The 72,089-nt window shown below is 42.5% G+C and overlaps 1 protein-coding gene and 1 pseudogene across 1 annotated transcript; one reads left to right on the top strand and one right to left on the bottom strand.

Moving 5' to 3' along the window:
* Positions 1–30,745: 30,745 nt before the first annotated feature.
* LOC123149095 (disease resistance protein RGA5-like) lies at positions 30,746–40,573 on the top strand (annotated as a pseudogene).
* On the bottom strand, positions 39,902–42,767 carry LOC123149094 (AUGMIN subunit 2). The gene is made up of 6 exons (XM_044568629.1): positions 42,521–42,767; positions 41,858–41,965; positions 41,192–41,296; positions 40,944–41,012; positions 40,575–40,688; positions 39,902–40,324 (listed from the first exon to the last, which is right to left on the bottom strand). Exons 1-6 carry the CDS (start codon positions 42,614–42,616, stop codon positions 40,034–40,036), a joined length of 783 nt encoding a protein of 260 aa, XP_044424564.1. The 5' UTR covers positions 42,617–42,767; the 3' UTR covers positions 39,902–40,033.
* Positions 42,768–72,089: the final 29,322 nt, after the last annotated feature.

Genomic DNA, 72,089 nt, shown 5'->3' with positions numbered 1-72,089 from the left:
CTGTGAGTACTCATCCAAAGTACTCGCAAGCAAGGAGCTACACTACATATGCATGGGTATATGTGTAAAGGGCCATATCATTGGACTGAACTGCAGAATGCCAGAATAAGAGGGGGATAACTAATCCTATCGAAGACTACGCTTCTGGCAGCCTCCGTCTTGCAGCATGTAGAAGAGAGTAGACTGAAGTCCTCCAAGTATCATCACATAGCATAATCCTAACCGATGATCCTCCCCTTGTCGCCCAGTGAGAGAGCGATCACCAGTTGTATCTAGCACTTGGAAGGGTGTGTTTTATTAAGTATCCGGTTCTAGTTGTCATAAGGTCAAGGTACAACTCCAAGTCGCCCTATTACCGAAGATCATAGCTATTCGAATAGATTAACTTCCCTGCAGGGGTGCACCACATATCCCAACACGCTCGATCCCATTTGGCCGGACACACTTTCCTGGGTTATGCCCGGCCTCGGAAGATCAACACGTCGCAGCCCTACCTAGGCACAACAGAGAGGTCAGCACGCCGGTCTAAATCCTATGGCGCAGGGGTCTGGGCCCATCGCCCATTGCACACCTGCACGTTGCGTACGCGGCCGGAAGCAGAACTAGCCCCCTTAATACAAGAGCAGGCTTACGGTCCAATCCGGCGCGCGCCACTCAGTCGCTGACGTCACGAAGGCTTCGGCTGATACCACGACGTCGAGTGCCCATAACTGTCCACACGTAGATGGTTAGTGCGTATAGGCCAGTAGCCAGACTCAGATCAAATACCAAGATCTCGTTAAACGTGTTAAGTATCCGCGAACACCGACCAGGGCCAGGCCCACCTCTCTCCTAGGTGGTCACAACCTGCCCTGTCGCTTCGCCACAAAGATCCACACAAAGGGCCATTGGGACAAAGGTCCTTTCAGCCCCCAATCCGTGAATCACTCGCGGGTGCTCCACAAGCCGACCCGTCTTTAGTCACCACATGTATCATGTATAAAGTATATAGTATATACCCGTGATCACCTCCCGAGTGATCACGGCCCGATAATATAGCATGGCAGACGGACAAGAATGTATGGCCACTGATGATAAACTAGCATCCTATACTAAGCATTAGGATTGCAGGTAAAGGTAACAACAGTAGTAGCAAGGACAGGCTATGCACCAGAATAGGATTAATGGAAAGCAGTAACATGCTACACTACTCTAATGCAAGCAGTAGAGAGAAGAGTAGGCGATATCTGGTGATCAAAGGGGGGCTTGCCTGGTTGCTCTGGCAAGAGAGAGGGGTCGTCAACACCGTAGTCGTACTGGGTAGCAGCGGCATCGGTCTCGATGTCTAGTGAGAGAAGAGGGGGAAGAAACAATAAATATAATGCAAACAAATGCATGACGATGCATGACATGACAAAGCGTGATGCTAGGTGTGCCCTAACGCGGTACGAGGTGGTACCGGTGAAGGGGAGGAACATCCGGGAAATTATCCCCGGTGTTTCGCGTTTTCGGGCAGAGGAGTCGGAGGGGAAAAGTTGCGTGTTCGCTATGCTAGGGATGCGTGGCAGACGAACGGATTGCGTATCCGGATTCGTCTCGTCATTTTGAGCAACTTTCATGTTGAAAATAATTTAATCCGAGTTACGGTTTATTTTATATTAATTTTTAAAGATTTATCTATTTTCTAGAATTAATTTAATTTTTTAAATCCGAATTATCCAAAACAGTGACTTGTGATGTCAGCATGACGTCATAGTTGTGTCAGCGGTCAACTAGTCAGTTGACCTAGTCAAACTGACATGTGGGTCCTACTGTCATTGTCTATGACTAACTAAACAGGTTTAATTAGTTTAGTTAACTGATTAGGTTAGTTAAACACAATTAATTAAGTTAATTAATTCTTTAATTAATTAATTAATTAATTAATTAATTAATTATTTTTTATTATTAATTATTATTTTTAATTCTCTTTTTTTAACATTTTTGTTCTGGGCATGGGCCCCGTTCGTCATAGGCCCTAGGGGCCTTTGTGGGCGTGCGGGTATCGGGTGCAGCCCGAACGGGGCGGCTGGCGGGCGTGGGCCTTCTCTTGGTGGAAGTGTAGATCGGGGCCTTCTCAACCACTCCCGAGCAAATCAACAAATTTGATTGGCTAGAGAGATAGATCGGGCAGAAATGAAGCTTGGAGTATTTAATGGAGCTTGAGCAATAAATGGAGCTTGGGGGAGGAAGAGGTAGGTGAGAAGGAAGAAGGGGACTCCCTTTTATAGTGGGGGCAACAATCCCGTTGCCCCCCACCAACCAGCCTCGCACAGGGCGGTACTACCGCTGAGAGGGGGCGGTACTACCGCCAGGCGACGGTACTGCCGCGCCAACCAGCGGTGCTGCCGCGCTGAGGAGACTTAGTAGGGAACGGACCCAAATGCGGTACTACCGCGGTGGTAGGGCGGTACTATCACTCCTGGAACGGTACTACCGCCACTACAACCGTGACTAGTGCCGCAAAACCCGACACGAGAAAAAGACCTCTCGAATCGAGGCGGTAGGATCCAGACTACCCAGCGGTACTACGGCAGTGGGGTCAAGGGCGGTAGTACCGCTGTGGAGCGGTACTGCCGCTTGTGACCATTCGGCCGTAGTACCGCAGGCACTGCAGTACTACCGCTGGGGCGCGCGCGAGAGAGAGAAGGGATCTCTCAAAAGTGCTGAGGACACGGCGGATGTGCCAGCCCCCCAGCGGTACTACTGCTGTGGAGCCACAGCGGTACTACCGCTGCGAAGCGGTACTGCCGCTTGTGGCTTCTCAGCGGTACTACTGCTGGGTGTGCGGTACTGCCGCTTAGACCCAGAGAGAACAAGGAAGAGAGGAGAGATCTCTTCAATGGACAGGAAAAGCTCGGAGGGTGAGAAGCTGATGTGTACGTGATGATTCCACCCATGCAAAACCCCAGCGGACCCCCTCTTGATAGTACGGTGCCCTCTACACAACCCACTGAGAAAGAAACGAAAGAGCTACACCGTCTTGAAATACACTCCGAGGGGAAGAAAGCGTCTCGTGCCAGGGGAGAATCTGTGAATAATTCAACGCATAAGATTAGTCCGCAAACATGTTGTCATCAATCACCAAAACTACCATGAGAGAGATATGTCGTAACATTGATGATGATGATGGCGACGAATTCCCCTCTCCGGAGCCCCGAATGGACTCCAGATCAGCCTTCCTGAGAGAGATTAGGGCTTGCCAGCGGCTCTGTATCATAAAACGTGATGAATCCTTCTCTCTGATTTTTTTCTCCCTGAACATGAATATATAGAGTTGGAGTTGAGGTCAGTGGAGCCTCAGGAGGCCCACGAGATAGGGGGGCGCACCCTAGGGCGTGGGCGCGTCCCCCACCCTCGTCGATAGGGTGTGGGCCCCTTGGTGTTGATTCTTTCACTAGTATTTTTTTATAAATCCAAAAATATTCTCCGTGAAGTTTCAGGTCATTCCGAGAACTTCTATTTCTGCACAAAAATAACACCATGGCAATTTTGCTGAAAACAGTGTCAGTCCGGGTTAGTTCCATTCAAATCATGCAAGTTAGAGTCCAAAACAAGGTCAAAAGTGTTTGGGAAAAGTAGATACGATGGATACGTATCACTCATTACAAATTATCATGCTATCAAACTACTCTGCTACTTACAATTTCAGCACTTGCACACATTACCTTACTGGAAACTACTTATCATTTCCTTCTGCTCCTCGTTGGGTTCGACACTCTTACTTATCGAAAAGAGCTACAATTGATCCCCTATACTTGTGGGTAATCAAGGATACTTTCTGGCGCCGTTGCCGGGGAGTAGGGGTGGAATTCGAGCCGAGTCGAGCCAGCTTGACTCGACTCGCTAAGCCTCGTTTCATTAACGAGCTAGCTCGATTCGACTCATTACAATAACAAGCTCAAATCCAAGATTGGCTTGACTCATATAACTCGCGAGCTGGCTCGTTTAGCTTGTTAAGCTCGTTAAAGATATGAACATAAAACCAAACAAATAAGATAAGAAGATTAATTAGAAATTTAACATGTACATATATGGTCATGTACATGTTAGTCTCCTAGGATGAGCGGCTGGGCCTTGTGTTGGGACGCAAGGTGCTTAGTGGTTGTTTTTTACTACCTCTAAAAAATATTGATTTTTGTACCGAGCCTAATTAGTTACACGAGTACTTGTGAGCTTGGCTTGTTTAACTCGGTCTGTAAATGATCTTAAATTAAAGCTCGGCTCGACTCGTTATTGTTCGAGTTCGAGTCGATTCGAGCCGAGTCACGAGCTACTCATTTAGCTCGCGAGCTTCAAGCTTTTTTTCCAGCCCTACCAAGGAGTGAAGCGCCTTTGGTAAGTGGAATTTGGTAAGGAAACATTTATATAGTGTGCTAAAAATTATTGTGACTTGTTACTATGGAAAACAATCCTTTGAGGGGTTTGTTCAGGGTATCTTCACCTCGTCTGAAACCACAACTAGATACCCCTCAACCTACTGCACCTACTGAAAATATTGAATATGAAATTGCTTCGGGTATGATAGAACAACTGCTAGCTAATACTTATGCAGGAGATGGAACCGAACATCCTGATATGCACTTGATATATGTAGAACAAATTTGTGGATTGTTTAAGCTTGCAAGTTTACCTGGAGATAAAGTTACGAAGAAGGTTTTCCCTTTATCTTTGAAGGGAAAAGCATTGGCATGGTATAGGCTATGCGATGATATTGGATCATGGAATTTGAATCGTTTGAAATTGGAGTTCCACCAAAAAATTATCCTATGCATCTAGTTCATCGTGATTGGAATTATATATATAATTTTTGGCCTCATGAAGGAGAAAGTATCGCTCTAGCTTGGGGGAGGCTTAATTCAATGTTATATTCATGCCCCAATCATGAGCTCTCAAGAGAAATTATTATCCAGAATTTTTATGCTCGGCTTTCTCGTAATGATCAAACCATGCTTGATACTTCTTGTGCTGGTTCTTTTATAAAGAAGACTATTGAATTCCAGTGGGATCTTTTGGAAAGAATTAAATGCAACTTTGAAGATTGGGAACTCGACAAAGGTAAAGAGACAGGTATTAAACTTGAGTATGATTGTGTTAAATCTTTTATGGATACCGATGCTTTACAAAAGTTTAGCACTAAATATGGACTTGACTCTAAGATAGTAGCCTCCTTTTGAGAATCATTTGCTACTCATGTTGAACTCCCTAAAGAGAAGTGGTTTAAATATCACTCACCTATTAAAGAAGAAATTAAAGAACCTGTACCAGTTAAAGAAGAAACTATACTTTATAATGTTGATCCAGTTGTTCCTTCTACTTATATTGAGAAACTACCTTTCCCTGTTAGGATAAAGGAACATGCTAAAGTTTCAACTGTGGTTGACAAAAGCTATATTAGACCACCTAAACCTGATGAACAAATTAAAGTTGAACCTAGTATTGCTATGGTTAAAGATCTCTTAGAAGAAAATATGGATGGGCATGTTATTTACTTCTCTGAAGAATCTGCTAGAATTGCCAAACCTGATAAGAAAGATAAACATAGACCCATAGTTGGCATGCCTGTCATCTCAGTTAAAATAGGAGATCACTGTTATGATGGTTTATGTGACACGGGTGTTAGTGTGAGTGCTATTCCTTACACCTTATATCAAGAAGTTATGAAAGACATAGCACCTGCAGAGTTAGAAGACATAGATGCTACTATTAAACTGGCTAACAGAGACACCATATCACCATTTGGGATTGATAGAGATGTTGAAGTCTTGTGTGGGAAAATAAAATACCCTACTGATTTTCTTGCTCTTGGTTCCCCATAAGATGACTTTTGCCCTATTATATTTGATAGACCTTTACTGAATATAGTTAATGTGAAGATAGACTATAAGAAACAAACTGTGTGTGATAGCTTTGGTGATGAGTCTCATGAGTTTAATTTTTTCAATTTTAGTAGAAATATTCATGAAAAAGAATTAAGGATGAATTAATTGGTCTTGCTTCTATTGTTGTACCACCTACTGATACTTTAGAACAATATTTGCTAGACCATGAGAACGATTTTCATATGCATGAAAGAAATGAAATAGACAAAAAAATTCTATGAACAACATCCTCTACTTAAACACAATTTGCCTATTGAAACTATGGGAGGTCCTCCTCCACCTAAAGGTGATCCTGTGTTTGAATTAAAACAATTGCCAGACACTTTGAAATATGCTTATCTTGATGAAAAGAAGATATATCTTGTTATTATTAGAGCTAACCGTTCGGAACATGAAGAAGAGAGATTATTGAAAGTTCTAAGGAAGCACCGAGCTGCTATTGGATATACTCTTGATGATTTAAAGGGCATTAGTCCCACTCTGTGTCAGCACAAAATTAATATGGAACCTGATGCTAAACCCGTTGTTAATCACCAACGTCGGTTAAATCCCAAGATGAAAGAAGTGATAAGAACTGAAATATTAAAGCTTCTGGAAGCAGGTATAATCTATCCTATAATAGATAGTAGATGGGTAAGTCATGTTTATTGTGTTCCTAAGAAAGGAGGTATAACTGTTGTTCCTAATGATAGGAATGAACTTATTCCACAAAGAATTGTCACAGGCTATAGAATGGTAATTGATTTTAGAAAATTAAACAAAGCAACTAGAAAAGATCATTACCCTTTGCCTTTTATTGGTCAAATGCTTGAAAGATTATCTAAGCACACACACTTTTGCTTCCTTGATGGATATTCTGGCTTTTCACAAATACCTGTTTCTCAACCTGATCAAGAAAAGACCACTTTTACTTATCCCTTTGGAACCTATGCTTATAGACGTATGCCTTTTGGTTTATGTAATGCACCTGCTACATTTCAAAGATGTATGACTGCTATATTCTCTGACTTTTGTGAAAAGGTTGTTGAGGTTTTCATGGATGAATTTTCTGTTTATGGTAAGTCTTTGGATGATTGTTTAAGCAATCTTAATCGAGTTTTGCAGAGATGTTAACAAACAAATCTTGTCTTGAATTGGGAGAAGTGCCACTTTATGTTTAATGAAGGCATTGTCTTGGGTCATAAAATTTCTGAAAGAGGTATTGAAGTGGACAAAGCTATGGTTGATGCAATTGAGAAAATGCCATGTCCTAAAGATATAAAAGGTATTCATAGTTTCTTAGGTCATGCTCATTTCTATAGGAGATTTATCAAAGACTTTTCAAAAATTTCTAGGCCTCTTACTAGTCTCTTGCAGAAGGACATTCCTTTTGGTTTTGATGATGATTGTTTAGAAGCCTTTAAAACACTTAAGAAGGCCTTAATTTCTGCACCTATTGTTCAACCACCTGATTGGAACTTGCCTTTTGAAATTATGTGTGATGCTAGTGATTATGCTGTTGGTGTTGTTCTAGGACAAAGAGTTGATAAGAAACTCAATGTTATTCATTATGCTAGTAAAACTCTAGACAGTGCTCAAAGAAATTATGCTACTACTAAAAAGGAATTCTTAGCAGCTGTGTTTGCTTGTGATAAATTTAGACCTTATATTGTTGATTCCAAAGTAACTGTTCACATAGACCATGCTGCTATTAAATACCTTATGGAAAAGAAAGATGCTAAACCTAGACTTATTTGATGGGTTCTCTTGTTACAAGAATTTGATTTACATGTCATTGATAGAAAAGGAGCTCAAAACCCAGTTGCTGATAATTTGTCTAGGCTTGAAAATGTGCTTGATGACCTACTACCTATTGATGATAGTTTAGAACCCAGTTGCTGATAATTTTGTCTAGGCTTGAAAATGTGCTTGATGACCCACTACCTATTGATGATAGTTTTCTTGATGCACATTTAGCTGCAATAAATGTTTCTCATAGTACTCCTTGGTATGCTGATTATGTTAATTACATTGTTGCTAAATATTTACCACCTAACTTTACATACCAACAAAAGAAAAAAATCTTCTATGATTTAAGACACTACTTTTGGGATGACTCGCATCTTTATAAAAAAGGAGTAGATGGTATTATTAGACGTTGTGTACCTGAGCATGAACAGGGACAAATACTACGGAAATGTCACTCCGATGCTTATGGAGGGCATCATGCTGGAGATAGAACTGCTCACAAGGTATTGCAATCTGGATTTTATTGGCCTACTCTCTTCAAGGATGCCCGTAAGTTCATCTTATCTTGTGACAAATGTCAAAGAATAGGTAATATCAGTAAGCGTCAAGAAATGCCTACGAATTATTCACTTGCTGTTGAACCATTTGATGTTTGGGGATTTGATTATATCGGACCTTTTCCTTCCTCTAATGGGTATACACATATTTTGGTTGCTGTTAATTATGTTACTAAATGGGTAGAAGCTATTCCAACTAGTAGTGTTGATCACAATACCTCTATTAAAATTCTTAAGGAAGTTATTTTCCCAAGGTTTGGAGTCCCTAGATATTTAATGACTGATGGTGGTTCACACTTTATTCATGGTGCTTTCCGTAAAATGCTTGCCAAGTATGATGTTAACCATAGAATTGCATCACCTTATCATCCTCAGTCTAGTGGTCAAGTTGAACATAGCAATAGAGAAATAAAATTAATTTTACAAAAGACTGTCAATAGGTCCAGGAAGAATTGGTCTAAGAAATTAGATGATGCACTTTGGGCTTTTAGAACAGCTTTTAAAAATCTTATGGGTATGTCTCCTTATAAAATGGTTTATGGAAAAGCATGTCATTTGCCTCTTGAGTTAGAACATAAAGCATATTGGGCAATCAAAGAACTCAATTATGATTTCAAACTTACTGATGAAAAGAGGTTATTTGATATTAGCTCATTAGATGAATGGAGAACCCAAGCTTATGAAAATGCAAAATTATTTAAAGAAAAAGTAAAAATATGCCATGACAAAAGAATTCAAAAGCGTGAGTTTAAAGTCGGAGCATGTGTTCTTTTGTACAACTCTCATTTCAGATTCTTTGTAGGAAAACTCCTCTCAAAATGGGAAGGCCCATGCGTCATCGAGGAGGTTTACCGGTCTAGAGCCATCAAAATAAATAATTCCAAAGGTACTAACCCGAAGGTTGTCAATGGGCAACGAATAAAGCATTATATCTCATGTACACCTATTAATATTGAAAGTAATATTATCCAAACCATGACACCGGAAGAACACATAAAAGAGTCCTTCCAGAACACTCCAGAATCGTGAAAATAAGGAGGTACGTGATACGGTAAGTAAACGAACTCCGAAAAATCCGCAAAAATATTTTTTTATCAGTTTCGGAATATTTTAGAATTTTGGGAATAAAGAAACTTCCAGGAAGCGTCCCCTGGTGGACACAAGACACCAGGGTGCGGCGCGCCCAGGTGGGTTGTGCCCACCTGTGACACCTCCCGTACTCCGTTTTTCTACCGTATACTTGTCCTCCAAGATAAAAGATCTATATATACTTCCCAAACCCGTTGATCACCGTATCGCGGAGAAATCCTCTGTTCTCTTTTCTTGCTGTTTCTTGCACAGTTTTGAAAATATGCCTTCCCAAGACTCTGAGGGTGAGAGCTACGTTGCTGATCTCATCGCGAACCCCAAGTCCTATGGGGATGAGGGGCATTATAGCTGGACCTCCGAAGAAGAAGAAGATGAATCGGTTCCTCCCCGGTTCAAAAATGAGATGGAGGCGTTATGCAAGAGGATAATAAAAATCGAGATAGATAATTGCGAGTTGATGATGGAAAATTTTATTCTCCACCAGAAGCTGGAGGAAGCGAAGGGCAAACCTTCTACCTTCTCACCACCACCATCATCTTCTTCACCACCAAAGGATAATTGAGTATCGGGTATGGGCACTCTCCTTGGATTCCGCCAAGCTTGGGGGAGGTGCCCCGATATCGTATCATCCCACTATATTTTTAATTTCACTTATTTTAGTTTGATCCTTTTGCTTTAGATGAATAAAAGTTTAGTTCGATCTTTTCTTCTTTGAGAGTTTGCTTAGTGATCTATCCTTCTAATCGTGTGCGAGTTATATATACAATAAAGTTTAGTACGAGTTTTGCTTTCTTTACTTTCATGTTGCAAATAAAGAAAAGAAATAAAGAAAGGAAAAGAGAAAGGAAATAAATAAAGAAAAGATTATATACTAATCCTATGGTAGGTGATGGCACCATATAAGGAAAAGTATAAGTAGAAAATTTTATTAGAGATTGACAAACATAGCATTAGTCAATGATGCAACTCATGAAAGAATTAATAAGGGAAGAGAAGATTCACATATAAATATACTATCCTATAAATCTTTTGCGATTGTGAGCCCTCATCAAAATATTATATGCCAAAATTGTTGACATTGGACAGGGAAGACAACCTAATGATTTATGTTTGTTCATATTCACATAGAAGTCATATTGTCATAGATCCTTTAACATGTGGTGCTTACCCCCTATCTTTGCTAGCCAAAAATTCTGCACTAAGTAGAGATAATACTTGTGCATCCAAAAACCCTTAAACCCAAATCTTATTTTTCAAGTGTCCACCATACCTACCAAGGGATTGAGCATGATCCCTCAAGTAAGTTGTCATCGGTGCAAAAATGCAATAAAAATTGCTTCTAAAAGTGTGAGATCATTTAGTGTAAAAGAAAATTGAGCATTGCACGAACTTGTGATGGTGAAGAATAAAAGCGACAGACTGCATAATAAAGGTCGCTATCACAAGGGGCAATATAACATGACATTCTTTTGCACTAAGGGATTGAGCATACAAACAAATAAGCGCATGACAACCTCTAATTCCCTCTGTGAAGGGTCTATCTTTTACTTTTATGCAAAGAGTCAAAAGTTTTTCTCTCCATTCCTTTTATTTTTCTCTTTTGGCAAGCATCATGTGGTGAGAAAAGATCTAGGCACATATGTCCAGTTGAATATGAGTGGCATGAGTTATTATTGTTGACATCACCCGTGAGGTGAGTATGTTTGGAGGCAAAATCATAAGCCTATGTCTTTCTATGTGTCCGGTTGAAACGTTTTGCTCATGGGTATGAGGTGAGTGTTAACAATCATAGAAGACTATATGATGGTTGAGTATGTGGACTTGCCTAAAGGCTCCGACACGTGACTCTTCCTGAAAAGATGATGAATTGTAGTTGCAAAGTTGACTGAGAGCATGGTTTGTTGTTTTCTAATAGAGTTTTTCCTTTATACTTCGATTGTGTGATGAACTATTACTTATTCATGAGAAGTATATGATAAAAGTCATATGTTTAATTTTATTGCTGTTATAATAATCAACATGATGCTTCTATGTCTATATTTTGTTTTCATCGACACCTCTCTCTCAAAGCATGTGGACATGTGTTTTGATCTTGGTTTTCGCTTGAGGACAAGCAAGGTCTAAGCTTGGGGGAGTTGATACGTCCATTTTGCATCATGTTTTCTTACTATTATTTATAATGTTTTTATCCATAATAATTCTTTTTGGAGTAATTATAATGCCTTTCTCTCATAATTTGTAAGGTACACACCAAGAGGGAGAATTCCGGTAGCTGGAAATCTGGACCTGAAAAAGCTACGTCAGGCTACCTATTCTGCACAACTCCAAACAAGCTGAAACTTCACGGGGAATTTTTATGGAATATATAAGAATTATTGGAGCAAATAACTACCAGAGGGGGGCCACCAGCTGGGCACAACCCACCTGGGCGCGCCAGGGCCCCTTAGCGCACCCTGGGGGTTGTGGCCTCCTCGGCCCACCTCTGGTGCCCATCTTTTGGTATATAAGTCATTTTGACCTAGAAAAAAAATAAGAGGAGGACTTTCGGGACGAAGCTCCGCCGCCTAGAGGCGGAACTTGGGTAGGAGCACTTTTGCCCTCCGGCGGAGCGATTCCACCGGGGAACTTCCCTCCCGGAGGGGGAAATCATCGTCATCATCATCACCAACAACTCTCCCATCTTGGGGAGGGAAATCTCCATCAACATCTTCAACAGCACCATCTCCTGTCAAACCCTAGTTCATCTCTTGTGTTCAATCCTTTTACCGGAACTATAGATTGGTACTTGTGGGTGACTAGTAGTGTTGATTACATCTTGTAGTTGATTACTATATGGTTTATTTGGTGGAATATTATATGTTCAAATCCAATATGCTATTTAATACCCCTTTGATCTTGAGCATGATTATTATTTGTGAGTAGTTACCTTTGTTCTTGAGGTCACGAGAGAAATCATGTTGCAAGTAATCATGTGAATTTGATATGTGTTCTATATTTTGATAGTATGTATGTTGTGATTCCCTTAGTGGTGTCATGTGAACGTCGACTACATGACACTTCACCATATTTGGGACTAAGGGAATGCATTGTGGAGTAGCAACTATATGATGGGTTGCGAGAGTGACAGAAGCTTAAACCCCAGTTTATGCGCTATTCCGTAAGGGACCGAATGGATCCAAAAGTTTAATTCTATGGTTAGAATTCATTCTTAATAATTTTCTCGTAGTTGCGGATGCTTGCGGGAGGGTTAATCATAAGTAGGAGGTTTGTTCAAGTAAGAACAACACCTAAGCACCGGTCCACCCACATATCAAATTATCAAAGTAGCGAACACGAATTAAACCAACATGATGAAAGTGACTAGATGAAATTCCCGTGTACCCTCAAGAACGCTTTGCTTATCAGAAGAGACCATTTTGGCCTGTCCTTTGCCTCAAAAGGATTGGGCTCCCTTGCTGCACTTTTGTTACTACTATCGTTACTTGCTCATTACAAATTATCTTGCTATCAAACTACTCTACTACTTACAATTTCAACACTTGCAGACATTACCTTACTGAAAACTACTTGTCATTTCCTTCTGCTCCTCGTTGGGTTTGACACTCTTACTTATCGAAAAGATCTACAATTGATCCCCTATACTTGTGGGTCATCATGTCATCGAGCTGAATGTGTACTGAACACGGAGGTGTCGTGCGTTCGGTACTTGGATCGGTTGGATCGTGAAGACGTTCGACTACATTAACCGCATTAACCTAACACTTCCGCTTTCGGTCTACGAGGGTACATGGACACACTCTCCCCATTTCGTTGCTATGCATATCCTAGATAGATCTTGCGTGATTGTAGGATTTTTTTTGAAATTGCATGCTACGTTCCCCAACACTGGCATCCAAGCCAGGTCTATGCGTAGATTATATGCACGAGTAGAACACAAAGAGTTGTGGACATTAATAGTCATACTGCTTACCACCAACGTCTTACTTTGACTCGGCGGTATTGTTGGATGAAGCGGCCCGGACCGACATTACATGACCGCGTTCATGAGGCTGGTTCTACCGACGTGCTTCGCACATAGGTGGCTAGCGGGTGTCTGTTTCTCCAACTTTAGTTGAATCGAGTTTGACTACGGCCGGTCCTTGTTGAAGGTTAAAACAACACACTTGACGAAAAATCGTTGTGGTTTTGATGCGTAGGTAAGAACGGTTCTTGCTAGAAGCCCGTAGCAGCCACGTAAAACTTGCAACAACAAAGTAGAGGATGTCTAACTTGTTTTTGCAGGGCATGTTATGATGTGATATGGTCAAGACATGATGAGATATAAATTGTTGTATGAGATGATCATGTTTTGTAAAAGTTATCGGCAACTGGCAGGAGCCTAGCATATGGTTGTCGCTTTATTGTATGAAATGCAATCGCCATGTAATTGCTTTACTTTATCACTAAGCGGTAGCGATAGTCATAGAAGCAATAGTTGGCGAGACGACAATGACGCTGCAATGAAGATCAAGGTGTCAAGTCGGTGACGATGGAGATCATGATGGTGCTTTGGAGATGGAGATCAAAGGCACAAAATGATGATGACCATATCATGTCACATATATTCATTGCATGTGATGTTTATCCTTTATGCATCTTATTTTGCTTAGTACATCAGTAGCATTATAAGATGATCCCTCACTAAATTTCAAGGTATAAGTGTTCTCCCTGAGTATGCACAATTGCTACAGTTCGTCGTGCCGAGACACCACGTGATGATCAGGTGTGATAAGCTCTACGTTCACATACAACGGGTGCAAGCCAGTTTTGCACGTGCAGAATACTCGGGTTAAACTTGACGAGCCTAGAATATGCAGATATGGCCTCGGAACACTAAGACCGAAAGGTCGAACGTGAATCATATAGTAGATATGATCAACATAGTGATGTTCACCATTGAAAACTACTCCATCTCACATGATGATCGGACATGGTTTAGTTGATCTGGACCACGTGATCATTTAGCTGACTAGAGGGATGTCTATCTAAGTGGGAGTTCTTAAGTAATATGATTAATTGAACTTTAATTTATCATGAACTTAGTACCTGATAGCTTTTTGCATATCTATGTTGTTGTAGATCAATGGCCCGTGCTACCGTTCCCTTAAATTTTAATGCATTCCTAGAGAAAGCTAAGTTGAAAGATGATGGTAGCAACTACATGGACTGGGTCCGTAACTTGAGGATTATCCTCATTGCTGCATAGAAGAATTACTTCCTGGAAGCACCTCTAGGTGCAAGACCCGCTGCAGGAGCAACTCCGGATGTCATGAACGTCTGGCAGAGCAAAGTTGATGACTACTCGATAGTTCAGTGTGACATGCTTTACAACTTAGAATCGGGACTTCAAAGACGTTTTGAACATAATAGAGCATATGAGATGTTCCAGGAGTTGAAGTTAATATTTCAAGCAAATGCCAGTTGAGAGATATGAAGTCTCCAACAAGTTCTATAGCTGCAAGATGGAGGAGAATAGTTCTGTCAATGAACACATACTCAAAATGTCTGGGTACCATAACCACTTGACTCAACTGGGAGTTACTCTTCTTGATGATAGTGTCATTGACAGAGTTCTTCAGTCACTGCCACCAAGCTATAAAGGCTTTGTGATGAAATATAATATGCAAGGGATGGAAAAGAGAATCCATGAGCTCTTCGCAATGCTAAAGGCTGCGGAGGTAGAAATCAAGAAGGAGCATCGAGTGTTGATGGTGAACAAGACCACTAGTTTCAAGAAAAAGGGAAAAGGGAAGAAGGGGAACTTCAAGAAGAACATCATGCCAGTTGCTGCTCAAGGGAAGAAGGCCAAGTCTGGACCTAAGCCTGAAACTGAGTGCTTCTATTCCAAAGGGACTGGTCACTAGAAGCGGAACTGCCCAAAGTATTTGGCAGATAAGAAGGATGGCAAAGTGAAAGGTATATTTGATATACATGTTATTGATGTGTACCTTACTAATGCTCGTAGTAGCGCCTGGGTATTTGATACTGGTTCTGTTGCTCATATTTGCAACTCGAAACAGGGGCTACGGATTAAACGAAGATTGGCTAAGGACGAGGTGACGATGCGCGTGGGAAATGGTTCCAAAGTCGATGTGATCGTCGTCGGATACATCTACCGTCGGGATTAGTTTTATACCTCAATAATTGTTATTTGGTGCCAGCGTTGAGCATGAACATTATATCTGGATCTTGTTGATGCGAGACGGTTATTCATTTAAATCAGAGAATAATGGTTGTTCTATTTATATGAGTAATATCTTTTATGGTCATGCACCCATGATGAGTGGTCTATTCTTGTTGAATCTCGATTATAGTGATACACATATTCATAATATTGAAGCCAAAAGATGCAAAGTTAATAATGATAGTGCAACTTATTTGTGGCACTGCCGTTTAGGTCATATTGATGTAAAGCGCATGAAGAAACTCCATGCTGATGGACTTTTGGAATCACTTGATTATGAATCACTTTATTATGAATCACTTGATGCTTGCGAACCATGCCCCATGGGCAAGATGGCTAAGACTCCGTTCTCCGAAACAATGGAGCGAGCCACTGACTTATTGGAAATAATACATACTGATATATGCGGTTCGATGAGTGTTGAGGCTCGTGGCAGGTATCGTTATTTTCTAACCTTCACAGATGATTTGAGAAGATATGGGTATATCTACTTAATGAAACATAAGTCTAAAACATTTGAAAAGTTCAAAGAATTTCAGAGTGAAGTGGAAAATCATCGTAACAAGAAAATCAAGTTTCTATGATCTGATCGTGGAGGTGAGTATTTGAGTTATGAGTTTGGACTTCATTTGAAACAATGTGGAATAGTTTCGCAACTCACGCCGCTGAACACCACAATGTAATGGTGTGTCCGAACATCGTAACCGCACTTTATTAGATATGGTGTGATCTATGATGTCTCTCACTGATTTACCGCTATCATTTTGGGGTTATGCTTTAATACGACTGCAGTCACGTTAAATAGGGCACCATCTAAATCCGTTGAGATGACACCATATGAACTGTGGTTTAGCAAGAAACCTAAGTTGTCGTTTCTTAAAGTTTGGGGTTGTGCTGCTTATGTGAAAAAGCTTCAACCTGATAAGCTTGGACCCAAATCGGAGAAATGTGTCTTCATAGGATACCCAAAGGAGACTATTGGGTACACCTTCTATCACAGATCCGAAGGCAAGATATTCGTTGCTAAGAACGGATCCTTTCTAGAGAAGGAGTTTCTCTCGAAAGAAGTGAGTGGGAGGAAAGTCGAACTTGATGAGGTAATTGTACCTTCTCCCGAATTGGAAAGTATTTCATCACAGAAATCAGTTCCAGTGATTCCTACACCAATTAGTGAGGAAACTAATGATGATCATGAAACTTCAGATCAAGTTACTACCGAACCTCGTAGGTCAACCAGAGTATGGTCCGCACCAGAGTGGTACGGTAATCCTGTTCTAGAGGTCATGTTACTTGACCATGATGAACCTACGAACTATGAGGAAGCGATGATGAGCCCAGATTCCACGAAATGGCTTGAGGCCATGAAATCTGAGATGGGATCCATGTATGAGAACAAAGTGTGGACTTTGGTTGACTTGCCCGATGATCGGCAAGCCATAGAAAATAAATGGATCTTCAAGAAGAAGACTGACGCTGACGGTAATGTTACTGTCTATAAAGCTCGACTTGTCGCGGAAGGTTTTCGACAAGTTCAAGGAGTTAACTACGATGAGACCTTCTCACCCGTAGCGATGCTTAAGTCTGTCCGAATCATGTTAGCAATTACCGCATTTTATGATTATGAAATTTGGCAAATGGATGTCAAAACTGCATTCCTTAATGGATATCTTAATGAAGAATTGTATATGATGCAACCAGAAGGTTTTGTCGATCCTAAAGGTGCTAACAAAGTGTGCAAGCTCCAGCGATCCATTTATGGATTGGTGCAAGCCTCTTGGATTTGGAATATACGCTTTGATAGTGTGATCAAAGCATATGGTTTTATACAGACTTTAGGAGAAGCCTATATTTACAAGAAAGTGAGTGGGAGCTCTGTAGCATTTCTAATATATGTGGATGACATATTGTTGATTGGAAATAATACAGAATTTATGGATAGCATAAAAGGATACTTGAATAAGATTTTTTCAATGAAAGACCTCGGTGAAGCTGCTTATATGTTGGGCATCAAGATCTATAGAGATAGATCAAGACCCTTAATTGGACTTTCACAAAGCACATACCTTGATAAAGTTTTGAAGAAGTTCCAAATGGATCAGTCAAAGAAAGGTTCTTGCCTGTGTTACAAGGTGTGAAGTTGAGTCAGACTCAATGCCCAACCACTACAGAAGATAGAGAGAAAATGAAAGTCATTCCCTATGCCTCAGCCATAGGTTATATCATGTATGCAATGCTATGTACCAGACCTAATGTGTGCCTTGAAAAAAGTTTAGCAGGGAGGTACCAAAGTAATCCAGGAGTGGATCACTGGATAGCGGTCAAGAACATCCTGAAATACTTGAAAAGGACCAACGATATGTTTCTCATTTATGGAGGTGACAAAGAGCTTGTCGTAAATGGTTACGTCGATGCAAGCTTTGACACTGATCCGGATGACTCTAAGTCACAAACCGAATACATATTTATATTGAATGGTGGAGCTGTCAGTTGGTGCAGTTCTAAGCACAGCGTCGTGGCGGAATCTACGTGTGAAGCGGAGTACATAGCTGCTTCGGAAGCAGCAAATGAAGGAGTCTAGATGAAGGAGTTCATATCTGATCTAGGTGTAATACCTAGTGCATCGGGTCCAATGAAAATCTTTTGTGACAATATTGGAGCAATTTCCTTGGCGAAGGAATCCAGATTTCACAAGAGAATCAAACACATCAAGAGACGCTTCAATTCCATCCACGATCAAGTCAAGGAGGGAGACATAGAGATTTGCAAGATACATACGGATCTGAATGTTGCAGACCCGTTGACTAAGGCTCTCTCTAGAGCAAAACATGATCAGCACAAAGACTCCATGGGTGTTAGAATCATTACTATGTAATCTAGATTATTGACTCTAGTGCAAGTGGGAGACTGCTACGTCTTGAGCTTGCGTTGGTTTTCCCCGAAGAGGAAGGGATGATGCAGCAGAGTGGCGTAAGTATTTCCCTCGGTTTTTGAGAACCAAGGTATCAATCCAGTAGGAGGCCACGCGCAAGTCCCTCGTACCTACACAACACAAAGAGCTCAACGCAACCAACGCGATTAGGGGTTGTCAATCCCTTCATGGTCACTTACGGAAGTGAGATCCGATAGATAATATTTTTGGTATTTTTGATATAAAGATGCAGAGTGAAAAGTAAAAGGCAAAGTAAAAACAAAACAAGATCAAAGTGATGGAGATTGATATGATGAGAATAGACCCGGGGGCCATAGGTTTCACCAGCGGCTTCTCTCGAGAGCATAAGTTTTCTATGGTGGGTGAACAAATTACTGTTGAGCAATTGTCAGAATTGAGCATAGTTATGAGAATATCTAGGCATGATCATGTATATAGGCATCACGTCCGTGACAAGTAGATCGAAACGATTCTGCATCTACTACTATTACTCCACTCATCGACCGCTATCCAGCATGCATCTAGAGTATTAAGTTAAAAACAGAGTAACGCTTTAAGCAAGATGACATGATGTAGAGAGATAAATTCATGCAATATGAAATAAACCCCATCTTGTTATCCTCGATGGCAACGATACAATACGTGTCTTGCTGCCCCTTCTGTCACTGGGAAAGAACACCGCAAGATCGAACCCAAAGCTAAGCACTTCTCCCATGGCAAGAACTACCAATCTAGTTGGCCAAACCAAACGGATAATTCGAAGAGACTTGCAAAGATAACTAATCATACATAAAAGAATTCAGAGAAGATTCAAATATTGTTCATAGATAGACTTGATCATAAACCCACAATTCATCGGTCTCAACAAACACACCGCAAAAGAAGAAGATTACATCGAATAGATCTCCACAAGAGAGGGGGAGAACATTGTATTGAGATCCAAAAAGAGAGAAGAAGCCATCTAGCTACTAACTATGGACCCGAAGGTCAGAGGTAAACTACTCACACTTCATCGGAGGGGCTATGATGATGTAGAAGCCCTCCGTGATGACGGCCCTCTCTAGCGGAGCTCCGGAACAGGCCCCAAGATGGGATCTCGTGGATACAGAAAGTTGCGGTGGTGGAATTAGGTTTTTGGCTCCTCTTCTGATCGTTGGGGGTACGTGGGTATATATAGGAGGAAGGAGTACGTCGGTGGAGCACCGAGGGGCCCACGAGGCAGGGGGCGCGCCCTGTAGGGGGGCACGCCCCTACCCTCATGACCGCCTCTGGTACTTCTTGGATTAGGGTGCAAGTCTCCTGGGTCTTATCCGAGAAGAAAATCACGTTCCAAAAAGGATTTTTCTGTTTGGACTCCGTTTGATATTTTGTTTCTTCGAAACACTGAAATAGGCAAAAAACAGCAATTCTGGGCTAGGCCTCCGGTTAATAGGTTAGTCCCAAAAATAATATAAAAGTGGAAAATAAAGCCCAATATAGTCCAAAACAGTAGATAATATAGCATGGAGCAATCAAAAATTATAGATACGTTGGAGACGTATCAGGCATCCCCAAGCTTAATTTCTGCTCGTCCTTGAGTAGGTAAATGATAAAAAGAGAATTTTTGATGCGGAGTGCTACTTGGCATAATTTCAATGCAAAATTTCTTAATTGTGGTATGGATATTCAGATTAGAAAGATTCAAGACAAAAGTTCATATTGACATAAAGAATAATAACACTTCAAGCATACTAATAAAGTAATTATGTCTTCTCAAAATAACATGGCCAAAGAAAGTTATCCCTACAAAATCATATAGTCTGGCTATGCTCTATCTTCACCACACAAAGTATTTAAATCATGCACAACCCCGATGACAAGCCAAGCAATTGTTTCATACTCTAACTTTTTCAAAACTTTTTCAATCTTCACGCAATACATGAGCGTGAGCCATGGACATAGCACTATGTGGAATAGAAGGGTGGTTGTGGAGAAGACAAAAAGAGGGGAAGATAGTCTCACATCAACTAGGCGTATCAACGGGCTATGGAGATGCCCATCAATAGATATCAATGTGAGTGAGTAGGGATTGCCATGCAACGGATGCACTAGAGCTATAAGTATATGAAAGCTCATCAAAAGAAACTAAGTGGGTGTGCATCCAACTCGCTTGCTCACGAAGACCTAGGGCAATTTGAGGAAGCCCATCATTGGAATATACAAGCCAAGTTCTATAATGAAAAATTCCCACTAGTATATGAAAGTGACATAACGAGAGACTCTCTATCATGAAGATCATGGTGCTACTTTGAAGCACAAGTGTGGTAAAAGGATAGTAACATTGTCCCTTCTCTCTTTTTCTCTCATTTTTTTATTTGGGCCTTTTCTCTTTTTTATGGCCTCTTTTTTTTTGTCCGGAGTCTCATCCCGACTTATGGGGGAATCATAGTCTCCATCATCCTTTCCTCACTTGGGACAATGCTCTAGAAAATGATGATCATCACACTTTTATTTTTCTTACAACTCAACAATTACAACTCGATACTTAGAACAAATATGACTCTATATGAATGCCTCCGGCGGTGTACCGGGATATGCAATGAATCAAGAGTGACATGTATGAAAGAATTATGAATGGTGGCTTTGCCACAAATACGATGTCAACTACACGATCATGCTAGCAATATGACAATGATGGAGCGTGTCATAATAAACGGAACGGTGGAAAGTTGCATGGCAATATATCTCGGAATGGCTATGGAAATGCCATGATAGGTAGGTATGGTGGCTGTTTTGAGGAAGGTATATGGTGGGTGTATGATACCGGCGAAAGGTGCGCGGTATTAGAGAGGCTAGCAATGGTGGAAGGATGGGAAAAAGTGCATATAATCCATGGACTCAACATTAGTCATAAAGAACTCATATACTTATTGCAAAAATCTAGAAGTTATCAAAGCAAAGTATTACGCGCATGCTCCTAGGGGGATAGATTGGTAGGAAAAGACCATCGCTCGTCCCCGACCGCCACTCATAAGGAAGACAATCAATAAATAAATTATGCTCCGACTTCATCACATAACGGTTCACCATACGTGCATGCTACGGGAATCACAAACTTTAACACAAGTATTCTTTAAATTCACAACTACTAAACTAGCATAACTCTAATATTATCACCTCCATATCTCAAAACAATTATCATGCTTCAATCTTCTCTTAGTATTCAACGCACTCAAAAGAAAATTTCACATATCTTGAACACCAAGCATATTTATATTAAGCAAATTACCATGCTATTAAGACTCTCAAAATAATTTAAGTGAAGCATGAGAGATCAATAGTTTCTTTAAAACAAACCACCACCGTGCTCTAAAAGATCTAAGTGAAGCACATAGAGCAAAATTATAACGCTCAAAAGATATAAGTGAAGCACTAGAGCAAAACTACATAGCTCAAAAGATATAAGTGAAGCACATAGAGTATTCTATCAAATTTCAATTCAAGTATGGCTCTCTCAAAAGGTGTGTACAGCAAGGATGATTGTGGCACACTAACAAACAAAGACACAAATAATACAAGACGCTCCAAGCAAAACACATATCATGTTGGTGAATAAAAATATAGCTCCAAGTAAATTACCGATGGAAGTGGACGAAAGAGGGGATGCCTTCCGGGGCATCCCCAAGCTTTGACTTTTTGGTGTCCTTGGATTATCTTGGGGGTGCCATGGGCATCCCCAAGCTTAGGCTCTTGCCACTCCTTGTTCCATAATCCATCAAAAGAACTCACCCAAAACTTGAAAACTTCACAACACAAAACTCAATAGAAATCTCGTGAGCTCCGTTAGAGAAAGAAAACATAAAACCACTTCAAGGTACTGTAATGAACTCATTCTTTATTTATTTTGGTGTTAAACCTACTGTATTCCAACTTCTCTATGGATTATAAACTATTTTACTAACCATAGATTCATCAAAATAAGCAAACAACACACGAAAAACAGAATCTGTCAAAAACAGAACAGTCTGTAGTAATCTGTCACTAACGCAAACTTCTGGAACTCCAAAACATCTACCAAAATTAGACGACCTAGATAATTTGTTTATTGATCAGCAGCAATTGGAATTAGTATTTTATCACGTTCTGATGATTTTTAGTAATTCGGGCACTGAACGCAAAGTTTCTGGAAATTACAGCAAGATCAAATAACTATCATCCAAGAAGATCCAATAGGTCTAGCTTGGCACAAACACTAATTAAAACACAAAACCACATCCAAACAGAGGGTAGATGGGTTATTTATTCCCTAACAGAAGAAAAACACAAAAAAATGGGTTGCCTCCCAACAAGCGCTATCGTTTAACGCCCCTAGCTAGGCATAAAAGCGAGGATAGATCTAGGTATTGCCATCTTTGGAAGGCAATACATAAGTGGCTCTCATGATGGTTTCATATGGCAATTTTATTTTCTTTCTTGGAAAGTGTTCCATGCCCTTTTTTAATGGAAATTGGAATCTAATATTCCCTTCCTTCATATCAATAATCGCACCAACCGTTGTAAGGAAAGGTCTACCAAGAATAATAGGGCAAGAAGGATTGCAATCTATATCAAGAACAATGAAATCTACGGGCACATAATTCCTATTTGCAACAATAAGAACATCATTAATTCTTCCCATAGGTTTCTTAATAGTGGAATCCGCAAGATGCAAGTTTAGAGAGCAATCATCAAGATCGCGGAAATCTAGCAAATCACACAAAGTTTTGGGGATAGTGGAGACACTAGCACCCAAATCACACAAAGCATAAAACTCATGATCTTTAATTTTAATTTTGATAGTTGGTTCCCACTCATCATAGAGTTTTCTAGGGATAGAGACTTTCAACTCAAGTTTTTCTTCATAAGATTGCATCAAGGCATCAACAATATGTTCGGTGAAGGCTTTCTTTTGACTATAAGCATGCGGAGAATTTAGCACGGATTGCAACAAAGAAATACAATCAATCAAAGAGCAACTTTCATAATTAAATTCCTTGAAATCCAATATAGTGGGTTTAGCAACATCTAAATTTTTATTTCTTTCAATCCCACTTTCGTCAATTTCATCATAAAGATCTAAATACTCCGAATTTTTGGAACGCCTTCTAGGTAAAGGAAGATCATATTCAGTTTCATCAAGATTCATATTGCAAAACAAAGATTTGATAGGGGACACATCAATAACTTTTAGATCTTCATCTTGATTTTCATAAGAATTAGAAGAACACGCTTTAATAAAGGCATCTTTGGAAGCACGCATCCTAGCGGTTCTTTCTTTACACTCATCAATTGAAATTCTCATGGCTTTTAGAGACTCATTAATATCATGCTTAGGTGGAATAGATCTAAGTTTCAAAGCATCAACATCAAGAGCAATTCTATCAACGTTCCTAGCCAAATCATCAATCTTAAGCAATTTTTCTTCAATCATAGCATTAAAATTCTTTTGCGAAGAAATAAATTCTTTAATATTAGATTCAAAATCAGAGGGCATCTTATTATAATTTCCATAAGAGTTGTTGTAGGAATTCCCATAATTATTAGAAGGATTACTAGGATAAGGCCTAGGATTAAAATTCCCTCTATAAGCGTTGTTACCAAAATTATTCCTACCAACAAAATTCACATCCATAGATTCATTGTTATTCTCAATCAAGGTAGACAAAGGCATATCATTAGGATCAGAAGAAACACTCTTAGTAGCAAATAATTTCATAAGTTCATCCATCTTTCCACTCAAAACATTGATTTCTTCTATCGCATGCACTTTTTTATTAGAAGATCTTTCAGTATGCCATTGAGAATAATTAACCATAATATTATCTAGGAGTTTAGTAGCATCTCCTAAAGTGATTTCCATAAAAGTGCCTCCCGCGGCCGAATCTAAAAGATTTCTAGAAGCAAAATTCAATCCGGCATAAAATTTTGTATAATCATCCACAAATTTAAACCATGAGTAGGGCAATTACGTATCATTAATTTCATTCTCTCCCAAGCTTGTGCAACATGTTCATGATCAAGTTGCTTAAAATTCATAATATCGTTTCTAAGAGAGATGATCTTAGCGGGAGGAAAATACTTAGAGATAAAAGCATCTTTGCACTTGTTCCAAGAATCAATACTATTTTTAGGCAAAGACGAAAACCAAGCTTTAGCACGATCTCTAAGCGAAAAAGGAAATAGCTTCAATTTAACGACATCATTATCGACATCTTTTTTCTTTTGCATATCACATAAATCAACGAAGCTATTCAGATGAGTAGCGGCATCTTCACTAGGAAGGCTGGCGAATTGATCTTTCATAACAAGATTCAACAAAGCAGTATTGATTTCACAAGATTCAGTATTGGCAAGAGGAGCAATCGGAGTGCTAAGAAAATCATTATTGTTGGTATTGGTGAAGTCACACAATTTGGTAGTATCTTGAGCCATCGCGACAAACAAGCAATCCAACACACGAGCAAACAAAAGCAAATGGGCAAAAAGAGGCAAATAGAGAGGGAGGATAGGGAGAGAGAGGGCGAATAAAATGGCAAGGGTGAATTGGGGGGAGAGGAAAACGAGAGGCAAATGGCAAATAATGTAATGCGGGAGATAGGGATTGTGATGGGTACTTGGTATGTTGACTTTTTGCGTAGACTCCCCGGCAACGGCGCCAGAAATCCTTCTTGCTACGTCTTGAGCTTGCGTTGGTTTTCCCCGAAGAGGAAGGGATGATGCAGCAGAGTAGCGTAAGTATTTCCCTCAGTTTTTGAGAACCAAGGTATCAATCCAGTAGGAGGTCACGCGCAAGTCCCTCGTACCTACACAACACAAAGAGCTCAACGCAACCAACGCGATTAGGGGTTGTCAATCCCTTCACGGTCACTTACGGAAGTGAGATCCGATAGATAATATTTTTGGTATTTTTGATATAAAGATGCAAAGTGAAAAGTAAAAGGCAAAGTAAAAACAAAACAAGATTAAAGTGATGGAGATTGATATGATGAGAATAGACCCGGGGGCCATAGGTTTCACTAGTGGCTTCTCTCGAGAGCATAAGTTTTCTACGGTGGGTGAACAAATTACTGTTGAGCAATTGACAGAATTGAGCATAGTTATGAGAATATCTAGGCATGATCATGTATATAGGCATCACGTCCGTGACAAGTAGATCGAAACGATTCTGCATCTACTACTATTACTCCACTCATCGACCGCTATCCAGCATGCATCTAGAGTATTAAGTTAAAAACAGAGTAACGCTTTAAGCAAGATGACATGATGTAGAGAGATAAATTCATGCAATATGAAATAAACCCCATCTTGTTATCCTCGATGGCAACGATACAATACGTGTCTTGCTGCCCCTTCTGTCACTGGGAAAGAACACCGCAAGATCGAACCCAAAGCTAAGCACTTCTCCCATGGCAAGAACTACCAATCTAGTTGGCCAAACCAAACGGATAATTCGAAGAGACTTGCAAAGATAACCAATCATACATAAAAGAATTCAGAGAAGATTCAAATATTGTTCATAGATAGACTTGATCATAAACCCACAATTCATCGGTCTCAACAAACACACCGCAAAAGAAGAAGATTACATCGAATAGATCTCCACAAGAGAGGGGGAGAACATTGTATTGAGATCCAAAAAGAGAGAAGAAGCCATCTAGCTACTAACTATGGACCCGAAGGTCAGAGGTAAACTACTCACACTTCATCGGAGGGGCTATGATGATGTAGAAGCCCTCCGTGATGACGGCCCTCTCCGGCGGAGCTCCGGAACAGGCCCCAAGATGGGATCTCGTGGATACAGAAAGTTGCGGTGGTGGAATTAGGTTTTTGGCTCCTCTTCTGATCGTATGGGGGTACGTGGGTATATATAGGAGGAAGGAGTACGTCGGTGGAGCACCGAGGGGCCCACGAGGCAGGGGGCGCGCCCTGTAGGGGGGGGGCCCTACCCTCGTGACCACCTCCGGTACTTCTTGGAGTAGGTTCCAAGTCTCCTGGGTCTTATCCGAGAAGAAAATCACGTTCCTAAAATGATTTTTCTGTTTGGACTCTGTTTGATATTCTGTTTCTTCGAAACACTGAAATAGGCAAAAAACAGCAATTCTGGGCTGGGCCTCCAGTTAATAGGTTAGTCCCAAAAATAATATAAAATTGGAAAATAAAGCCCAATATAGTCCAAAACAGTAGATAATATAGTATGGAGCAATCAAAAATTATAGATACGTTGGAGACGTATCAGAGACTGAAGGAAATATGCCCTAGAGGCAATAATAAAGTTGTTATTTATATTTCCTTATATCATGATAAATGTTTATCATTCATGCTAGAATTATATTAACCGGAAACTTAGTACATGTGTGAATACATAAACATACAGAGTGTCCCTAGTATGCCTCTACTTGACTAGCTCGTTAATCAAAGATGGTTAAGTTTCCTGACCATAGATGTGTTGTCATTTGATCAACAGGATCACATCATTAGAGAATGATGTGATGGACAAGACCCATCCGTTAGCTTAGCATTATGATCATTTAGTTTTATTGCTATTGCTTTCTTCATGACTTGTACATATTCCTCTGACTATGAGATTATGCAGCTCCCGAATATCGGAGGAACACTTTGTGTGCTATCAAACGTCACAATGTAACTGGGTGATTATAAAGATTCTCTACAGGTGTCTCCGATGGTGTTTGTTGAGTTGGCATAGATCGAGATTAGGTTTGTCACTCCGAGTATCGGAGAGGTATCTCTGGGCCCTCTCGGTAATGCACATCACTATAAGCCTTGCAAGCAATGTGACTAATGAGTTAGTTGTGGGATGATGCATTATGGAACGAGTAAAGAGACTTGCTGGTAACGAGATTGAACTAGGTATGATGATACCGACGATCAAATCTCGGGCAAGTAACATACCGATAACAAAGGGAATGTATGTTGTTATGCGGTTTGACCGATAAAGATCTTTGTAGAATATGTAGGAGCCAATATGAGCATCCAGGTTCCGCTATTGGTTGTTGACCAGAGATGTGTCTCGGTCATGTCAACATAGTTCTCGAACCCGTAGGGTCCGCACGCTTAACGTTCGATGATGATTTGTATTATGAGTTATGTGTTTTGGTGACCGAAGTTTGTTCGGAGTCCCAGATGAGATCACGGACATGACGAGGAGTCTCGAAATGGTCGAGAGGTAAAGATTGATATATTGGAAGGTTATATACGGACGCCCGATAAGGTTCGGGGATTTTTCGGAGTACTGGGAGGCTACCGGACCCCCCCCCCCCCGCGGGAAAGTTAATGGGCCTATTGGGCCATAATGGAGAGAGGGAGGCTGCCACAGGAGGTGGCGCCCCCCAAGCCCAATCCAAATTGGACAAGGGGTGGGGGGGGGCCCTTTCCTTCTCCCTCTCCCTCCTTTCCCCTTCCCCCTTTCCGTTGATTGGAAGGAGGGGGCCGAATCCTACTTGGACTAGGAGTCCAAGTAGGACTCCCCCTTGGCGCGCCCCCCTTGGGCCGGCCACCTCCTCCTCCCCCTTTATATACGGGGGGCGGGGGGCACCCCAAAGGCACACCAAGATTTCTCTTAGCCGTGTGCGGTGCCCCCCTCCACAGTTTACTCCTCCGGTCATATTGTCGTAGTGCTTAGGCGAAGCCCTGCGCGGATCACATCACCATCACCGTCACCACGCCGTCGTGCTGTCGGAACTCTCCCTCGACCCTCTACTGGATCAAGAGCTCGAGGGACATCATCGAGCTGAACGTGTGCTGAACACGGAGGTGCCGTACGTTCGGTACTTGGATCGATTGGATCGTGAAGACGTTCGACTACATCAACCGCGTTAACCTAATGCTTCCACTTTAGGTCTACGAGGGTACGTGGACACACTCTCCCCGTTTCGTTGCTATGCATCTCCTAGATAGATCTTGCGTGATCGTAGGAATCTTTTTTAAAATTGCATGCTATGTTCCCCAACAACCCCCTGCTTATATAGCATATTGGGGGTCCTAGGGTTAAAAATCCTAGTCGGCTACGTCGGTGAAGGTAGAGTTCTCCACGACTCCGGTATCTTCGGCTTGTACATCAAGTCTTCCGGAGTCTTCGTATAACGCACCATGGACCGACCAACGTGGCATAGGACGAAACCGACCTAGAGGTCCATAACCCAACCCACCAGGTCGGGAACTGGCGTGCTGAGAGACCCCTGAGTTGTGATACCGTCTTTGTGATGTTGAAATGTAGAAAGTTCGCATCTCGCACCCCAAGGTACGTACAGTTGCATGTCACTATATGCCAAACCTCACATCCCTCCTTAAATAATAAATCTATATTTGTCAGTTGGTTTACGTTTAGCATCTTACGTTAGACCGTATGTGTATGTTTGCTAGTTATTTGTCATTAGCATCCCGCTTCATTGGCTGCTATATAATTGTCAATTAGTCTACGTTAGCATCTCACTTTGCTAGTTATTGTCACTAGCATCTCGCTTTATTGGCTGCTATATATTTGTCAATTAGTCTAAGTTAGCATCTCACTTTGCTAGTTATTTGTCACTATCATCTCGCTTTATTGGCTGCTATATATTAGTCTATCTTATTACCTTCATAATGGATAGTAGTATATGTGTGGTATCACAAGATTTCATTTATTCAGATGTAGGCTCATTTTATCTTGGAGTGCGTTATATTACAATGACATATTGTGTTACCACAAACATTTCTCTAATCATTAACTATTTTTCAAATAAGAAAATTTGTGTGTTATGGTATTAGCTAAGTTACTCCATTAGCTGTAGGAGCAAAGCTTTAAATAGCTGGTCATAGCCTTGCTATAGAGTGGTTTGAGTAGGATGTTGCTAAATGATATCTATGTATAGTTGTATATTAAAATTACAGAATAGCATAGTAAAGCTACACAATTACAAAATATCCAAGTACAATTATATATAGTAAAATTACAAAATTAGGGAAATGTTATTGTGCCGACTGACGTTCTCTGCTATGGTACTTGTTAAAGAAATTTGTCATCCTCTGACAATATAAATTGTCATGAGGAACGTTCAATTTACCATGCTCTTCATTTGTTGTTATGGTTAGAGCAAGTACAATAAAACTGAGTCAGTGGGTTATAAAGAATAAATTAGTATATTTCTGTTTAGTTGGAGGAAAGAAAAGAGGAGAGAAAAGGTAAGCGGGCTCTTCGTGAAGAGTCAGCTTTAGCACATGCTCCTAGGCACTTTGTAAGAATGAAAGGTGAGCCACATCTATATCTATACCAATATAAAAAAGGCCAAAGAGGCAGATCCAATTAATCTCGGCCATCAAATCATGTCAATCCAACGATCTAGATTGCTTTAATGTTGAGCGCTCAACACGTTTAGCGTGCAGTTAATTTCATGCCAAATATAGTGCTAATCACATAATAACACGCAAAAATATCCTACTTAATATCTGCATGCACTTAGGGCCTCTTTGATTCACAGGATTGCAAAAACACTGGAATAGAAAGAATACAGGAAATCTATAGGATTGCAGTTGTAAAATAGAGGATTGAAAAACAGTGAAAAATATAGGAATATGAAACAAATGGAACGTTTGAAATGCAGGAACTGAAATCAAAGGAATGCATTATTTAGTACAGAAACCATGCGCTGGTATGCAACTTTATCCCTCTTGCCTCGGTCTTTGTGTAAAAAAGAGGTCTGACTCAATGTTTTACTTCATGCGAAATCACATGAAACCAACAGTGTTTCTCTGGATTGCAACAGTATTCCTCCATACTTGTTCTTGCAAATCAAACATCGCTACAGTAGCAAATCCTATGAAATGAGAATTCCTGCGTTTTTCTTATGAAAAATCCTTCAAATTAAAGGAGGCCTTAATATATTTTCAAATTAACGTGCATTGCACGTATACATTGACTAATAATAAAAAAGTAGTACATTTTTTTAATCTATTATTGTACATATTGATTATAAAATGGACTGTAGATGACATGACATTGGCTAGTCTTTTTTAATATCTGGACCACCATAGGTGGAGCTAATTATGATTGGCCGAATAGCCTGGCTCGCTCCATTTTGCTGGTTTGCTCTCCCGTGTTCCCCCGTCGATGGTGAGCGCCGGCGGAGGTTGCGCTCGAGCGCCACCGCCACCGCCCGGCGGCGCCGGGAGTTTTCGCCGCTGATGTAGCTCCCGTCCCACCCTGTATTCCCTCTTGGGTGGATAGAATTCCCTCTCTTACTAAATACTCTGCATCTGTTTCCATGAAGTAATGCTCGCTCTTTGTTTTGGTTTTGGCAAGAGGGCGCGAATGGAGCTGAGCCCAGTTAGTTCGTCGCTGGGCGCCATGGGCTCCCTCCCACGGAAGCTCGACGAGCTCCTGGCGACCGGGCACTGGGCTCTGCGGGGGGCTGCGATGGATGGGATCGGGCACCTGGCCGCCGACCTCCACGAGCTGCAGAGCCTCCTGCTGAGCCTCTCGAAGACTCGAACGCGCAGGACCCTCCCGTAGCGGCGGGGTGCTGGATGAAGGAGGTGCGCGAGCTGTCCTACGACGTGGAGGACTGCGCCGACCGATTCGTCAACGGCGCGGAGACCCGCAGGCGACCTGCTCGGCGTAATGCCAGTGTCGCCCGGCTGAAGATCAATCGCCTTCCGAGGAGGCGGAGGTGGCTCCCATGGATCAACAGCAGGGTCCTAGAGTTCAGGACCCGAGCGCAGGAGGCGAACGAGAGGTACTGGAGGTACCAGTTCGATGATTGTGCCTCCGGTCCTGAATACTCTCCTGCTACTGGCCGCACTGTGTGCGCGGAGCCTGGTGATCATGTAGGCATGGAAGGCCCTGTGGGTGAGCTCCACCGGTCTCTGACTGATGGAGAGGAGCAGCTCAAGGTGGTAGCAATCGTCGGTGTTGCAGGGATCGGTAAAACCACGCTTGCCCTGAAATTGTTGGGTAAGCTCCAGGGACAGTTCGAGTGTGTCGCCTTTGTGCGGACAGCACAAAAGCCCAATATGAGGGGCATCATCAGCAGTATACTCTCACAAGTTCGTCCGCACCAACTGCCAGACCCTGCCGACATGCACCACCTCATCCGTGATCTCAAAGAACATCTACAAGATAAGAGGTCAGAGTCCATATATCTGCTTCATTTATTGGCAGATTCACTTCATCTATTCAGGAATTTACAGTATGAGAAACATCGTCCAATTAAATTGCACTTTTAGTGCCGCGACGTTCGTGGAATTACTTCTTCAGAATGTAAATCCATAGAGAAAAATTGATTTTGACTATTTCAATTCACTACACCCACTTTGGTAATTTGAGAGAGGCTTTAGGCTTACAGCTGCTGCAAGGGCTTAGAAATAAGCGTTTCTTTTCGGCAAAGGGTGAATTTTATTGGCTCAAAATGGAAGATGCATAACACAATGAGCACACACCCGACTTCTTCATAGCTAAGCTCTGCTTCCCTTGTTACGTCAGAAGCAAAACAAGCGAATACCTGGTTCATAGCTTTGCTTTCTTTCCAAGTTGAGCCCTGTTTGTTTGGACTTCAGCTTAACTTGTCCTCCTAGAGCTATTCATGGGCAATCGTACCTTGGGTTAATATACTTCTTAATGGGTGCCATCAAAATTGTGGTTCATGAAAAGTCGTTCTATCAAGCAAGTTTGCTGTCACCATATTGAAATCGCGGTGGTTGTGCATTCTCTACTGTAACTCCCTGAATTCCTTTGTATCCCAAAGAAACTAATGATCTAATAAACTTAAATTCCGTTTTATGTTGTATTTTCATTTTGGCTGACAAATCATTTTTATTATGCATAAATTATTTGCCAGGTACTTCATTGTAATTGATGACTTGTGGGCTACATCAGTGTGGGATGTTCTTAGTCGTGCTTTTCCAGAGGGTAGTTCATGCAGTAGAATAGTAGCTACGACAGAAATTATGGAAGTAGCTCAGGCATGCTGCAGTTTTCACCCTGTCCATATTTTTCAGATGGAATTTCTAAGCGACAATGACTCACAAAAAATATTGCTCCAAAGAATTCTCTCAGAAAATCAAAGTCCTCAACATTTCGATCACGTTTTACCTCATATTTTGAGAAAATGTGGTGGTTTGCCGCTAGCAATTATCATGGTAGCCAGCCTTTTAGCAAGCCGACCTGAGAAACTAGATCAACTGGGCTTTGTGCAGAGTTCTCTTGGTTCAAATATGCGGCTGCAGGCACATCCTACCATGGAAAGGTTTATGGAACAATTATTGAACATTAGGTTTGATAGTCTTCCACATTATTTGAAGACATGTCTGCTTTATCTTAGTACATGTCCAGAGGGCTACATATTCTTGAAGGATGATTTGGTGAAGCAATGGCTAGCTGAGGATTTCATGTGTGCACAGTTAGGGAAAGACATGGAGGAAGTTGCAATAAGCTATTTTGATGAGCTTGTCAGTATGGGCCTGATCCAAGTTATGGATATCAACTACAGTTATGATCTATTGTCTTATTCAGTCCATCATATGGTTCTTGATTTTATTACATACAAGTCTATTGAAGAGAACTTCATCACTGTAGTGGATTATTCTCAAACAGCAATGCTACTTCCTGATAAAGTTCGCCGATTGTCGCTCCACTTTGGCAGTGCAACATATGCAACTACACCAGCTAGTACCAGATTATCACAAGTTCGATCACTCTTCTTTTTTGGACTGTTTAACTGCATGCCTTCATTGATGGTGTTTAAGTTTTTTCGAGTTCTAAACCTTCGTCTTTGGGTCGATCTTGGAAATATGAGTTTGGACCTTACAAGAATTAGTGAACTGTTTCGACTGAGATATTTGCATGTCACATGTAGTGCCATTGTGAAGTTACCAGATCAGATTGAAGCTATGAAACATTTGGAAACACTGGAAATAAATTCAAGAGTATGCGCCATTCCACCAGACATTGTTCGCCTTCCGAGCTTGTTGCATCTCTGTCTTCGAGGTGGAACAAATCTACCTGACGGGATTGGCCATATAAGATCTCTACGTACACTAAAGTATTTTGACCTTGGTAATAACTCTGAAGACAATTTATGGAGCCGTGGCGAGCTGACAAACCTGCGGGATCTACATTTCACATATTCTAGATTACCATCTAGTGAACATTTGAAGAGAAATCTGATAGCTCTGGCCTCTTCACTTGGGAAACTCTGTAACCTCAAATCTGTCACTCTGGCTCCTGGTACTGCAGGCATGGTTGTTCTCGTTGATGGCTCGAGCAGCATGTCCTCTGCTCCAGTCTTCCTTGAGAGGCTTGAGCTGTTGCCGCCCATATGCATCTTTTCCAGACTTCCCAAGTGGATTGGACAACTCCGCAAAATCTGCATTGTGAAAGTTGCTGTTAAAGAACTGCTGACGAATGATATTGATATCCTCACAGGATTACCCTCCCTCGCAGTCCTCTCATTGTGGGTCCAGACAGCCCCTGAGGGAGGAATCATCTTCAACGAAGGGGCACTCCCAGTTCTCAAGTATTTCGAGTTTAGGTGTGGCGTACTTTGTCTGGCTTTCATGGCAGGAGCAATGCCCAATCTTCGGAGGATCAAGCTAGCTTTCAATACTGATATCAGGGAGAAGTACAGTAATATGCTTCCCGGAATCGAGCACCTTTTAAACCTCCAGGATGTCACTGGACAAATTGGGGTAGTTACTGAATCTGACAGAGGGGCTGCTGAATCAGCATTCAAGGAAGCCATTAGCAAGCATCCAATGTCCTCTAGATCTAGCATACAATGGGTGGATCCAGTTGAGAAAGTATTCTGTCCTTCAGAGAAACAGTATTTGAGGCGAGGAAGAGGTTCATCAGATGAAACGCATGGGGGTCTAGAGAAAGCCGAAGATGCGATCAAACATGCTAAGAGAGGGTATGAATCTTCCTGACTCTAGCAGCAATTCTTCGCAACCTGGCCCTTTTCATTCATTTCTGCTCCTCCGGTGTTACCATTATCTTTCAAACAAAGAGATTAGCATCCGAAAATCTGAGTGCTATAGCAAGTATTTATTGGCCATTTTCCTGCACTGTAATCAATTGCAAATAAAGTCGCGCCAAATCATAGCTTAACACAATATATTACTCCCTCCGATTCATATTAGTTGTCGCTGATTTAGTAGTACTAAATCAGCAACAATTAATATGGATCAAAGGGAATCAAGTTTCTCTTCTCTCATACTGCTCTAACAATAAATAAATTTGCTATCATCAGTAAAACTTCTTCCGCTGGGCTGGATCTGGACCACGATATCAAGGCCTACAGAACCTCTTGTTCAAGCGCTTTTTCCCCTCAAAAGCGCGTCAGAACACACTTCTTTTGCATTAGAAGAAAGGCCACCAAAATGGGGCAAAGCTACACAACCACCAAGGGTGGCACTGACCGAACTGAAAACAAGAAAGAGCAGCAAAAACTACAGACCCCGCTAAATTATGTACAAAGGAAAAACCAACAGCAAAGCTCTCATTCAAGTGCTTCGGTTGGGAATAAGACAGAGGACGCAAAATTGTTCAGTACCACTCCTTCATCATCAAATTTGCAAAGCATTGAACGTGAAGAGCAGATGTTGCTGGACTCCATGGAACAAGAGTGCCTGGATAGCAGCCAGCCTGGGGAGCAAATTGCTGCTGAGACTGGTGTGCAATCTCAGGTCTCTTCTCCCTCATCGCGTTCTCCCTCATCAGCAAGGTATCTCTATGGCTTAACGCCACTTAAAATTTCCCATCATCGTGTGAATCTTTTTCCTGAAGAACTGTCATAAAAAAATGATCCTTTCCTTTCAAGCACCACGAAGAAGAGCATGCTTCTGGGCTCAACTTAGCTGGAGAAGGCATGGAGATGAGCTCAAACATCATCTTGAAGCAGGTATATAAAATTTGGTTTGGCCTATCTGGCACATATGTGATCTAATGTCCTGATGAAGATAGTTCCTTCCACAGGATATTCTTGCTAAGGTTAAAGAACATGAAGAACAAATTGCTCGTTTAAGAATGCATCTTGTTGACTATTCAGTGAAGGTGGTTATGCATTCAAATAATCGTTACCTTTTTTTCCTTTCACTTCCTCTGTTTTTGGTATATGATCTGATATCCTACGTTTCTTGATAGGAATCCCACATACTTAATGAGAAGCTTGTTTTGGAAAAACGTATTGCATATATGCGAAGGGCAAGTATCTTTATCCTATCAGGTTAAATTACTATCTCGGTGTACACCAGACTATTCTATAACACACTTTTTTCAGGAATTTGATCAGCACCAACAAGATTCCCTTGATGCCGCATCAAAAGCTTTGTCTTACAGACAAGACATTATTGAGGAAAATCTCCATCTGGCATACTCACTACAGGTAACTTTCTTCATTGTTATACTTTCTGTTAAAATTCAGATAGCTAACTAACATTTTCGATGGTGAACTGATGTGATTGATTTAACCTTTGTACACTTGGAGCTATTTGAGTGAATTTTGTTTGGAATAGAACTCTAGTTCTTATGTGAACTGAAATATTTACGAGAGTGAATTTCCTTTCTGCTCCACCGGAGATAGGAGAAGTTGCCAATTCAAAAGAAATAGGGTGCTTTAATACCATCATATAACAATATTGATTCATAAGCCAAAAGCCCCTATAGGAGCTTTTTTGGCTTTTAAGCCAAAGTGAAAAGGCTGCAAAAGCAGAAGCATAAGCCAAACAAACAGGACCTTTGTTATTTCTTCTAGAAGCTTATTGTATATGGTTCAATGTGTTTCCTTATCTTCTTGCGCTGTTTTTTTATCTAGTTTCATGATGTAACACTGAATTTAACCTTTGGTACTACATAGGCAGCACGTCGAAGCAGATCAAATTTTGTACTTTCTTTGACGCCTCTTCTGTCAGCACATAACCTGCAGCCTTCTATTCCGGATGCTCAATCAATTGTTAGCAATCTGAAGGTATGTACAGCCTTTTTGTTACGGTAGGTAGCATGTGTTCTGCTTTTTCAGTAAGTGAAAAACAAATACGAGGCAAGGCCAAACAAACAAAACACAGAAGAATAGGAAAAGTCCGAATATGCAAAAGAGCAATTTGGCTGTACATGAAGCATGTTGAAATACATTGCCGCCTCTCTCCTTTAGTTTGGACTCTTGAATGAACTCTTTGGAACATGAATTTAATATGGTATATCAGAGCCAAGAGGTCTCAAGTTCAAGACCCGGTCTACACCATTAAATAAAAAAAGTTGCAGCCTACATTGATCCCACGTCTAAGGCCTGGAGCAGCGTAGACGTGAGGGGTTGCGTTGAAATATTGAATTCATGCTCTAGCCAATCCATTCAAAAGTCCATACTGAAGAGAGGCAGACAATTATTTCAATTACCACCCCCCCCCCCCCAACACAAAAAAAACGTTTATGCTGCTCTAGGACTTAGAACATGGGGTCGACGTAGGGTGCAAATATTTTATTTAGTACTGCGTTGGCCGGGTCTTGAACTTGAGGCATCTTGGCTCTGATTTCACATTAGAGGAGCAACTTATCTGTATTGCATAGCCCAAGGAGCAAATATATATTACAAGAGACTTGGAGTACAAGCAAGGAAATCTAGACTAATATGACTACATATGGAGACCTAGACCAATATTAATACCACTAATACTCCTTAACGAAGCACTCCTGCCTGCCTCCAAAATGAGGCTGAAATCATCACAGGCAAGCTCAGAATCATTGTTGCCCATTGCATTTTCCCCCTCAAAGACTCATCTGTATCTTTCTTTTGAAAACTGCCAAGCTTTACAAGCAGCAGCAGAGATCTCGTTTATTTTTGTCATCCTTCTTCCCAAGGCACACTCTGCTCCGCCATTTTGGGCACTGAGAATTAGAGACAGCATCCGAGATTCTCGGCTGCTAGACATTTCCCTTGAACCACAACACTTTGGAGAAGGAACAGGGAAGGGTAAGGTTGGCAGCCGATTCCATATGTACAACTTTTCATGCTTGTTTGGACTAAGCTACAAGTTTTTACCAAATAAACTTTTACAATGTGGACTAGGAAGTCTCTTGTGATATTTGAGGTTTACTAAGGAGATAAACTACCTTCTCGAAGGGGATTCTATGTGATGTGATGGGGCTTTTTGGATATCACATATAAGTGATTTAGCAGACCACAAACACCTATGATTTTAGTATGGAGGTTTATGACTTGGTTTAGAGCTGCTTCAACCAGACCGCTTTTCCTTTATGTTTTCCTTTGTTTATTGTCGTACAATAATATTTATGTATTTTTGGTCATTGTGTCATTTTATTAGAACATCATTGGAAAGAAACATAAGTAGCTTAACTTACGAAAACAATTTCTATAGCTCCTTTTATTCCTTGCTTCGTTGAAGCTGAGCCTATATTGTACAATTCTATATTGAGACTACATTTTTTTGTAGGTTTTGTTTACGCATTTGCAAGAGAAACTCGCTATTACTGAGGTGAGTCACATTGAGCTTAGGTTGGAGTTCGTTCCTGATAAAGTAGCCCTTGTTATGCTTCACAGCTTAGTGCTGGTACTTTCTCACTGAACTTTGAATTTGCCTTTTGTGCAACTTGGATGATGCAGGAGAAACAGAAGGAATTACAGTACCAGATTGCTCGGCGTGCTGAATCTTCAAATATTACGGCACAGACACCTTCTCATCCTCCTGGAAATGCATTGGTTGCTTCTGTACGACGCTATCCTATTTTGTCCTTTATTCTCTGCTTACTCCTAACTTCCTACATTTCCAGAGCCAAACCGACCTTGACATTGTGCCCCAGCAAGCATATCCTCATGTACAGCGTCCAATTTCTTATCCCGTTCGAGCTAGACGGGATAGGGGTTTATTGGCAAATGAGAACCGTCAGATCCTCCCAACCAAGGCTGCTCTGACAGACACTGAGCACGACAATGTTGGAAGGACCTCTCCTCCAAGAAGGTTATTATTGTAGTACTAGCTAATTGTGTGTTGCAACGGGGACATACATATTTGAGTGGTTCACATCAATTGTGTCACACGTATACCTTCCATCCACTATCTTTGCTTCCTCAATGGCTCATCTTACCACACACACTTTCTTGTAAGTGGACCTGAAGATACGGTAGAAATCATACTGAGAAGAAAGTGTGCCTCTTGAACAACTCACGATGAATAACAGTATTAAGCAAATTGGTTGTTGAATGCTCAGGCAAATAATTTCCTTGAGTATATTTTATCAAGGTTTACATTTCACAACATCCTTCTTAAACGCTAGCCTTTGCATAGAACATTCGCCTTCTCACAACATTGATGGATCGCTAGGGCTTGGCAGCACTCGTAAAAAGATTTAGTACTATCAAAAAGTATTTCTCTACTTTGATGCAATGAAACAGGGAGTGATGCTCCTATTTTTCTTTAAAAATTATCATGTTTACCTGAAATTACATATGGTCCTCTCAAGCATTGACAACTGAAGAAGTGAAAGCAGAGTATCTGCATTATTGCTTAAGCTCATCTATTTGCAAATAATGGAGAACTTTATATCCTTGAAACACCAGTTTAGCCATGGCTGCAATGCACCAACGTAAGGCATGCCATTCTTTTCAATTTATGGTGTTTTTTTGTACAGTTTAACTTGTGCAGGGAACTTTTAGCAAAATGATTTTGTTAGTGAACAATTTCGATTATACGGATAGACAAACTTGGTTGTCTTATTGGGTCTGTCTTCTCTTGTTTATGCAGCAACCAATTTACCAAGTATGGTGTAGCAAAAGAAACTGAGCGTGATTCTCGTGCTGGACGATCCCGGATTTAACTTTGAATCCAAGGATCAAAACCCATCATTCAAGGCCCCTGTTGGGGGTGATGTAACAAAAAATCTAGAAGGAGCGGAAACCCAAACTTCACGGGAACCTCCTGCGGAGTGGAGTCCTCAAGGCCCACCTAATTTGGTATCTGGCCTTGAGGGTGGGAACCTGTCTTACCCTTATCTTCCTACTGTCCTTGAGGAGCCTAGTTCTTCTTTCTTTGAAGGTGTTAGATATTTTGATTTATGCAATTTCCTTCTTATTTCTTCAGTTCTGATGGTAAACACCATTTTTCATGAATATGCAGCTGCAGAGGATGACCCACTACCAGCCATAGATGGGCTAAGAATCACAGGTGAAGCTTTTCCTGGAAGTGAACTTCAAGCAAGTGGGTATTCCAGCAATGGGACCACAAGTTGTTATTTTGAGGTGCGATTTGTAGTTATGATTCAACACGTTCTGATGTTCTATCAAACTCCTGTCATTTTAATTTCTTCCTAGTCCACTACAACTTAAATGTTTGCAAAAAAAATGTGCACACAGTGGGTACGCCATTTGGAAGATGGATCGGTAAACTACATAGAAGGTATTTTCTACATGCTGCTAGAAGACTTTTATTTTATTTTTATGTCATTTTATTTGGCGTACCATGAGGGAATTAAAATTTGCCATTGCCTGATGTAGGTGCAAAGCAACCCACATATTTAGTTACTGCTGATGATCTGGACTCTTTACTAGCCATAGAGGTCCAGCCTCTAGATGACCGAAAAAGCTTTCAGGGTTTACGTCGTCCAAGAGGATGGCCATGATAGCCTCCTCTGGTTGACACTGTCGAGTCCATCACTTTCAGGGTTTACGTCGTCCACTTGGTTCCAGCTATTGAGCATCGAGCCCTCTCTCCACTGAGGTGGCGTCAAGAACTTTGAATCATCACTGGAGCCACCTGGGGTCATTGACAGAGAAGGACCAACACGTAGTGTTTGAAGAGTAGAAAAGGATTCCCTCATCGCAGACATGGCCTCGAAGAACCGGGTGCAGGATGCAAGCGCAGCAGGTATCGGTCGTAGCATTTCCTTCACGGAGATAAAAGATAGCGATTAAGCCTATGTTGCATGGTATAATGCGTAGACAAGAAATAGTTGCCATAAGACAATGCAATCAGAACGCGCAAAGTCATTCTACACTAACATGATAAATCATTTGTCATCTCTGGATTTGACAATGGTAGCATTAATATTTGCGTCTGTAGTGGAAGGTGTTTTGCGGAGGATAAATTCACTATGGCTACTAATTTAATTACCAGAAGGAGTATTTTTAACTTACACCCCATACAGCAGGCGACTCTCTGAAGTTTTGACTCCACTGGAAATCTCCAACTGATGCTGTCAATGCCCCATAGTCACTTGCCGCTTTCAGAAGCAGCTCCGAGAATTGTTTCTGAGGAGAAGCAAGTACAGTGAGTAGCAAATATTACAACACGTTCGCCCAAGAAACCACACATTCCTTTGTACAGAAATCACCCAAGCAGATGCAGCTAAGATTCTCCTCCATAAATCAATACATTGTAAAGAAGGCCAAGAATCGGAAAACTGGTTGTGGGTTTCTACTAGATACACCATTTTTAGTTTGCATGAATGAGTTAATGATATATTTTCTATAAAAAACTGAAATCAAAAGGATCAAGAACCCGACCTGGTATTCAGCTTCAACAGGAATGCAATCAAGCGAATAAGGTTGCTGCAGACGGGCAATAATGCGGTCCTGACAGAAAAGGGTTGTTATTTTGATATCCAGATCTTGTAATTGGTCAATTTATATGGTATATGGAGCAGTCAACAGCACAGGCAGAACTTTGTTCATACAATAACCTGAGTAACAGGTAGTCCCAAGAAAGAAAGGAATCAAGTAAAATAAAACTAGTGATTTCTGACTTCCAGTACCTTGTTTTGAATAACATCTTTCAAAATAGCAGTAATTCTGGCCAACGATTCACACTTCTTTTCCATTTCACTAACATGAGTCAAATGAGCAATGTTTTTATCATCCTGCGATAATCAAAAGTTCATCAGTATGATCAACGAAGATAACTGACACAAATCAAAAGCCCAGAAAACTGAATACACCATCATTTGGAGACGATATATAACGAAGTTTACAGGTGAAATACAAATTGGGCGCTTGCTATTTTGCTTGTAATAACATTTAATAGGGCGTAAACAGTTTAAAGTTTTATACGTCACCAGTTAAAAGCTTTAACCTTGCACATTTAGAGCGGAGACCTGGGCGTTGCAATTCATTTTTCAAACATCAAAGCCTAGGTACAGCAAGTGTGAGCAGCAATCAGATTCATAGACAGATATAAAATTATTATTTTCACTTAAGAAGAAAAAACTGATCCATGTTATTAATATACTTTCGCCACCATTGTAACAGAATGAAAAGGATATTCACTACAGCGAAAGAAATTGATGAAATCTAAAAGCGTTGATCAAAAGCCCAAGTAATATCGTGTAGTAAGGGATCTGAAAAGTTAACCAACAAGCATTGGCATCGCACAGAATTGTTGTAAACATACAAACAGCAGCAACTGGTCGTCAACCCATTACCTTTCTGCCTTGTAGCTCGACTTGCAAATTGGCAATGTTCCGCTGCACGACCGTCAGCTCCCTTAATACCCTCACCAGGTCATCACTTTTGTCGGTGTTCTGATCTTCCTGCAATGGTAAGTGACAAAAAAAGTGTAAAGACTTAAGAAGCATACATGACCATATCCTGCGAAATAAAAAGAATGGTCATTTCATCACCATCACTTTTAGTGATACGGAGCACTGTAAATTTCATGGAGCTAGAAAGCGCAACAAAACAGAGGGATATATAGCAATCTTACAGCTAACAGTTTTAGATGGATTAAAACTAACTCCAAGATAGGTTTCATTAGATAAGGAACCCTACAGGTTATAGTCACCAAACTTAAGAGGGGATAATTCCCCATAGATGTTCCTCTCAGGGCTAGCAAAGCGTACTGGACTCCCCTGAACCTACCCGCTTAGCCTGTTCAAACCATGCAGAAATTGCAGTGATAGGGTCTAATTCAGGTGCGGCACTCTGTTCCAAACCTGCATTTCACAATCCCCGGGCACGATTTACCAGGAACAGAACCCTACAAATTACCTGAAAGGAACAAGAATTCGACCGGGAGATTCGGATCTCGCGAAATGGCGGCGGAAGAGACGAATTGACAGGAGACGCAGCCAAGGGGTGGGGGTAACCTGCGCGGGAGGGGCCGGGAAGCCGAGGTCCCCGGCGATGGCGAGCGCCTCCGCCATGCCACCGAGCCGCTTCGCCGGCTTCTGCGCCGCCGCCATGGCCTCGACCGGTTGTTGGGTGAGCTGGTGCGCGTTGCGATTTCGCCTCGCCGGCCGGTTGAGCGTTTGCTGTAAGTCGAGTACGGAGTACTACCGTTTTTGAACCGAAATGCCTCCAAATGTCAAAATGCTGCTGAGCTTCCCTATGCTCGCTCTTCGGTCTTCATCGCAATAAAAAAAATTAGAGCATGGTTAATACTAGTAGCACTAGTATGGTGTATCATTAATACTAGAGTGTGAAACGCGCGTTGGTGCGCCGTTCTTCGGTCACGAGTTAAGTCTATTTTTCTAATTTTAGGTGCGGTCTATTACTGTCGGTGGATAATTGTCCACTGCCGACCATGTTTAATCATCTCCACAAAAATATATACAAAGGGTGTTGAATGTAAACTCCATCTAGTATAATTGGGCTCAATTCTTGCACATTGCTTACATGATGGAACATGAATAGTAAATCTAGAGTAATAGCAGGAGTAATTAGCTCTATGCATGATGATTCACACATTTTATCACGCAATGAAATGCATCGACGATTCAACTTGTATGAGCCATCGGCCTCTTCATGCAATTCAAAAGCGAGAGCCTTTAAATTACACAGTAGGTAGTACACCTCTAGCTATGTAGCTAGTTCGTCCTTTCTCGGTGGGACCGATTGCATATTTTGGTGAGACCGAAATAATTACAACAGGCAATAGAGAGTTTGCAAGGCCATCTCGCTGAGACTGAAATTCGTATCGGTGTGACCGAACTATCTAGGGTTTCCGGCAGTGGCTAGGTCAAATAAACTCGGTGGCGCCGGATAGATCAAATCGGTGGGGCCGAGTTTGACTTTGAGTTTTGGACAAATGTGAAAATGAGAAAGTGTCTGAGGGTTTTGGAGCAATATCACTAAGCACTTGAGCAAGTAGACCATTAAGCAACACCTCATCCCCTTTTAATATATTGGCTTTCCTATGGACTCAATGTGATCTTGGATCACTAAAATAGAAATGAAGAGTCTTGAGCTTTTGCCAATCTTTATCCTTAGCATATTGAAGGGGTTTCACATCATCTTGTCCTTGCGATGTCATTGTTGAACTGATCTGAAATACACTAGGTGAAAGGTATTAGTCCAACAAAAGATATGTTGACATTAATTGCCAAAATCACCCAGGGAGCACTTGTGCTTTTAGGAGGAGCACTGGTAGCATGTCCCAGGGATGTAGCTATGTTGCTGAACCTCGCTAACAAATCTCGTTGTCGTGCTTGTGTTTGTGTGATTGCTTGTCCTCGATGGATAGATAGTGGCCTCAGATTAATTCTAACAACGCAAAGCCGTCCCTCCTATTTTTGGGGGACAAACATTTTTCACCAAGACATTTAGTGCATCCTCCTCTGGTTGTCCTCATCTCCCAAAAATGTGACATTATGTCAATAATTCCTTTGCATTTCTTCAGGAATTTTAAAGATAGACATAGCATAGTTAGGACTAGCTTGAACAATAGACTTGAGAAGAACGGATAAGTATTTTTCTTTCCATCCACTAATTGTCATAATAATACCATGAATCAAATATTGAAAACATGTAGTCTAATCAAAACCACATTGTGTAGCAACAAATCCATTTTTTTGTCATTGAGAGCCTCGGTCATGATATTCAGGTTGGAGCAAATTTGTTCTGTGGTTTTCACTCTTGTATTAAGACTAAATAAGATGCTAGATTTATCAATGCTCACCATTTTCCCTGAATGACACAATCTGAATCAAGATTTGATTTCAAAGCCTCGACATTGTGAAGATTAGCTTTCATGAGGATAAACGAGTCATCAACAAAGAGAATATTTGTAATAGAGGGCATCTCTACAAACCTTCACTCCAAAAATATTTTTATTTTCCTCTACATGCGCCAATAGAGAAGTCACAAGCTCTGTTCATATCAATAATAGATAAGGAGATAAAGGATATCCCTGTCTTAATCCTCTTGTAGCCTTAAAGCTATCACTTTCTTCTGCATTAATGTGAACCCGATATTCGAAAGTGGAGACACATTGGATAATAAAAAACCCAAGTCCCTTGGAATCCAAGTTTCAACATAATGCGCTTCAAGAAAGTCCACTCAACCCGGTCATAAACTTTGTGCATGTCAAGTTTGATAGCGCACAAAACCTCTTTGTGTTCGTCTTATTATTTGTAGTATGAAAACACTCATAAGCCACTAAAACATTGTCTGTGATCATTCTTGCAGGCACAAATGTACTTTCAGCCAGGCTAATAATTTCTGGCAGAAAAACCTTCAACCGAGCAACAACCATTTTTGAGATAATCTTGTACAACACGATACATAAATTGATCGGTGTAAATTGGGTTACCTTCTCATGAGAATAAACCTTAGGCATCATCACACTCACAGTATCATTCCATCAAGATAGAATAGTGCAACACGACCTGTAGAAGCTCATCCCCTAACATAGATCAAAATATCTTATAAAAAATAACATGGAGTCTATCTGGTCCTGGAGCTTTTAAATCACCAATATCAAAAAGAGCCTTTCAAACATTTTCAGCGTGATAAGGGGCGAGAAGGGCATTATTCATCTTCATAGTCACTCTTCTTCAAATAAGAGATAAAACTTAATGATTCGGTTGTAAAACTTCTAAGGTGAAAAGATTATAAAATAACTCGTGAGATGATCCTTCAATTATGTACTTTGCCGCCAAACACGTGTGTCATCAAGAACTTTCTTAATATTGTTGCATTTTTATGGCCCCTGCTGCATTATGGAAAAATGAACTAGTGTGATCCCCATGCATCAACCAATCCGCTCGACCTCCATGTGACCAAGAAAATTCTTCTTGATCCATAAGATTTTCAACGAGGACTAAAATTTCCTTTTTCCATGAACAGGGCTCGACATTTATTGGACCAATCATCAGCTTTTCGAGTTCTTTGTTTGATTTGTTGATTCTCCCTTTTGGTCCCAGAGTATCGCGACCCCAAGAATTCAAATCAGCGTGCACTCAGGGATGATGTTACCTATACATGAATGCCCTTGTTGGTTTCTGGTGATTGTATTACATTGTGACACACTAGTGTGCTATTTCTTTGAAATATGTTTATGCGAAAGATAACATTAATGGCCGCCCTGGGATCGCTAGCGAGCGCCCACCCAAAAAGGAAACCACCTGGTCCCCCCAAACCGAAAAAGGAACCCACCCACCCGCCCGCGCAAAACGGTCGCTATCAATCAGAAAAGCTCCCGAAACTGCTCGCGGGGACAGCCGGCCGCGGGATCACATGCACCCGCGATCGAACCCACCCTCCCCACCCCTTTCGTGTGTTGGATCAAGGCCAACTGGCCCCAAGCTACTTCTTCCCCACGAAAGAAGGATCTTCCCAGGGTGAAATCCTTCATCGCCAGGAGGAAGAACATGGCGGCCCCAGGAACAAAGAAAGAGAAGAGAAGAGGGCTTAGAGATCAGAAGGAAGACTAAGAAAAAACCAGATCAAAAGGAGGAAAAACGTACCTGGAGGAAGAGAGAGGGAATCCAGAGGTGAGCATCTTGATTCCTCTTGTAGACTTGCCCTTATACTGATTTCGTTGCACACATCTTTGATTCATGTATTTGATCGTAAACAATCAAACGAATCCTGCATAGTGTGGTTGAAGAGAAACTGTGCAACCAGTAGGTTGCTTCCGTGCAACTAAGCCAGATAAAGTAGCCAACTGAAGTAGTGATGTGTGCCAGCTCAGTAGATTATGCAACTCTAAACCTATTTTGTGCAACTAACTCAGTTGTGGCATCCAACTATACGCACAAACTATGCAAACGGAAAAAAAATAAAAAGGCATGAATAAAAAACTTGGCAGGAACTTGACAAATATGGAAGAAAACAGCCAATATACGATGAAGCACGGTATACGATATGTTCTGATACAATATGCAAATATAGGTCTTAAGAAAAAATAGGTTCACACACTGCCATCACAACCTGAAACACACTTCCATCAAGCCGTTGTTCTAACTATGCAAATCTAACTAAATAGCTATAGACAAATATAGTTGAAATCTGATTTTGGTTCTATCTTTGATGTTGCTGTACCAGACCTTGCTTGATATGTTCACTTGCATTAATCTGCAGAAAATCATGCCATCCCCTTCTTGTCAGACCTGCACATTGTAGATAGATAAACAAAAAGAGATGGTCAATAAAATGTAGCTACTGCCTGAATGTTCTAATATTGTGCAACTACTATGATGCTTGTTGCGACTTTGATACTACTTGTGTGCAACTCGTATGCTACATTTTTATCCAGTTTGTATGCTAAATTTTGTCAAACTTGTGTTTTGTGTGAGTGGAATGCTCACAATTTGTCCAACTGGTATGGAAAGTTTGTGCAATTCTATGACACTTTTGTGCAAATGTTGTGCTGCCTTTGTGCAACTGCTGTCAAAAAGTTGTATCCGGAGAAAAAAACACCTAACTATAGTTGCTAGTTATTGCTAGAATGTGCAAGCTTGAAAAGTTGGAGAAACATAACAATGTGCAAAATCCTTGTTCCTCTATGTAAAAACTGACTACTTGTAGTTTTCGAAACAATAAAAATGAGTGCAACGTGATATGTCTCCAACTTATCTATAATTTTTTATTGTTCCATGCTATTATATTATCTATTTTGGATGTTTTATATGCATTAATATGCTATTTTATATGGTTTTTGGGACTAACCTATTAACCTAGAGCCCAGTGCCAGTTTCTGTTTTTCTTTGTTTAGAGTTTCGTGGAAAAGGAATGCCAAACGGAGTCCAAACGGAATAAAACTTTCGCGATGATCTTTCTTGGACCAGAAGACACCCAGGAGACTTGGAGTGCAAGTCGGAAGAGCCACGAGACGGCCACAAGGGTGGAGGGAGCGCCTAGGGGGGTGGGATGGGCTCCCAACCTTGTGGGCCCCTCGGTGGCCTCCTGACCTAGATCTTCCTCATATATATATACTCTTATACCCTGAAAACTTCCAGGGGAGCCACAAAACCACTTTTCCACCACCGCAACCTTATGTACCCGTGAGATCCCATCTTGGGGCCTTTTCCGGCATCCTGCCGGAGGGGAATTCGATCACGAAGGGCTTCTACATCAACACCATTGCCTCTCCGATGAAGCGTGAGTAGTTTACCACAGACCTACGGGTCCATAGCTAGTAGCTAGATGGCTTTCTCTCTCTCTCTCTCTCTCTCTTTTATTCTCAATACCATGTTCTCCTCGATGTTCTTGGAGATCTATTCGATGTAATACTCTTTTGCGGTGTGTTTGCCGAGATCCGGTGAATTGTGGATTTATGATGAGCTTATCTATGCGTATTATTTGAATCTCCTCTGAATTCTGATATGCATGATTTTATATCTTTGCAAGTCTCTTCGAACTATCGATTTGGTTTGCCCAACTAGATTGGTTTTTCTTGCAATGGGAGAAGTGCTTAGCTTTGGGTTCAATCTTGCGGTGCTCGATCCTAGTGACAGAAGGGGAACCGACACGTATTGTATTGTTGCCATCGAGGATAACAAGATGGGGTTTTCATCATATTGCTTGAGTTAATCCTGCTACATCATGTCATCTTACTTAATGTGTTACTATGTTCTTATGAACTTAATACTCTAGATGCTGGCAGGAGTCGGTCGATGTGTGGAGTAATAGTAGTAGATCCAGAATCGTTTCGGTCTACTTGACACAGACATGATCCCTATATTCATGATCATTGCCTTAGATATCGTCATAACTTTGCGCTTTTCTATCAATTGCTCGGCAGTAATTTGTTAACCCACCATAATAATTCCTTTCTTGAGAGAAGCCTCTAGTGAAACCTATGGCCCCCGGGTCTATTTTCCATCAGATAAGTTTCCGATCTACAATTCTAGTTCCTATTTACTTTCTTTTGCAATCTTTTACTTTCTGTTCCATAAACCAAAAATATTACTTTACCGTTTATCCATCTCTATCAGTTCTCACTTTGTGAATAACCGTGAAGGGATTGACGACCCCTTTGTCGTGTTAGTTGCAAGTTGGTGTTTGTTTGTGTAGGTATTCGGTGGCTTCTTGCATTGTCTCCTTCTGGATTGATACCTTGGTTATCAAAACTGAGGGAAATACTTACACTACTTTTCTACATCACCCTTTCCTCTTCAAGGGAAAAACCAACGCAAGCTCAAGAGGTACTCCCTTCATTCCAAAATATAGTGCGCCCGCGCTTCCCGAGGTCCAACTTTGACTATAAATTTAAACAACGAGACCAACTGCAGTGGGAGAAAAATTTATATAATTGAAAACTTCTTTCGAATACGAATTCACTGATATAATTTTTGCTCCCGCCGCAATCGGTCTTGGTAGTTAAATTTACGGTCAAAGTTGAAGCACGGGGATAGAGGAAGCACTACATTGTGGAATGGAGGGAGTAGCAAGAAGGATTTCTGGCGCCGTTGCCGGGGAGATCTACGCCAAGCCAAGACATACCAAGTACCCATCATAAACTCTCATCCCTCGTGTCGGTGTCAAAACTGGCGGATCTCGGGTAGGGGGTCCCGAACTGTGCGTCTAAGGCGGATGGTAATAGGAGGCAGGGGACACGATGTTTACCCAGGTTCGGGCCTTCTTGATGGAGGTAATACCCTACGTCCTGCTTGATTGATCTTGATGATATGAGTATTACAAGAGTTGATCTACCACGAGATCGTAGAGGCTAAACCCTAAAAGCTAGCCTATGGTATGATTGTTGTTGTCCTACGGACTAAACCCTCCAGTTTATATAGACACCGGAGGGGGCTAGGGTTACACAGAGTCGGTTACAAGGGAGGAGATCTACATATCCGTATTGCCAAGCTTGCCTTCCACGCTAAGGAAAGTCTCGTCCGGACACGGGACGAAGTCTTGAATCTTGTATCTTCATAGTCCAACAGTCCGGCCAAAGGATATAGTCCGGCTGTGCGGAGACCCCCCAATCCAAGACTCCCTCAGTAGCCCCTGAACCAAGCTTCAATGACGATGAGTCCGGCGCGCAGATTTGTCTTCGGCATTGCAAGGCGGGTTCTTCCTCCGAATACTCCATAGAAGATTTTGAACACAAGGATAGTGTCTGGCTCTGCAAAACAAGTTCCACATACCATCGTAGAGAGAATAATATTTCCACAAATCTAATCTGCTGACACGTTTAGCAACATGACATCATGCCATGGCCCGGTCATTATTCGAACCATTTTTCTCAACCAGCACTGCACATATCGCGAGGCGGTTTTCTCGACACGTCTTGTCGAAGCAGAGATCGTGTCCCCCTTATTATGAGATTCTCATCAATACGAACATGGGTAACCCAATCATGCCCGTTGGTATGACTCCTTGATTTTAGGCAAGTCCCAAACAGGCACAAGGAGGATGCTTGAAATTCACCCTCTTTATAAAGAGGCCAAGGCATGTCCTTTTTTCCCTCTCGTACTCAATCGAATCCTTCCCCTAAAGGAAATACGCCCTAGAGGCAATAATAAAGTTATTGTTTATTTCCTTATATCATGATAAAAGTTTATTATTCATGCTAGAATTGTATTAATCGGAAACATAATACATGTGTGAATACATAGACAAACAGAGTGTCACTAGTATGCCTCTACTTGACTAGCTCGTTAATCAAAGATGGTTATGTTTCCTAACCATGGACAAAGAGTTGTTATTTGATTAACGGGATCACATCATTAGTTGAATGATCTGATTGACATGACCCATTCCATTAGCTTAGCACCCGATCGTTTAGTATGTTGCTATTGCTTTCTTCATGACTTATACATGTTCCTATGACTATGAGATTATGCAACTCCCGTTTGCCGGAGGAACACTTTGTGTGCTACCAAACGTCACAACGTAACTGGGTGATTATAAAGGTGCTCTACAGGTGTCTCCAAAGGTACATGTTGGGTTGGCGTATTTTGAGATTAGGATTTGTCACTCCGATTGTCGGAGAGGTATCTCTGGGCCCTCTCGGTAATGCACATCACTGAAGCCTTGCAAGCATTGCAACTAATGAGTTAGTTGCGGGATGATGTATTACGGAACGAGTAAAGAGACTTGCCGGTAATGAGATTGAACTAGGTATGGGATACCGACGATCGTATCTCGGGCAAGTAACATACCGATGACAAAGGGAACAACGTATGTTGTTATGCGGTCTGACCGATAAAGATCTTCGTAGAATATGTAGGAGCCAATATGAGCATCCAAGTTCCGCTATTGGTTATTGACCGGAGACGTGTCTCGGTCATGTCTACATTGTTCTCGAACCCGTAGGGTCCACACGCTTAAGGTTTCGATGACAGTTATATTATGAGTTTATGAGTTTTGATGTACCGAAGTTAGTTCAGAGTCCCGGATGTGATCACGGACATGATGAGGAGTCTTGAAATGGTCGAGACATAAAGATTGATATATTGGACGGCTATATTCGGACACCGGAAGTGTTCCGGGGAAGTTTCGGATAAAACCGGAGCACCGGGGGGTTACCGGAACCCCCCGGGGGGTTAATGGGCCTCATGGGCCTAAAGTGGAGAAGAGGAGGGGCTGCCAGGGCAGGCCGCACGCCCCCTCTCCCCCTAGTCCGAATTGGACAAGGAGGGAGGGGCGGCGCCCCCCCCCTTTTCCTTCTCTCCTTCCCCCTCTCCTACTTGGACAAGGAAAGGGAGGGGAGTCCTACTCCCGGTAGGAGTAGGACTCCTCCTACGCGCCTCCTACTAGGGCCGGCCGCACCCCCCCTTGGATCCTTTATATACGGAGGCAAGGGGCACCCCTAGACACAGAAGTTGATCCACGTGATCATATTCTTAGCCGTGTGCGGTGCCCCCTTCCACCATAGTCCTCGATAATATTGTAGCGGTGCTTAGGCGAAGCCCTGCGACGGTAGTACATCAAGATCGTCACCACGTCGTCGTGCTAACGGAACTCTTCCTCGACACTTTGCTGGATCGGAGTCCGGGGATCGTCATCGAGCTGAACGTGTGCTAGAACTCGGAGGTGCCGTAGTTTCGGTGCTTGATCGGTCGGGCCGTGGAGACGTACGACTACATCAACCAAGTTAACGCTTCCGTTGTCGATCTACAAGGGTACGTAGATCCACTCTTCCCCTCTCGTTGCTATGCATCATCATGATCTTGCGTGTGCATAGGAATTTTTTTGAAATTACTACATTCCCCAACAGTGGCATCCGAGCCTAGGTTTTATATGTTGATGTTATATGCACGAGTAGAACACAAGTGAGTTGTGGGCGATATAAGTCATACTGCTTACCAGCATGTCATACTTTGGTTCGGCGGTATTGTTGGACGAAGCGGCCCGGACCGACATTACGCGTACGCTTACGCGAGACCGGTTCTCCCGACGTGCTTTGCACATAGGTGGCTTGCGGGTGACAGTTTCTCCAACTTTAGTTGAACCGAGTGTGGCTACGCCCGGTCCTTGCGAAGGTTAAAACAGCACCAACTTGACAAACTATCGTTGTGGTTTTGATGCGTAGGTAAGATTGGTTCTTGCTTAAGCCCGTAGCAGCCACGTAAAACTTGCAACAACAAAGTAGAGGACGTCTAACTTGTTTTTGCAGGGCATGTTGTGATGTGATATGGTCAAGACATGATGCTAAATTTTTTTGTATGAGATGATCATGTTTTGTAACCGAGTTATCGGCAACTGGCAGGAGTCATATGGTTGTCGCTTTATTGTATGCAATGCAAGCGCGCTATAGTGCTTTACTTTATCACTAAGCGGTAGCGATAGTCGTGGAAGCATAAGATTGGCGAGACGACAATGATGCTACGATGGAGATCAAGGTGTCGCGCCGGTGACGATGGTTATCACGACGGTGCTTCGGAGATGGAGATCACAAGCACAAGATGATGATGGCCATATCATATCACTTATATTGATTGCATGTGATGTTTATCTTTTATGCATCTTATCTTGCTTTGATTGACGGTAGCATTATAAGATGATCTCTCACTAAATTATCAAGAAGTGTTCTCCCTGAGTATGCACCGTTGCGAAAGTTCTTCGTGCTGAGACACCACGTGATGATCGGGTGTGATAGGCTCTACGTTCAAATACAACGGGTGCAAAACAGTTGCACACGCGGAATACTCAGGTTATACTTGACGAGCCAAGCATATACAGATATGGCCTCGGAACACGGAGACCGAAAGGTCGAGCGTGAATCATATAGTAGATATGATCAACATAGTGATGTTCACCAATGAAACTACTCCATCTCACGTGATGATCGGACATGGTTTAGTTGATTTGGATCACGTAATCACTTAGAGGATTAGAGGGATGTCTATCTAAGTGGGAGTTCTTTAAGTAATATGATTAATTGAACCTAAATTTATCATGAACTTAGTACCTGATAGTATCTTGCTTGTTTATGTATGATTGTAGATAAATGGCCCGTGCTGTTGTTCCGTTGAATTTTAATGCGTTCCTTGAGAAAGCAAAGTTGAAAGATGATGGTAGCAATTACACGGACTGGGTCCGTAACTTGAGGATTATCCTCATTGCTGCACAGAAGAATTACGTCCTGGAAGCACCGCTGGGTGCCAGGCCTGCTGCTGGAGCAACACCAGATGTTGTGAACGTCTGGCAGAGCAAAGCTGATGACTACTCGATAGTTCAGTGTGCCATGATTTACGGCTTAGAACCGGGACTTCAACGACGTTTTGAACGTCATGGAGCATATGAGATGTTCCAGGAGTTGAAGTTAATATTTCAAGCAAATGCCCGGATTGAGAGATATGAAGTCTCCAATAAGTTCTATAGCTGCAAGATGGAGGAGAACAGTTCTGTCAGTGAGCATATACTCAAAATGTCTGGGTATAATAATCACTTGATTCAAATGGGAGTTAATATTCCAGATGATTGCGTCATTGACAGAATTCTCCAATCACTGCCACCAAGCTACAAGAGCTTCATGATGAACTATAATATGCAAGGGATGAATAAGACTATTCTCGAGCTCTTCGCAATGCTGAAAGCTACGGAGGTAGAAATCAAAAAGGAGCATCAAGTGTTGATGGTCAACAAGACCACTAGTTTCAAGAAAAAGGGCAAAGGGAAGAAGAAGGGGAACTTCAAGAAGAACAGCAAGCAAGTTGCTGCTCAAGAGAAGAAACCCAAGTCTGGACCTAAGCCTGAAACTGAGTGCTTCTACTGCAAGCAGACTGGTCACTGGAAGCGGAACTGCCCCAAGTATTTGGCGGATAAGAAGGATGGCAAGGTGAACAAAGGTATATGTGATATACATGTTATTGATGTGTACCTTACTAATGCTCGCAGTAGCACCTGGGTATTTGATACTGGTTCTGTTGCTAATATTTGCAACTCGAAACAGGGACTACGAATTAAGCGAAGATTGGCTAAGGACGAGGTGACGATGCGCGTGGGAAACAGTTCCAAAGTCGATGTGATCGCGGTCGGCACGCTACCTCTACATCTACCTTCGGGATTAATATTAGACCTAAATAATTGTTATTTGGTGCCAGCGTTAAGCATGAACATTATATCTGGATCTTGTTTGATGCGAGACGGTTATTCATTTAAATCAGAGAATAATGGTTGTTCTATTTATATGAGTAATATCTTTTATGGTCATGCACCCTTGAAGAGTGGTCTATTCTTATTGAATCTCGATAGTAGTAACACACATATTCATAATGTTGAAGCCAAAAGATGCAGAGTTGATAATGATAGTGCAACTTATTTGTGGCACTGCCGTTTAGGTCATATCAGTGTAAAGCGCATGAAGAAACTCCATACTGATGGACTTTTGGAACCACTTGATTATGAATCACTTGGTACTTGCGAACCGTGCCTCATGGGCAAGATGACTAAAACGCCGTTCTCCGGTACTATGGAGAGAGCAACAGATTTGTTGGAAATCATACATACAGATGTATGTGGTCTGATGAATATTGAGGCTCGTGGCGGATATCGTTATTTTCTCACCTTCATAGATGACTTAAGCAGATATGGGTATATCTACTTAATGAAACATAAGTCTGAAACGTTTGAAAAGTTCAAAGAATTTCAGAGTGAAGTTGAAAATCATCGTAACAAGAAAATAAAGTTTCTACGATCTGATCGTGGAGGAGAATATTTGAGTTACGAGTTTGGTGTACATTTGAAACAATGCGGAATAGTTTCGCAACTCACGCCACCCGGAACACCACAGCGTAATGGTGTGTCCGAACGTCGTAATCGTACTTTGCTAGATATGGTGCGATCTATGATGTCTCTTACTGATTTACCGCTATCGTTTTGGGGTTATGCTTTGGAGACGGCCGCATTCACGTTAAATAGGGCACGATCAAAATCCGTTCAGACGACGCCTTATGAACTATGGTTTGGCAAGAAACCAAAGTTGTCGTTTCTGAAAGTTTGGGGCTGCGATGCTTATGTGAAAAAGCTTCAACCTGATAAGCTCGAACCTAAATCGGAGAAATGTGTCTTCATAGGATACCCAAAGGAGACGGTTGGGTACACCTTCTATCACAGATCCGAAGGCAAGACATTCATTGCTAAGAATGGATCCTTTCTAGAGAAGGAGTTTCTCTCGAAAGAAGTGAGTGGGAGGAAAGTAGAACTTGACGAGGTAACTGTACCTGCTCCCTTATTGGAAAATAGTGCATCACAGAAAACTGTTTCTGTGACACCTACACCAATTAGTGAGGAAGCTAATGATAATGATCATGAAACTTCAGAACAAGATACTACTGAACCTCGTAGATCAACCAGAGTGAGATCCGCACCAGAGTGGTACGGTAATCCTATTCTGGAAGTCATGCTACTAGATCATGATGAACCTACGAACTATGAAGAAGCGATGGTGAGCCCAGATTCCGCAAAATGGCTTGAAGCCATGAAATCTGAGATGGGGTCCATGTATGAGAACAAAGTGTGGACTTTGGTTGACTTGCCCAATGATCGGCAAGCAATTGAGAATAAATGGATCTTCAAGAAGAAGACTAACGCCAACGATAATATTACTGTCTACAAAGCTCGACTTGTCGCAAAAGGGTTTCGACAAGTTCAAGGGGTTGACTACGATGAGACCTTCTCACCCGTAGCGATGCTTAAGTCTGTCCGAATCATGCTAGCAATTGCCGCATTTTATGATTATGAAATTTGGCAGATGGATGTCAAAACTGCATTCCTGAATGGATTTTTGGAAGAAGAGTTGTGTATGATGCAACCGGAAGGTTTTGTCGATTCAAAGGGAGCTAACAAAGTGCGCAAGCTCCAGCGATCCATTTATGGACTGGTGCAAGCCTCTCGGAGTTGGAATAAACTCTTTAATAGTGTGATCAAAGCATTTGGTTTTATACAGACTTTTGGAGAAGCCTGTATTTACAAGAAAGTGAGTGGGAGCTCTGTAGCATTTCTGATATTATATGTGGATGACATATTACTGATCGGAAATGATATAGAATTTCTGGATAGCATAAAGGGATACTTGAATAAGAGTTTTTCAATGAAAGACCTCGGTGAAGCTGCTTACATATTAGGCATAAAGATCTATAGAGATAGATCAAGACGTTTAATTGGAATTTCACAAAGCACATACCTTGACAAGATTTTGAAGAAGTTCAAAATGGATCAAGCAAAGAAAGGGTTCTTGCCTGTGTTACAAGGTGTGAAGTTGAGTCAGACTCAATGCCCGACCACTGCAGAAGATAGAGAGAAAATGAAAGATGTTCCCTATGCTTCAGCCATAGGCTCTATCATGTATGCAATGCTGTGTACCAGACCTGATGTGTGCCTTGCTATAAGTCTAGCAGGGAGGTACCAAAGTAACCCAGGAGTGGATCACTGGACATCGGTCAATAACATCCTGAAGTACCTAAAAAGGACTAAGGATATGTTTCTCATATATGGAGGTGACAAAGAGCTCATCGTAAACGGTTACGTTGATGCAAGCTTTGACACTGATCCGGACGATTCTAAATCGCAAACCGGATACGTGTTTACATTAAACGGTGGAGCTATCAGTTGGTGCAGTTCTAAACAAAGCGTCGTGGCGGGATCTACGTGTGAAGCGGAATACATAGCTGCTTCGGAAGCAGCAAATGAAGGAGTCTGGATGAAGGAGTTCATATCCGATCTAGGTGTCATACCTAGTGCATCGGGTCCAATGAAAATCTTTTGTGACAATACTGGTGCAATTGCCTTGGCGAAGGAATCCAGATTTCACAAGAGAACCAAGCACATCAAGAGACGCTTCAATTCCATCCGGGATCTAGTCTAGGTGGGAGACATAGAGATTTGCAAGATACATACGGATCTGAATGTTGCAGACCCGTTGACTAAGCCTCTTCCATGAGCAAAACATGATCAGCACCAAGGCTCCATGGGTGTTAGAATCATTACTGTGTAATCTAGATTATTGACTCTAGTGCAAGTGGGAGACTGAAGGAAATATGCCCTAGAGGCAATAATAAAGTTATTATTTATTTCCTTATATCATGATAAAAGTTTATTATTCATGCTAGAATTGTATTAACCGGAAACATAATACATGTGTGAATACATAGACAAACAGAGTGTCACTAGTATGCCTCTACTTGACTAGCTCGTTAATCAAAGATGGTTATGTTTCCTAACCATGGACAAAGAGTTGTTATTTGATTAACGGGATCACATCATTAGTTGAATGATCTGATTGACATGACCCATTCCATTAGCTTAGCACCCGATCGTTTAGTATGTTGCTATTGCTTTCTTCATGACTTATACATGTTCCTATGACTATGAGATTATGCAACTCCCGTTTGCCGGAGGAACACTTTGTGTGCTACCAAACGTCACAACGTAACTGGGTGATTATAAAGGTGCTCTACAGGTGTCTCCAAAGGTACATGTTTGGTTGGCGTATTTCGAGATTAGGATTTGTCACTCCGATTGTCGGAGAGGTATCTCTGGGCCCTCTCGGTAATGCACATCACTGAAGCCTTGCAAGCATTGCAACTAATGAGTTAGTTGTGGGATGATGTATTACGGAACAAGTAAAGAGACTTGCCGGTAACGAGATTGAACTAGGTATGGGATACCGACGATCGAATCTCGGGCAAGTAACATACCGATGACAAAGGGAACAACGTATGTTGTTATGCGGTCTGACTGATAAAGATCTTCGTAGAATATGTAGGAGCCAATATGAGCATCAAGGTTCCGCTATTGGTTATTGACCGGAGACGTGTCTCGGTCATGTCTACATTGTTCTCGAATCCATAGGGTCCGCACGCTTAAGGTTTCGATGACAGTTATATTATGAGTTTATGAGTTTTGATGTACCGAAGTTAGTTCGGAGTCCCAGATGTGATCACGGACATGACGAGGAGTCTCGAAATGGTCGATACATAAAGATTGATATATTGGACGGCTATATTCGGACACCGGAAGTGTTCCGGGGAAGTTTCGGATAAAACCGGAGCACCAGGGGGTTACCGGAACCCCCCGGGGGGTTAATGGGCCTCATGGGCCTAAAGTGGAGAAGAGGAGGGGCTGCCAGGGCAGGCCGCGCGCCCCCTCTCCCCCTAGTTTGAATTAGACAAGGAGGGAGGGGCGGCGCCCCCCTTTTCCTTCTCTCCTTCCCCCTCTCCTACTTGGACAAGGAAAGGGAGGGGAGTCCTACTCCCGGTAGGAGTAGGACTCCTCCTGCGCGCCTCCTACTAGGGCCGGCCGCACCCCCCTTGGATCCTTTATATACGGAGGCAAGGGGCACCCCTAGACACAGAAGTTGATCCACGTGATCATATTCTTAGCCGTGTGCGGTGCCCCCTTCCACCATAGTCCTCGATAATATTGTAGCGGTGCTTAGGCGAAGCCCTGCGACGGTAGTACATCAAGATCGTCACCACGTCGTCGTGCTAACGGAACTCTTCCTCGACACTTTGCTGGATCGGAGTCCGGGGATCGTCATCGAGCTGAACGTGTGCTAGAACTCAGAGGTGCCGTAGTTTCGGTGCTTGATCGGTCGGGCCGTGGAGACGTATGACTACATCAACCAAGTTAATGCTTCCGTTGTCGATCTACAAGGGTACGTAGATCACACTCTTCCCCTCTCGTTGCTATGCATCATCATGATCTTGCGTGTGCGTAGGATTTTTTTTGAAATTACTACGTTCCCCAACAGCCCCACCTCGAGTTCCAACACCCAAGGCTTGCGCCAGGCACTTCGGACCTTCAACCATGTCCGGATCCAACCTTCAAGGTCGGTGGATGCCTTCCTCCGTCACAGAGGAAGACATCAAGAAGCTATGAGAGGCCAGGTATTTGACCCTCGAAATCTTGCACAGGCTGCCTGCTCGAGGGCAGGTCATCCCCACTCCCGAACCCGGCGAGAGCGTTGTATTCATCTCTCACTTCCTCCGAGGGCTAGGCCTCGCTCTGGATCCCTTTGTTAGGGGGCTCATGTTCTATTATGGGCTGGATTTCTATGACCTGGCCCCGGATTCCATCCTTCACATCTTGTCGTTCATTGTTGTGTGTGAGGCCTTCCTCAGCATTACCCCACACTTCGGCCTATGGCTCAAAAGTTTCAATGTGAAGCTGAAGATGGTTGGGGGGCGACACGCAGAGTGCGGAGGTGCCGTAATAAGAAAAGGCGCTGATGTTCCATGGCCAAAAGGTTCCTTCCCGTAGGTGTCCAATTTATGGCAACGGGAGTGGTTTTATATCACAGCTCCTCGGAGTACCAAGTGGGTGGCCGCCCCTGCCTTTCGCTCGGACCCCCACCACAACTGACATCATGGATCAACAAGGGGCTGGACTGGGAGCTAGTAAATGATGTGCCGATATTGCAGAGTCGCATCTGAGATCTCCTTGAGAGAGATGTCAGCCTGGTCATGGTAATGCAAGTCATGCTAGTTCGTCGAGTCCCGCCTTGCAAATGTTGATCCCTCCGTATGTGGGAGTTCAACCCGGAAGGACCGCGAACTATTCAACACTTCCTCGGAATGATGCTCGAAGAGATGTAAAAATTGTTCTTTGGACCACAAGTAAAGTGTCCGGACACCACCGAGGATGCGGGTCTGAGCTGTAATCACCCAGATACCCAAGTAATTAATCCCGTGGCTGAACACACTATCTTTTTATTTATCATTCTGAAAAGTCGCTCTTTGACCAGGACTGGGTAACAAAGGCGGAGATGATCAGGTGTTCGGCCCCCCTTCTCGAAGGCTCAGCAAATCCAGTACTAGCCAGAATGCTCGAGCCGGCGCCTTATCAGCGCCCTCAGGGGAAGATAAAGGGGGGAATAAAGAGGGTGAAAGCAAGCCTCACTCGTTATTCATCCAAACCGGAGGAATTATCGCCTCCGCGAAGGAGGATAACTAGGGAGAAGAATCTGAAATTCCCTCTCCCCAAGGAAGGAAGAGGACCACCTCTGAAGACCCGGAAACAAAGGTTTCCAAACGGGGGAAGAAATCTTCGCCAAAGGGTCCTGCCTCGGAGGGTACTCTTGCCGCACAATGCCCGCAAGGGGATCAGCCCTCTACCGAGCTGTAAGTAAACAAAAAGTACTTAATAGTAAAAATATCCTACATTACTTCTGAAGACAGTAACCGAAGCATATATCTTTGTAGTTCGGATCGTAGCCCTTCTCGACAGAGTTCGTCTTTGGGGGATCTTCTTCCGGAGATGATGGAGAGCGAAACACCTCCTCATGCCACCCCGCCTCATGAGGCGGGCGACCCTGAAGTGTTGTCGCGGAGGGTTTCTGCTGATCCGCCTAGGCCAGAGGGTAATCCTTCGGCCACCCGAAGTCCTCAGTATTCGGCTCCTAAAGAGAGTAGCAGAAAGAGTCCGGAACCGTCCCGTGTGCGATCGGACGAACTGAAGGATCTTCTGGAGCAAGCGGCCATCTCAGAAGCGCATCGTACGCTAATGGGTACGGTGATTGAGAGGATTTTATCCGCCGAATGCGGGTTGCATGAAGCTTTTATGAGTCTGCTGAAAGGCTTTGAGGTACGTGAAATAGTGTATGTTTTTGATAGTACCACACACGTTAGGTGTGCCCTGTGCAGATAGTAGCCCCTAAGACTCTGGTTGCCGTCGAGAATGGCGGCAAACAGAGGATCATAGTCCCAGGTAATAATCAGGCCGCCGTCATGTGCAGGTGGCTGAAGGTCTGGTGGCTAGCCGGACTGATGAGCTTGCCGAGCTGAAGTGGCAATTTGATGCGGCAGATGCCGACATCGTGCTTGTCAATAAGTGGCTCGACGAGGCCCAGGGTATGTCATTTCTCTGGTGATCAACACAAGTAAGAGGAGCATGATGCCAGTATCTTTAATATGTTGTGACTGCAGATGGGGCTGCCGCCGTGGAGACCCTTCGTCGGAACTTGCCCGAGCCAATGAACAAGCCAGGGATAGTGATGCGGCCGCTCTAAAGGTGGTCAAAGAGCTGAGGGCCGAACGGGTTGCGCATTGCCAAAGCAAGGAAAAAATAGCCAAGATGGCCGTTGAGTTGAAAGATGCCGTCGACCGTTACCAGCTTCTTGAAAAAGAAATCCAAGCAAAGGCGGCGGACCTGGATAAGGCCATGGTAGCAGCCAAGGAAGCCCACTTCAAAATCAGAGCGGTCAAGGAGGAGCTGCGTCAAGCTGGAGATATCGCGGCTGGGAAGCCCTTTTTGTTGCGGACGAAGTTCGGAGATCCGAAGTATGCCCTTCTTGATCAACTATGGAGTTCTGCAGACGCATACATGGATTTGGCAGCAAGTGCTGCTAACGCGGCCGAGTACTTCAAGGATCAAAAAGATCATGAAGTGGAAAAGCTGTTCTGGTCACAGTTCAATGTTCCAGTGCGTCCGCTGCTGTTGAATGAGCAAATGGCCGAGTGGGCCAAGCTCCATAGGTTGTCCGGACTTGCCATGAGGTCTGTTGTGGATCATCTGTGGCCAGAAGGGCCAAGGCCGAATAGTTATTTTAGTTTAGTGCAACAATTCCTTGGTGCTGTGTCGCACATCGACGCTATGAAGAGGTCGGCATGCATAGAGGGTGCGCGGATGGCACTTGCCCGTGTCAAGACATACTAGGCAGAGATGGAGGCCACCACTATTGCAACCCAGAGTTCGGCCATGGGCCGAGTATCTGCGGAGCAGTACTTTGAAGAAGTCCTTGAAGGCGCTCGTTCAATAGAGGCTCAGTGCTCGAAGAATATTATGTTCTAGTGAGATGTATTCCCATTGTAAAAAACAATGTTCTATTGAATTGTAAAGGCTGTGTTTATACTTTTGCCTGAAAGTATTATGATGCCTCCTAAGCGGCCGTTTATGTATATATGTATATAACCTGAAAGTTTGCAGTCGTCGGCTTCAGCCCCCATGCATGTAATGTGGGGGTGTTCGCAAAAAACGCGTATTCACACTAGATCCAACGTCTTGGTCCATTAAGGAGGTGGTAGCGCAGTGAACGAGGCAATCGGACTATATTGCTTTAACACTTTCACTTAGCCATACGAGTTTGACGGTGGGACTACTATATAGCCACTGGTACTTCCGCGCTTGTCCGAATACGGTGCGCGTATGTACATGACCGGGAAACGGCCCTTCGTTAATGCAGAGGAATCCTGAAGATTCCGCTAAGTCATCGAGTGGTTGACCAGTCTCGCGCTTTATCATGACAGTCAGTTTTTGGCTTTCTCCACTGAGGTGCTCATCCGGATGAACCAGGGCACAATCGCAATAGTTCTCCCGGTGCCGCCTTAGCCGATAGAGCGGAACGTAAGGTAGCAAAACACGGGAGCCGGGCAAACCCAACATTTGACCAAAGACATGATTCGGAGCTGATGCATATAAGGCCAAACTCGCGACGCCGAACACTCCCTAAGGTATTCAGTCTTTTTAACATATATCTCGGGCTGAACAATGCCCTTAATAATAAACCCCAAGTGTCCAGGTACGTGCAATATTCTGACGTGGCGAAATGCCAATAATGCCAGCATCCTTCTCGGTTGTACTGAGTATCCGGGGGATGTGAACAACAAGAGACAGTAAAAAAGGTTTACACAGGGTCTTAATCTAAAAAGAAACCTTTGAGCGGGTCCCTGCTGCACGTCTGCGCCTGTATCTCCGTTGTGCCGTGTCCTGGACGGGTGTAGCATGATTGTCATCTGTAAAGAGAAGAACTTAGGTGAAAGTTGTCATGCCAAAAATTGGTTATTCTCGATAAACCATTAAAATTCAAGATAAGTCAAGTTGAGCCGAACTAGCCCTGATTACACGCGGGAAGCCCCTGGTACCGTCTATGAGGGTTTAACCATCAAACCAATCTCAGGTATATCTAGTGATGCGCCGGACTCGTCTAACCGTGTCCGCGGTCTTGACGACCTGTCATTTATTCTGGTTGGTGAGGCCGTCTAGTGCTCGGCTGTTAAAGCCGCCGCATGTTCTTCTGCGCATAGAGAACGCTCAATATTTCCACCAACTGTGATGGTGCCACGTGGACCAGGCATCTTAAGCTTAAGAGAAGCGTAATGTGGTACCGGATTAAAACGAGCAAAAGCTGTTCTTCCGAGTAGTGCTTGATAGCCGCTTCGGAATGGAGCAATGTCGAAGTCTAACTTCTCACTTCGGTAGTTGTCGGGTGAACCGAATACAACCTCTAGTATTAGAGAGCCCGTGGAGCGGGCCTCTGGGCCTGGTATTACTCCCTTGAAGGTAGTATTACTGTGGCTGATTTTTGTCGGGTCTATCCCCATTTTGCGGACTGTGTCCGGATATATCAGATTTAGACCACTGCCGCCGTCCATAAGGACTCGTGTGAGATGGTATCCGTTTATTATTGGGTCTAACACCAAGGCAGCTAATCCTTCATGCCGGATGCTTGTCGGGTGATCCCTGCGATCAAAAGTGATCGGGCAGGCCAACCAGGGGTTGAACTTAGGGGTGACGGGCTCTACGGCGCGTATGTCTCGGAGTGCGTGTTTGCTTCTCCTCTTCGTCATGTGGATCATGTTTACCGTTTTAACCTCTGGTGGGAATTTTTTCTATCCTCCAGTGCTTTGCTGGCGAGGTTCGTCCTTGTCTTCGCTTGGTGTCTCCCTCCCCTTGTGTTCGACATTTAGCTTACCGGCCTGCTTGAAGACCCAGCATTCTCTGTGGGTGTGATTTGCAGGTTTATCGGGGGTGCCATGAATCTGACATAGTTTGTCTAGAATCTTGTTTAGGCTAGACGGTCCATCTCTGCTGCCTTTGAAAGGATTTTTCCGCTGACCTGGTCGAGAGCCCCTGAATCCGGCGTTTACCGCCGTATTATATAGGCTGTCTTCTTTATTTCGACGCTTGCTTTTACTGCATCGTGGTTTTCCATTGCCATCCTTGACTTCAGATGTGCTTGGGTCGCCGGTGCTACTGCAGGCTAACCATCTATCTACGCCCGCACAAAAGCAGGTCATGGGGCTTGTCAAGGCTGCCATTGTTCTCGGTTTTTCTTGGCCGAGGTGTCTGGCGAGCCATTCGTCTCGGATGCTGTGCTTGAAAGCTGCTAAGGCTTCGGTGTCCGGGCAGTCGATGATTTGGTTCTTCTTAGTGAGAAACCTGTTCCAAAGCTTTCGGGCTGACTCTCCGGGTTGTTGAATTATATGACTTAAATCGTCTGCATCCGGAGGTCGGACATAGGTCCCTTGAAAAATAGCCCGAAAAGCATCCTCGAGCTCCTCCCAACTTCCAATTGAGTTTTTAGGGAGGCTTTTCAACCAGTGCCGAGCTGGTCCTTTAATCTTGAGGGGAAAGTACTTGATGGCGTGGAGATCGTCTCCGCGAGCCATATGGATATGGAGGATAAAGTCCTCAATCCAAACCCCAGGATCTGTGATCCCGTCGTACGCCTCTATGTTCACTGGTTTGAATCCTTCTGGAAATTCGTGGTCTAGCACCTCATTGGTGAAACATAGGGGGTGTGCGGCACCCCTGTATTTGGATGTATCATGGTGTTCAGATGGTTGTAGTATTCGGTTTTGGTTTTGTGTCAGAGCGCGCTTCCTAGATCCATAGATGGATTTGGTCATACTGGATTTTTGGCACAAGTCCTCATGTAGATCGTGTGTTGACTTATGTGCGGCCTTGTTAGCCGCTCTATCGCGGTCACAAGGTGGTTGGTCCGGCCGGTTGGCCGTTTTATTTTTCGGTTGTGTGGGCTCTAAGGCCTCATCGTCGAATTCAGGTAATAGCTTGCGCTTTGGACAGCTCTTTGTGTGGTAACTTCCACCATACTTTTCTTCATTGTCGAGCACTTTGTTCCACCTGCTGTTGAGCGTATTTTGTGTGGCCTTAAGCCTTTGCTTCTGCTTCTTCAGACTCCTCGATGTGGCAATAAGCCTTCTACGGAGGTTCTCTTGCTCCAAGTGCGTTTCCGAGATGATGTGTGCATCTTCATCCAGACTGTTTTCCTCCCCAGAGGGGGTTTGATGAGGTTTATCCTCGGCATCGCCGTGTTCGGACATCGGATCCGTACTATGTTCGCTGTTTGCAGTTTCATCGTGCTCTGCCGCTGGGTTAATGTGGTCATCATTTCCTCTGGAGTCGAGTGGAGTGTTATTTTCTCTTGCGCTGTTATCGCTGTTTTTGCCGAGGCGGGATTTTCAGCGGCGCCTACGCCGACGCTTTGATTGCTTCTCGAGGGAGCTATTCTTCGCTACATCCTGCCGTTCTTTGTCATTGTTTTCTTTGGGTGTATCCACCATGTATATGTCATGTGGTGAAGTGGTTGTCCAGCGCCCTGTGGGCACTAGTTCTTGTTCCTCTCCTGCATCATCATCCATGCCGTCGATGTCTTCGGAGTTGAAATCGAGCATGTCGGTTAAATCGTCAACAGAGGCTACTAAGTGGGTGGTGGGTGGGCAGCGAATTTCTTCGCCGTCCGCATCCCATTCTAGCCGGGCATAGTTCGGCCAAGGATCTCCTGACAAGGAGAGAGACCTTAATGAATTTAGCACGACGCCGAAAGGTGAGTGCCAAAAGATATCCGCGGAGGTGAACTCCATGATCGGCGCCCAATCGGATTTGATAGGCACGGACGCAGGCGGCTCGGAGTCCGTGGCCGGAGACAAATCCAGTGGTTCGGCAACATGGCTCTCTCAAGGGGTGAACTCAGTATCCGGCTCCATCACCACTGAGAATATAGCCTCCATGGCGGGGTCTATCCCTCCATCCTCGGATGGCGCAATTTGCTCCGGATTGAGGGCCAGAGTAGTTGCAGGTGTGATCTCCCGAACACTATCCAATGGCAGAGTTACGTCATGCTTGTCGTGATTGTGCGGCACACCTGACATAGGCTCGAATCCGTCGAAGATCAAGTCTCCGCGGATGTCGACAGTGTAGTTTAAGTTTCTGAACCTGACCTGATGGCCATGGGCATAGCTCTTGATCTGCTCCGGATGGCCAAGCGAGTTGGCCCGCAGGGCGAAGCCGCCGAATATGAAGATCTGTCCGGGGAGAAAAACCTCACCCTGGACCGCATCGTTACCGATGATCGAAGGAGCCATCAATACTTACGGTGACGACACAGTGGAACTCTCAATGAAAGCACCAATGTCGGTGTCAAAACCGGCGGATCTCGGGTAGGGGGTCCCGAACTGTGCATCTAAGGCGGATGGTAACAGGAGGCGGGGACATGATGTTTACCCAGATTCGGGCCCTCTTGATGGAGGTAATACCCTACGTCCTGCTTGATTGATCTTGATGATATGAGTATTACAAGAGTTGATCTACCACGAGATCGTAGAGGCTAAACCCTAAAAGCTAGCCTATGGTATGATTGTTGTTGTCCTACGGACTAAACCCTCCGGTTTATATAGACACCGGAGGGGGCTAGGGTTACACAGAGTCGGTTACAAGGGAGGAGATCTACATATCCGTATTTCCAAGCTTGCCTTCCACGCCAAGGAAAGTCCCATCCGGACACGGGATGGAGTCTTGAATCTTGTATCTTCATAGTTCAACAGTCTGGCCAAAGGATATAGTCCGACTGTCCGGAGACCCCCCAATCCAGGACTCCCTCACCTCGTATTACATTATTTGCCATTCGCCTCTTGTTTTCCTCTCCCCCACTTCTAAAACGGTTTTCGAAAAGATTCGCCTTTTTCTTTGCCCCTCTTCTGTTCGTCTTCTTCGTTTGCTCGTTTACCGCCACCATGTCTAAAACTGGGGATGCTATAGCTGAAAATCTTGAGGAGAATCTTGAAACTTGCTCTTTGGATCCCGGAGCTGAAAAGCCTCCCAATTACAAAACTAAAATCTTTCATATGGGAGACGGTAATATTACAAGAATTCTTTGACTGTACGGGATCCTTGCCTATTAATAAAAGAACTATTCTTCTTGAGACAAATTGTTATGCTGATGCTATTGTGATGCTTGTTGAAAAATTAGAAAGAAAATTTGTGCATCTTCATCCTGCTTTACAAATGGTGTTTTATGAACTTCCTAAAATCAATCGTCCTACAGCTAAAAAGATTGCCACTATTATTCTTATGCGTGAATTTGATTTTATTATCCAAGAAGCTAGGGATATTTTTGCTTTATATAAAAAGGATATTGAACACCCTCCAATTATAGATATCCTGCATGATAAAGAAACTATGCGTAGTTTGAAATCTAGGGATTATCAATCTTATAGTGAAAATCTTAGGAAAAGAGTTCCCCATTATGAGATCTCTCAATCTTTGTATCTTGAAATCTTTGAAGAGTTTGATTGGATAACTAGGAGAATTTATGTAGGGTTTAATAAAGATTGGTTGAATAAAATGATGAAGGAACCCATTAAAAACGAGCTACGTATTTTGTATGACGACATATACGGTGATGATCCTGATTATGGGTTTACGAATGTTAAGATCACCAACCAAACCCTTCCATGATTTAAGTTCATCTACTAAAAGGGAAATAAAATGGAATTGCTTAGACGAGTTTTGGAAGACTTGATGAGAAATGAATTGAATACCGGAGATGAGAATACTTAGATATATTCGTGTTTTTATGCCTAGCTAGGGGCGTTAAACAATAGCGCTTGTTGGGAGGCAAACCAACCTTATTTTTGTTCTTGCTTTTAGGTCCTGTTTTGCAATAAATATTTTATCTAGCCTCTAGTTAGATGTGGTTTTGTGTTTTAATTAGTGTTTGTGCCAAGTAAGACCTTTGGGATAGCTTACGGTGATAGTTGATTTGATCCTACTGAAAAACAAAAACTTTTGCGCCCAGGAGATTAGTTTTAATTTTTAACAGAAGCACGATAAAATTCTGATTGTTTTTGCAGAGGATTAATAAACAAATTTTCTAGGACTTCATAATTTCTCAAGATTTCTAGAGTTACAGAAGTATTCAAAATATCCATATTTCTACATACTGTTCTGTTTTTGAAAGATTCTGCTTTTCGCGTGTTGTTTGCTTATTTTGATGCATCTATGGCTAGTATCGGGGGGTATGAACCATGGAAAAGTTGGAATACAGTAGATATTACACAAATATAAATAAAGAATGAGTTCACAGCAGTACCAAAAGTGGTTATTTATTTTCTTATACTAACAGAGCTTACAAGATTTTCTGTTGGACTTTTGTGTTGTGAAGTTTTCAAGTTTTGGGAAAGGATTTGATGGACCATGGAATAAGGAGTGGCAAGAGCCTAAGCTTGGGGATGCCTAAGGCACCCCAAGGTAATATTCAAGTATGTCAAAAAGCCTAAACTTGGGGATGCCCCGGGAAGGCATCCCCTCTTTCGTCTTCGTCTATCGGTAACTTTACTTGATGCTATATTTTTATTCACCACATGATATGTGTTTTGCTTGGAGCATCTTGTATGATTTGAGTTTTTGCTTTTTAGTTTGCCACAATCATCCTTGTTGTACACACCTTTTGGGAGAGACACGCATGAATCGTGATTTATTAGAATGCTCTATGTACTTCACTTATATCTTTTGAGCTAGGCAAATTTGCTCTAGTGCTTCACTTATATCTTTTAGAGCACGGAGGTGGTTTTATTTATAGAAATTGATGAACTCTCGTACTTCACTTATATTATTTTGAGAGTCTTTAGAACAGCATGGTAATTTGCTTTGGTTATAAAATTAGTCCTAATATGATAGGCATCCAAGAGGGATATAATAAAAACTTTCATATAAAGTGCATTGAATACTATGAGAAGCTTGATTCCTTATGATTGTTTTGAGATATGAAGATGGTGATATTAGAGTCATGCTAGTAAGTAGTTGTGAATTTGATAAATACTTGTGTTAAGGTTTGTGAGTCCCGTAGCATGCACGTATCGTGAACTGTTATGTGATGAAGTCGGGGCATGATTTATTTATTGATTGTCTTCCTTATGAGTGGCGGTCGGGGACGAGCGATGGTCTTTTCCTACCAATCTATCCCCCTAGAGCATGCGTGTAGTACTTTGTTTCGATGACTAATAGATTTTTGCAATAAGTATGTGAGTTATTTATGACTAATGTTGAGTCCATGGATTATACGCACTCTCACCTTTCCGCCATTGCTAGCCTCTCTAATACCGCGCAACTTTCGCCGGTACCATAAACCCACCATATACCTTCCTCAAAATAGCCACCATATGTACTATTATGGCATTTCCATAGCCATTCCGAGATATATTGCCATGCAACTTTACACCGTTCCGTTTATTATGACACGCTTCATCATTGTCATATTGCTTTGCATGATCATGTAGTTGACATCGTATTTGTGGCAAAGCTACCGTTCATCATTTTTTATACATGTTGCTCTTGATTCATTGCACATCCCGGTACACCGTCGGAGGCATTGACATAGAGTCATATTTTGTTCTAAGTATCGAGTTGTAATCTTTGAGTTGTAAGTAAATAAAAGTGTGATGACCTTCATTATTAGAGCATTGTCCCATGTGAGGAAAGGATGATGGAGACTATGAAGTCGGGATGAGACCCCAGACGAAAAAAGAGGCCAAACAAATGAGAGAAGGTCCAAATAAAAAATGAGAGAAAAGAGAGAAGGGGCAATGTTACTATCCTTTTACCACACTTGTGCTTCAAAGTAACACCATGATCTTCATGATAGAGAGTCTCCTATGATATCACTTTCATATACAAGTGGGAATTTTCATTATAGAACTTGGCTTGTATATTCCAGTGATGGGCTTCCTCAAATTGCCCTAGGTCTTCGTGAGCAAGCGAGTTAGATGCACACCCACTTAGTTTTTTAGCTTTCATAAACTTATAGCTCTAGTGCATCCGTTGCATGGCAATCCCTACTCACTCACATTGATATCTATTGATGGGCATCTCCATAGCCCATTGATACGCCTAGTTGATGTGAGACTATCTCCTTCTTTTTGTCTTCTCCACAACCACCATCTATTCCACCTATAGTGCTATATCCATGGCTCACGCTCATGTATTGCGTGAAAGTTGGAAAAGTTTGAGAACGTCAAAAGTATGAAACAATTGCTTGGCTTGTCATCGGGGTTGTGCATGATTTAAAAATTTTGTGCGATGAAGATGGAGCATAGCTAGACTATATGATTTTGTAGGGATAAGCTTTCTTTGGCCATGTTATTTCGAGAAGACATAATTATTTGTTAGTATGATTGAAGTTTTATTGTTTTTATGTCAATATTAAACTTTTGTTTTGAATCTTACGGATCTGAACATTCATGCCACAATAAAGAGAATTACATGGATAAATATGTTAGGTAGCATTCCACATAAAAAATTTGGTTTTTATCATTTACCTACTTGAGGACGAGCAGGAATTAAGCTTGGGGATGCTTGATACGTCTCCAACGTATCTATAATTTTTTATTGTTCCATGCTATTATATTATCTATTTTGGATGCTTTATATGCATTAATATGCTATTATATATGATTTTTGGGACTAACCTATTAACCTAGAGCCCAGTGCCAGTTTCTTTTTTTCCTTGTTTTAGAGTTTCGCAGAAAAGGAATACCAAACGGAGTCCAAACAGAATAAAACTTTCGTGATGATCTTTATTGGACCAGAAGACACCCTGGAGACTTAGAGTGCAAGTCGGAAGAGCCACGAGGTGGCCACAAGGGTGGAGGGCGCGCCCCCAACCTTGTGGGCCCCTCGATGGCCTCCTGACCTAGATCTTCCTCCTATATATACTCTTATACCCTGAAAACTTCCAAGGGAGGCACGAAACCACTTTTCCACCACCGCAACCTTCTGTACCCATGAGATCCCATCTTGGGGCCTTTTTCGGCATCCTGCCGGAGGGGGATTCAATCACGGAGGGCTTCTACATCAACACTATTGCCTCACTGATGAAGCGTGAGTAGTTTACCACAGACCTATGGGTCCATAACTAGTAGCTAGATGGCTTTCTCTCTCTCTCTCTCTGATTCTCAATACCATGTTCTCCTCGATGTTCTTGGAGATCTATTAGAGGTAATACTCTTTTGCGGTGTGTTTGCCGAGATCCAATGAATTGTGGATTTATGATTATATTATCTATGCATATCATTTGAATGTCCTCTAATTCTTATATGCATGATTTGTTATCTTTGCAAGTCTCTTCGAACTATCGATTTGGTTTGGCCAACTAGATTGGTTTTTCTTGCAATGGGAGAAGTGCTTAGCTTTGGGTTCAATCTTGCGGTGCTCGATCCTAGTGACAGAAGGGGAACCAACACGTATTGTATTGTTGCCATCGAGGATAACAAGATGAGGTTTTCATCATATTGCTTGAGTTAATCACGCTACATCATGTCATCTTACTTAATGCGTTACTCTGTTCTTATGAACTTAATACTCTGGATGCAGGCAGGAGTTGGTCGATGTGTGGAGTAATAGTAGTAGATCCAGAATCGTTTCGGTCTACTTGACACTGATGTGATACCTAGATTCATGATCATTGCCTTAGATATCGTCATAACTTTGTGCTTTTCTATCAATTGATCGGCATTAATTTGTTCATCCACCATAATAATTCCGTTCTTGAGAGAAGCCTCTAGTGAAACCTATGGCCTCCGGGTCTATTTTTCATCATATAAGTTTCTGATCTACAATTCTAGTTTCCTATTTACTTTATTTTGCAATTTTTGATGGGGAACGCAGTAATTTCAAAAAAAATCCTATGCACACGCAAGATCCATCTAGGTGATGCATAGCAACGAGAGGGGAGAGTGTTATCCACGTACCCTCGTAGACCATAAGAGGAAGCATTATGACAACGCGGTTGATGTAGTTGTATGTCTTCATGATCTGACCGATCCTAGCACCGAAGGTACGACACCTCCGCGATCTGCACACGTTCAGCTCGGTGACGTCCCACGAACTCTAGATCTGGCTGAGGTTGAGGGAGAGTTCTGTCAGCACGACAGCGTGATGATGGTGATGATGAAGTTACCGACGCAGGGCTTCGCCTAAGCTCTACATCGATATGACCGAGGTGAAAATCTGTGGAGGGGGCACCGC

Source organism: Triticum aestivum, chromosome 7A, assembly GCF_018294505.1.
Source record: "Triticum aestivum cultivar Chinese Spring chromosome 7A, IWGSC CS RefSeq v2.1, whole genome shotgun sequence".
Classification (NCBI taxonomy): Eukaryota; Viridiplantae; Streptophyta; class Magnoliopsida; order Poales; family Poaceae; genus Triticum; species Triticum aestivum.
The sequence above is the reverse complement of the archived record's forward strand: the minus strand, read 5'-3'. Positions and strand labels throughout refer to the sequence as shown.

Coding starts and splice junctions, on each gene's coding strand:
- LOC123149094 (XM_044568629.1), bottom strand. CDS start 42,616: ATGGCGGCGGCGCAGAAGCCGGCGAAGCGGCTCGGTGGCATGGCGGAG. Junction 41,297..41,857: donor TCGAGCTACAAGGCAGAAAG/GTAATGGGTTGA, acceptor TGATTATCGCAG/GATGATAAAAACATTGCTCA. Junction 40,689..40,943: donor CTGTTGAAGCTGAATACCAG/GTCGGGTTCTTG, acceptor GCTTCTCCTCAG/AAACAATTCTCGGAGCTGCT.